We start from the raw sequence: 72,089 nt of genomic DNA, 5'->3' as shown, positions 1-72,089 counted from the left end.
CCACGGGAGCCACACAAGGCAACACACTGTAAAAAAAAAAGAATCAAAAATTGTCATGTGGGAGACAGGGGGAGGGCACCCAGGAGGTTCGAGGACAGCGTGCAAACCAACACCCACCTGGGTGGAAGTTGCAAAAAAAAAATACCTCCATGGGCTCATGGCCTGCACGGCTATGCCATTGTGGGAGAACTGCTGTCGCTCTCTTCACCCTCTGCTGCTGCCTCAGGAGGTGGTGGCACTATGGGAGGCAGCCCAAGCCCTGGTATGGTCCTCCATGGCAGCAAGCATGCGGGTCTGGAAGGTCTGATTCTGGAGGATTAAAGTGCGGAGATCCCCATGCAGCACCTCACGGGTTTCCTGCACTTCTGCACGCATGGCCTCGCGCGATGCCCGGATCTCCTCACGTGTTGCCTGCAGCTCAGCTGAGAGCGAATGTGTTAGCTGATCCAGCTGCTGTTCTGCCCTAACATTTCGGGAAGCCTCAAGTTCAAGCAGACTCTGCCTGAGGTTATGGAGTTCTACCCTCAGGGCTTCCCTGTGGCCCTGTGACTCTATTGATATGGATTTGCGCAGAGTCTCCAGTGCCACCCGTCGGTCCCTGTTGGATGCCAACTTGTCTTCCCTGTGTGATTGGCAAATGGAGTCTGTTGCCTGCTGTTGTTGCTCCATCTGCCTTTTAGGGGGGATAATGGAAGTGGCCACCCTCTCCATTGCCTGAGCCATCATTTCTACTGATGCTGCCTGTTGGCTTGCCATACCGTACCTGGAGTTTTCCCATACAGTATTGACTGGTGGCGCACGGCCACCGCGTCGGCGGGCACCACACCTGTTCGTGGCAAGGCGATCTGCACCTTGCTGTGCTGGCACTGCCTGAGGCTGCAGGACTGCATTCCCCCTCTGATCTGCTGGCCCAGGAACAGGATCATATGCTGTGGAGAGTGACCCTGCATCCGTAACCGCCAAAGGTGGCCCTACCAACACTGACATCCCCATAGAGGGTTCTACCCCTGGTGCAGGTGAGTTGGACAGAACAGAATCCCTGCCAGAAGAACTGACCTGCGACAGCACATAAGTCTCAGCATCTGACTCAGCACCTGAATAGAGGTCTGGGCAGCTGCACCAAGAGACACCCCTTGACAGTATGGTCTGCAGTACAAAAGTTTTTTCACCCACCACCACACCACGTCCCCCACTGGTGCCTGGTCGTGGCTGAGAACCCTCCTGGGTCTGCACCATCTCCTGAACCTCACCAGCATCAAGTGCGTCGTCACCTGCAAAAACATGGAATACAAGAAATGGAAACAGGCATGAGCACCATAGCACACACATAGGCCTGACAAGACAGAGATCCTGTACATGGTTTACACATGTCCCACATGACTATAACCCTGGTATGCATGCACTGTCAATGATTTTGAATGGGAGTCAAAAAGGCAGACAATGAGGACACCAAGATGGAAAAGCAACACATTTGCAGCATGTTGTGTAGCACTGGCATCACACATCAGCCTGTGAGTGGCATGTCCAATACACATACATGACACATGCCAGCACACAGATGTCATGTAGCATAGGCATGGTAAATTAGACAATTACAGCGATATGTCAGTGAATGAGTAGTGTCACACATCTATGTCACATGGACATGATGAGAAGATTAATGCAGAATAGTGTTGCAAAATATGCATGTGACACACACTGCAACACATCCAGTGTACAATAAGACAGTGATTGTAGGCAGATGTACACATCAATGGTTGGTCACTTCAACATGACAGGAAACAACTATCATGTTCCACATGCAAACAGGCCCTAAAAATAAATTTCAGCAGGCCAATACTCCCTCGCCCTGAATGGTCTAATCATTCACATAACCAGGTAACTAAAGTGGCACAATGTGGGGTGTAAACAATGACAGAAGCATGTCACATATGTGGCATTAGGGATGAAAAAAGCATATGAAAAATGGGATGATCTAAACAATCAGCCTGAATGAACACAGAAAAAATCAGAACAATGTTGTTGCAAGATGATAGTTCAAGGGCAACAGCAGTAATGTGGGGCTATTTGGCTACTGTGGGCAGAAGGGATACTGTCATACCCAAATCAAAGGCACGTGAATGTATTGGAGGAAGCACATGGGTGACCCATAACACTCAAGAGTACACACCCTCACCTGGCACTCAATCAGAACCCGTCACCCAAACAACATACACATGGATTACACACACATGCATGGGCACTCACCGGACAATGCTTTGTAATCAGGTAGCTCTCCCACGCCTTGGATCTGTTCCTCTGTGACGAAGGTCCCAGCAGCAGACTCATGTTCAGTGAGTTTGTTGTCCTCTGGTGGAGACCCACAGCCAGTCACCAGAGTAGCGGCATGATTTCAGGCCAGCTTGTTCTTTGCTCTGCGTTTCAGGTCATTCCACCGCTTGTAGCAATCATCAGCTGTGCGCCTCACAAATCCAAGGGCACTTATGCGGTCCACGATGGTCTGCCAGTGTGCCCTACGTTGACCAGGTGTGGTCTTGCACCCTGCAGTCACCACCATTTCGCGGCTACGTGCCGACACATAGGTCACAAGTGCATCAAGTTCGGCGTCATTAAAGCTAGGCTTCCTTGACGTGCCGGACTGTGTAGCCGTGTCTGGGGTCTCAGCCTGTAGTGCCAGAGCACCCTTCTTCCTCTTTTTCAAAGGTGGAGTGGAGCACTGAGTGGCTTACGCAGCTCTGGTCAGTAGGGGCAGAATCGCCGGTGGACTGGGTACTGGGAGTGTGCAAAGGCGCAATGACCATAGGTCTTGGTGCAGGCAGTGTTATGTTGGAAGGGGCAACGTCGGTTTGATGGACCTGGACCGACACTGTCCCGGCTGGGAGACTCAGAGCTGGGGTGGATAGAGCTGCAGCTGCCCCTGCAGCCTCCCCACCCTGCCTACTTGGGGCAGCAGATGACATTGCTGCCCCAGATCCACGTGGCCTGGTGACACCAACTTGCACCACCACACGTGGCTTAGACTTCCTGACCTGGAAGTCACCCTGGGAGTCATCCTGTGCCGGGCCAGGTGCCACAATGGGCTGGTCCAACAAGGGCTGAGCTGGGATGGTGTCAGCTACGTTTCAAACAACCATTGGGGGGGCATGGGTATCCCTGATTGGTCCTCCACAGATGGGGGTCTAGGGGCACCCTGCAAATCCTGGCCATGTCCCCTACCACGCCCACCACGCCCACCTTTTGGAGGTCGTCCACCTTTGCCTCCCTTACCGCTTGGTCGCCTCCCAACCATGGCACTGATGTTGTTGTGCGTATGGGAGTATTAGTAAACGATTGTCCTGGGCAATTGTGGGTGAAAGGGGTAGGGTACTAGATTGAATTCGTACCCTAGTGCTCTAGCAAGGCTGTCTGTGACCCCTGGGGGAAGATGACGGGTCACGCAATGCACAGGCAACCCGAAAACAAAAAATAACGTGCATGCAACCCCTCATAGACCACGTGCATGGAAAAATGAACCCGCACTACGCTGTGGCACCCAGGAACACAAATATAAGCGTACGAGTGTTACACACAGCCTACAATGATCTCTGAAGGGGTAAGCGACACATGGGGCAAGCACAGTTGGTAAATACGTGCGCGACTCACCGTCTGCCTGGAAAAAGAACGTGAAAAAAAATGTGCGTGTGCGCGTTGGCAACACCCCCGCCAAAAGAAGAATTGTAGACTGTCTGAGGAGACAGGACAAAAGAGAAGTGAACGCTGTTTGAGGAAACAGGCCCAACCAAAAAAATGTACGCTGTCAGAGGTAACAGGGAGCACGAACTTGAAACGCTGTAAAGTAATTGCATGTGAACTGACAAGAAGTACAGAATTCACCCACTCGCTTTCTATGAAAAGCACGTACAAGGAAATGGGGTTCTACACGTAGCTTTTAAAGCGGCCCACACGTACAACGTCACTTACGCGTGTACACGCTAAGGCCCTTTCCTCCAATTACACGACTTGACACTCGGACATGCAGTTTTTGGACGTGTACGATGAACATGCACCCGTGTAGATGGAAATGCCCACTCGTGTCACGTCACAGATGCGTAGGCCCTTTCCTCGGATTACACGCATTCACACGCGGACGTGCAGTTTTTTCACGCTCCATGAGCCACTATGCCTACGTCACGAGGGAAACTCCCGCGCTTGTCACATCACAGATGCGCTTACGCGCTAAGGGCCTTTCCTCGAATTACACGCTGACGGGCAAGATTTTCGTGTGCCAAATCACTCCGTATCAAGCTGGCCACGCAATAACACACGGAAGACCAAGCTCCTGCCCAGAAGGCCGAATTACTGCCCCCCAGAACCGCAAGCACGCTCCCACCTGCCATCTGCTGCTGCCTGCCTGCCTGCTGCCCACGTGCCCTGGTATTTGGTGCCTGCACATCAGCCAGGGTTCCAGTTGCTGTGTCCACCCCTGCTGGAACAGAAGACTCCCGACTGGGATACCATTGCTCCACAGCCCAGCCCCAGGACCCAGTTGCCCACCCACGCCTGCCTCGGGGGTCGCCATGTCGGGGCAAACACCATCTGAGACCACTGGCGACCCCCAGCCAGAGAGGCAGAGGGCCACCAGCTTCAGTGTGAAGGAAGTTGGTGTCCTGGTGGAGCATGTCCTGGGGCAGTATGATGCCCTCTTTGGAACATCACACGCCAACAAGGAAGGACGGGAGAGGATCTGGGATGACGTAGTGGTTGCCATCAACGCGGAGGACTTCAGGTCTAGGACCCTCCACAAGGCCCGGCGCCTCGCAGAGGGGGGCCGGGTCAGCATGAGTGACATCCAGATGAGGGTCCTGGAACACGTATGCCCAGCGCTCCACGCCCAGATCCTTCGGAGGAAGACCCGTCTGGAGTTGAGCGGTAAGTGGCCAAGCATTGTTGTGTGAGACAGGGCATGTTGCAGTGTGCTGGTAGTCTGATACTTGCCTGTATGTGTGACATGGGCCATGCATGGATGTGTGTGTGCAGGGACATCATGTTCATGCATGTGAGACCAGTAATGTGCGAACCACATGATTGGTGCATTAGTTCCAATGCAACATGGGGAGCTGTATGGCAAATGCACACATGAAAGCATGCCAGTGTCTGTTCTTGCACATGGTGTGGGTGTGAGGGATGGGTGCTGCTGTCATGTACATGTATGGTGCACGTGTGTGTGTCTGAGAAGTGTGTCTGTGACTTTGATATGCCATGGATTCATGACACATGTCCGTGATGATGTGTACATCCACTCATGCAGTGTGGTCACCGTTGTATGCACTGTGTCTATCCAATGTGTCTGTGGTGTACAAGGCATGATGCATCACCCTCCGGTGATGTGTTTGCATGGGATTAGTGTGAGCCATGATGCATGTGAGTTTGAAGGCAACATTTTGATTAATAGAGGCACTTGTACATGGATGCTGATGTTAATTGCAGACGCCATGCCTGTTTATGCATGTGTGTTGCGTGCATTCAGCCCTTTGTTGTGGAGGGACAGGATGGAAGTGACGTTAGACACTGCCACTCATGTGTTATTGCTTCCTGTCTAGGCGAATATTGTACTGTACCCTGATGCTTGTGTTCTATGTCTCCCTCTACGCAGCGTCAAGTGAAGAAGAGGACGGAGACGGCGCTGTGGAGCCAAGCGGCAGGGATGCCTCCACTGGGCGGCGACGCAAGGCCCAGTCACCCTCCTAGGACTTGCCATCATCCGGGAGCGAGGGGGCTGGTGCCGCGTCTGCCACTACGGCTGTGGCGGAAGGGCCGGGTGAGCCCCCACAGGGGCTTGCAATGGCGGAATATGGTATGGAGACATCCAGGTTGGTGGTCTCCACAGAGGAGGAGGAGCCCGCTACTGAGCCGCACATGGGGCCTGGTGGGGGTAGTAACACTGGTGCAAGTGGTGCAGTCCAGGGCCAGGGTCAGGAGGCAGAACAGGTCACCGCGGAGGGGCCTGTGAATGTCCCTGTCCTTGACTCTGTGACTGCACCACCATGCACCAGCAGGGATGCCCTGTCCCAGGCCCGTCCGCAGGTAGGGGAGAGTGCCATGTCATCTGCCTCTCTACTACCTGCGGACGAGGGGTCCAATGAATTTATGGGCTCCGTCCTGATTGGTGTCGTGTTGCATTGCGCACGCGTGTCATTCGTGATGACGTGCATTCTTCCTGGGCGGAGAACGCACACCATCACGAACAGCAGCGTTGCGACGTGGCACTGTTGGGAGGGGCCCTGGTTGGTGGGTTCCTACATGTGATGTGCACTCTGGCGGACCTCTCCTCCTCTGTGGAGACTATGCGCCAGTCATTCTCCCTGCCGTCTTCCAGCCCAGATTCCACCAGGGCCCCCTGTGGACCTGGCCTGACCAAGACAGCCAGCTTGGTGGAGATCCCATCCCTGCCACAGTTGGGAGTCAGCAGTCGAGCAGGGGTGGACACCACAACTGGAGACCAGCTGATGGAGGATGTGCAGGCCTCATCGGATAGGGCACATGGACAGCAGCAGCACCAGCAGCAGCAGGAGCAGGCTCTAGGTGGGAGCAATGATGGCTCAGGGCCATCGACATCAGGGGGGCAAGCATCGGCCAGAGGGCAGGGGAACCCTGGTATGGATGTGTTTTCCGTGTGGCTGCGGTTGGGCCAGCATATAGGTGCGGAGGTTGGCGGGCGTTGAGGCGCAGCTCACCATGGTCAGGGCAGAGTTCTCCATGTGTCGGGCATTGAGGCGGGCAGAGTGCGAGTCCTCGGGGCCAGGACAGAGGCCTTCCTCCAGCAAATAGACATGGAGTTCGATGATGCCCTGGCCGAAAACATCACTGAGTGAGCCGCAGGACTTGCCCGTCGCCATTGTAAATAGTTTATAGTGTTAGGTTTCCTTTTTTTTCTATATTTTGGGGCTTTTGGACTATGCCCCACACTTTTGTAAATAGTTTTTTTGTTCGGTAGGTTATTAGATAGCTTTCATTTGTTTCATTGGGCTCACGTACCCTTGGAAATTTCATTGTACATAGTTGGACGTTGGATTGATTTTAACTTTTGATTTGATTTTGAACATGGATTAATGGATTTTTCTTTTGGACAATGGATTGTACATAGTTGAAGAATGGATTATTTTGAACTTTTTCTTTTGATTTCACCATGTATCAATGGATTTTTTTTTACGTTTCCTTTGGATTTGCGTTGGTGGAGGGAGAGTTTGGACGATTTTTCTTTTGGATTTCTTTGTATTGGTTATACTTTTCATTTACTCTTCTTTTGCACATGCTTTTCATTTCATGTTTGCTATTTTGTTATGCTTTCATTTTATTGATTTATTTTTGTACATAATACAGTTTCATATTTTAGTTCCATGTGTGGAATTTGCTCATTGGGTTAATGCATGTGAAAATGTGGGTTTACACAATCAATGCCAACGAGTGTGTGTGTGTGACGGGCATGTGTTGATGAACATAGTTGACTTTTGGTTTGTGTCTTGAGATGGGCATGTCAGTGTGGGTTGGATTGGAAAATCATTGCATCTCAGAAATGGGGTAGCGTGCTGTGGTATTTTGGTGTAGAAGTGGGCCAAGATTGTGCATCTTTATATCATGTAGGGGGGGGACATGAGTGGGGGCCTGCTGGCAGGTGCCCCTCACTGATGGTGGATCGGGGTGCAGGGGGACATGTGTGGGACATGCGGGGGCCTGCTGGCAGGTGCCCCTCACAGATGGCAGGTGAGGGTGCATGGGGACATGAGTGGGGGCCTGCTGGCAGGTGCCCCTCACTGATGGGGGTGGCGGTGCAGGGGGACATGAGTTGGTGATCACTAGTGCAATGTGACACATGGCCTGGCTGGGGGGCATGGCCATGGTGGACAGGCTGCCTGCGGGACATGTCCAGGGGTGCAGGGTAGTCCCCTGTGGTATGGGCTGCCTGCAGGGGCCGTGGAAGGGGGTAGAGGGGAGACCTGGGAGGATCCACACTGCCAATTCACGTGTAGGATTCCCCGCACACCACACTGGATACACGTAACCCGCTCTGACAGCAAATTCGCGTGTGAGACCTCCCGCGAACCCCAGTAATACACGTACCCTGCTCGCACAGGGACAATGGCGTGGGAAAGTTCCCACACACCCCAGTAACACATGTACCCCGCTCGCACAGGGCCGATCGTGTGTGAAAATTCCCGTGCACCCCAGTAATACACGTACCCAGCTCGCACAGGGCCAATCGTGTGGGAAAGTTGCCGCGCACCCCAGTAACACACGTACCCCGCTCGCACAGGGCCGATCGCGTGTGAAAGTTCCCGCGTACCCCAGTAATAGAAGTACCCCGCTCGCACAGGGCCAATCGCGTGTGAAAGTTCCCGCGCACCCTAGTAATACACGTACCCTGCTCGCACAGGGTCAATCGCGTGTGAAAGTTCCCGCGCACCCCAGTAACACACGTACCCCGCTCGCACAGGGCCAATCGCGGGTGAAAGTTCCCGCGCACCACAGTAATACACGTACCCCGCTCGCACAGTGCCAATCGTGTGTGAAAGTTCCCGCGCACCCCAGTAATACACGTACCCTGCTCGCACAGGGCCAATCGCATGTGAAAGTTCCTGCGCACCCCAGTAATAGACGTACCCCGCTCGCACAGGGCCAATAGCGTGTGAAAGTTCCTGCGCACCCCAGTAATACACGTATCCCGCTCGCACAGGGCCATTCGCGTGTGAAGGCTCCCGTGCACCCCAGTAATACACGTACCCCGCTCGCACAGGGCCAATCGCGTGTGAAAGTTCCCGAGCACAACAGTAACACATGTACCCTGCTCGCACAGGGACAATCACGTGTGAAAGTTCCCGCGCACCCCAGTAACACACGTACCCCGCTCGCACAGGGCCAATCGCGTGTGAAAGTTCCCACGCACCCCAGTAATACACGTACCCCAGTCGCACAGGGCCAATCACGTGTGAAAGTTCCCGCGCACCCCAGTAATACACGTACCCCGCTCGCACAGGGCCAATCACATATGAAAATTCCTGTGCCCCCCAGTAACACATGTAACCCGGTCGCACAGGGCCAATCGCATGTGAAAGTTCCTGCGCACCCCAGTAATACACGTACCCCGCTCGCACAGGGCCAATCGCGTGTGAAAGTTCCCGGGCACCCCAGTAATACATGTACCCCGCTCACACAGGGCCAATCGCGTGTGAAAGTTCCTGCGCACCCCAGTAACACACGTACCCCGCTCGCACAGGGCCAATCGTGTGTGAAAGTTCCCGTGCACCCCAGTAACACACGTACACCGCTCGCACAAGGCCAATCACGTGTGAAAGTTCCTGCGCACCCCAGTAACACACGTACCCCGCTCGCACAGGGCCAATCGCGTGTGAAAGTTCCCGCGCACCCCAGTAATACACGTACCCTGCTCGCACAGGGCCAATTGCGTGTGAAAGTTCCCGCGCACCCCAGTAACACACGTTCCCCGCTCGCACAGGGCCAATCGCGTGTGAAAGTTCCCGCACACCCCAGTAACATACGTACCCCGCTCGCACATGGCCAATCGCGTGTGAAAGTTCCCGCGCACCCCAGTAACACACGTACCCCACTCGCACATGGCCAATCGCGTGTGAAAGTTCCCACGCACCCCAGTAATACACGTACCCCGCCCGCACAGGGCCAATCGCGTGTGAAATTTCCCACGCACCCCAGTAACACATGAACCCCGATCGCACAGGGCCAATCGCGTGTGAATGTTCCTGCGCACCCCAGTAATACACATACCCCGCTCGCACAGGACCAATCACGTGTGAAAGTTCCCGCGCACCCCAGTAACACACGTACCCCGCTCGCACAGGGCCAATCGCGTGTGAAAGTTCCCACGCACCCCAGTAACACACGTACCCCGCTCGCACAGGGCCAATCGCGTGGGTTTTACTGGCGTTTTCATGGTTCGGGGCCTGTGCGCCATGTATGGGATTTGTGCGCTGTGCATGGCGCACGGGGAGGGGTTGGGGGTGTAACTGGCGCTGCTGCAGGGTCGCTGCGCCACTCTGCGCCACGGCTGGTTTTGGATGCTAAAATCCATGAATACGCTGTGCACGGAAATGGATTTTAGCACATGCGGCTGGCGCAGAAGTCGCACGCGCACCATGTGCGCCAGCCGCGTGCACCACTTGTGCGCTGAATTCTATGAATTACCCTCTTTCATGTTAGGGTGAATATTGTGAGATTTAAATGCAACAAGCACATTGTGCTTTATGTACTTATTGATTTAAACATGTTTCTTTTGTTATCAGATATACATTTGTCAAAAATAGAGATTTGTGATCATTCACCTGTTCCCATAATGCTCTTTGCTTTAATGCAAATCAGTCAGGACCACTCATTGGTGGTAAACGTCCACCTCATCAAACCTTTTGTAAACCAGCAATTAGGGGCAACATGGGTTGCCACAAAGGAGGCCTGGTCATAGCAGCATAATTAAGTTGGGACTGCATACATCAGAAAATCGAAATCAATTTGAATGATCTAATGGCAATCAACCTTACATATTCCAACAAATCAAATTAACTTGATTGTATTTAATGTTTATGGTCAACAAGACATTCCTTCAATCAGAGCTTTTGAACTCTTGAATTGTCCACTGATTGACTGGTTAGGGTGTCATGGTAACCAACATATAACAGTGGCCGGAGATTTCAATGCTGCATGTGTAAGCACGACAAAGGGCCTAAACGCCACTATCAAATCTAGAACGGAACATCTGGGCAAGCTATGGAAGGATTTTTTGGGGAATTGAGACTTAAATCCCTTAACCCCAGGGATGACAAAATCAGGGGGTGTTACACCTGGAAGACTTGCAAAAAATCATGGATAGATCTCATGGGTTTCTTTCCCCAAGTTTGACTCAAATAGCTGACCCATTCATTAAGTGTGGCTGCCTTGGCAGTGACCACTTTCCTATTCACATTGCACTATGTCTCCCTTTGATCTCCTATGAGTTGCTACCTTCTTTAGCATTCACTACAGTGGCGAGGGGAGGCTTTTCAATAAGGTGGAATATAAAAGCATGTATAACCTTTATGACAATGTGGGAAAGGGAGCTGAAAGTTATGAAAGAAGAAGGTGAAACTGTATCTGTGCAAAATTGTAACACTAAGTTGAAAACCTGTCTCAACACACTCCTATTCAAAGGGCCAAATAGTGGGGAGCTCTATACACTCAAACAACTATGACAGCAGGATTCAGAAGGCAAAGACCTTCAAGAGACTATTCCTTTAATAGTAGTGTGGCAAATATTTTACTAGAGGAGTCCAGCAAAGGAATTGGTCTGAATTTCAATGGTTTCGTTTTGTCCCCTTTCTTGTAAATTGGAATTATGTACAATTGCTTCCACGTGGCTGGGACCTTATACGTATGACAGATATGATTGAATAGTTCCCCAAGTGGTTTGGCCCAAAGCTCAATATTTTGTTTAATGAGTATAGGTGGAATATTATCTGGAGCTGGGGCCCTTGAGGCTTTTGCTTTTTTAATTGCCCAGCAGACATAACCATAGTCCCAGTGGCATGTCTTTTCTGTCTGAGTCCCTAAATCCTCAGATATAAATTTCTCTTCCTTTTCTAGGGAGAATATGTTTCCACCTAGTATTATTCCCACACCTGGGCCTCAGTATAACACTCCACGCCTCCCTTTAGTTTCCCCCTTGCTTCTTTTTTCTTTTACTAACATGAAGCACAAGTCTGTGACTGGAGTTGATCAATATGTTTCTATTATGCTATTCCATGTGCAGTATGTGTTCTATTTGGTTTTTAGACTTCCTTAAAATTGGCCTTCTATCTGTTTCTGATATTCTGTGAAGAAATATATTTTATATTCTCTTAAATGGTTAATTTTTTTTCGCTTTTTTTATTATTTCTTTTGTGTTTCTTTGCTTTTCGTTTTGCTAATGAAGAAATGTATTATGAACTTTGTATTACTGTTTTACAAATGTTGTTTTGTGAAAGGTGTCCATTTGCTTTTCTGTGGACAACAAAATGCAATAAAGAAAAATGTAAAAAGTAAACAAAAGTCTATGTCAACGTTCTCATAGGGGCAATTTCAAATGAGTACAGTAGGAGTGTACCAGATTTCAAATTTGGAATGAAAACTCTTTATCAGAAAATAATGTATTTGTTTGTTCTAGGTGTTCATAGGCTTTGCTCAGTAAGACAAGGGTAACGTCCGTATCACGAGTACATTATATACAGGAAGTGATCATTAGAAAATAACATTATGCATTTTTCAAAATAGCCAGTTTACAATGTTATACAATTGCATAATGTTATTTTTCTAAATTAGTTTTTTTGCAGAGAATCTTCACCATTTTATCGTTCAGAATGTGCTTCTCTCTTAGAAAGTGTCATACTCAGATTAAAACCATTGATCTGTTTCTTCTGTGAGCATCAAGCAATGTTTTTCTTTGCCTGATGGTCAATTGTCCCTGTAGCCTGGTCACTTACATTTTATGTCCGAACTCCTGCATTCTCACCAGAGCCTACCTGTGTTTCCCTTAGTCCCCCATGGTCGGACAATGTTCCCTTAGTTTGATGGCTACATTCCTGTAGGACACAGGTAATGAAAATGTATGTCTGCAAATGTCAGGCTGGTCAACAACTCAGAGGATGTCTCTGTCGCTGCTGCACACATTCAATCATTAAAAATAGCGTCTCTCCCTCCTTCAAGATAAAGGTGCTTTCCCTGGTTGAATTGCTTTTATCAATGGCTGCAGTGGCTGTAGCAAAAGTACAACTGAAACGCGACTGTGTCCCACAACAAGACAGTGGGCCTCATTACGAGATTCACGGTAAAAACACAGCCATTACCGGCATGGAAGTACTAGCGCTTCCGTGTTCCCTCGACGCCACAAATAGCGACTGATTATGAGAGCGTGTGCACGCGCGTACCTCCATGCCAACAATGGCTGCACCGCCAATGCGTTAAAGTCCCCCCAAACCCTGATAGCGGCATCACGAAACCCACTGATACCGCCTCCGCCCATGAGCAACCCCTAAATAACAGACCTGGAAATACCATCATGTTATTACCGGGTCCGTAATACCAGACCTGAAAGTAAAGTCATCCTTATGGGAGTCATCAACTCCCATTAGGATTTATCAAGCCCCAAGGGAGTGTCCCAGAGCCTCTTGGACTCAGCCCTGGCGCCTTTAGCGTTAAAAAGGGAAGTTATCGATGGTGGATGACTGCAGTCTGTGGTACAAATGAGAAAGGTCTATAATTAATGGATTGCTGAATCAAACCAAGACTACAAGATGGTGACCTTACCATGCAATTCCTTACATTTTATATCTTTAAGTTTTGATAGTACAGTTGTAAAACCCAGGGGAGATTTGTTTTAGGCTCACATTAATGTGTATGCTGGTACTCATTGTTCACTCATGATGGGGGAAACACAGAATCTGTGTTCTGTGATGTTGGGCTTGCACCTCTCAAATACAACCCAACAGTCAAGGAGTATTACTTTTGCTGAGTAGCACATGGTCATTTCTTGAGAATTCACAACCCACTAAAGGACTCTGCCTTTACTGATACTTTTCTTTAAGATATAGAAAAATACAGACGCCAAACATGGGTAATTAGCAAGTTAGTCAACAATCATATGGGATTCTTTGAGAGCCTTCAGTAGAGGATCATCACCTAAACAGCTAGGATGAAAAACCAGCAGGAAAAGGAGTTCTGGGATAAGGAAATGAGGATGCTGAAGCTAACAGGTACTTCGGCTGCAATCCAATTAATAGGATCCAAGAGAGCTTCTGAAGATTAAATATGAAATATCCTCACTGATGAAGCCCTACAAGGTTGAAACACGTCTCGGGGGTTGCTGATGGTACTCTTGCAAATAGATGTTTCTCCTCTGTGAAGGGTACAGTGAATTAAAACATGGTTGTAGACCCTCCCATTGAACCATACTTTCTGGATTGACATTGAGGGCAGTATTGCACTTGTAAACGGAATAAGTCTACAACTTGGCAAACCATTCAGGTCCGGGGATCAACACATATATATGAGAACAAGGGAAACCTTTTGAGGTTTTTGAGTGCTATCACATGTGCCAAAAGATTGATACTATGTGTATGGAAGAAGAGGATGGATCAAAAATGGAAGCTTGGTTGGCATTTATCAACAGGCTGGCTGTTCTGGAGAGAAGAACTGCAATCCAAGAAAAAGTCATGAACAGTCACAATTGCACTTGTTTGGGATGTACAGACTTGTATGCTATCTGAATTGCTGCACCCATTGTTAATATAACATGGCATGTTACAACTAACAGCCAATGTTCTTTACTTTTCCCAAATCCCCCTCCTTCTTCCTCCTAACCGTATCCCTACTGCCCTCTCTGGTTTACCCCACCTCCCTATTTTACTCTTTGCCTTTATGCAATCATGGTACATCTTTTATATGATTCTAAGGACTTCATTACAGGGCCTTCAGTAGCAGCGCTGTAGTTATGGTTAAGTTGCTGAACTCATAGAAAGAGCACTTTGTGGGTGGCTTATAACTTTAGCACTGGTTGACAAATTCTCACAAAACTTTGTAAAGTTATAGGGGGGTAAAATGTGTGGAAATCCCCGTAGATGCAATGGAAAACAATTATTGCTTGTGTCTACAGCCCAAACCGCTGGATGTATTTTTACAAAATTTGCAGCCAAAGTGGTGACTTAGTCCCGTAAGTGTGCTTTTGTAAATTTGGTGTAAATCCATCCAGTATTTCCTTTGAAAAATGGGCAAAAAGTAGGTAAATAATTAATTTGTGATATCTGGGTCTGGTTTCCAGACTCATATCCCAATTCAGGTTCTGCAGATGGCTCTGGACCAATCAGAGAGCTGTGTGATGTTTGCGTACATCAAAGGTGCCTGTTGATTGGATGTTCAAAAACGTGAGGTGCACATCTTTTTGAAACGGTTGCCATGTTGAATCCGTGGACAGCCACCGGTGTCCGCGGATAGAGCGGTGGGCAAAAAGTCTGTAAAACATGTTTGAGTTTATTTGGTGACCAAAAGAGGGGCTGGAAAGGGTGTGGGAGTGGAATAAAGTTGACAAGGAGCTGTTTTCATAGGTGAAAAAAGGGCTTGCAAGTGCTGCCGAGTCTGCCGAACCATCAACTGCGGATACCGCAGTGAGGAAAAAGTCTGGAAAACACATTTGGATTTATTTGGTGGCCAAAAGAGGGTTTGGCAAATGTGGGGGAGTACAATAAAGATGACATGGAGCTGTTTTCATAAGGGAAAATAGGTGTGCAGGTGCCGCCGAGTCCGCGGTCATGTTTGGTGTCCTGGGGCCTCATCTGGATTGCAAGGGGTTCAGGGAATGTCTTGTTATTTGAAGGTGTATTGTACATACTTGTTACATGGTTTAATTATATTGTGGTGGTCGTGGCCAGGGGCCAGATTCTTGAGGGGATGGCTGTAAACCATGCCCACAAGAATCTGGCCACACACACGATAGTAATACATGTATTGCAATTATAGGTAATGTAGGGGGAGTATACAGTATTTGAAATATATGGAATTATATAATTGAAGTGTATATGATATTTATGATTGTAGTACACTTGGGGATTGTGATTATGAAAGACATATTAGTTTATACTTGGTATGATTACTTAGTTGCATACAGTAATAAAGCTAGAATCTATGGTTCTTTTTCTGTGAAAGAAAAACAGTATAATTTGTCGAGCATCATAGTTTAAAAGCTTTCATTGCATACAATTATACTCATACATTTACTTTTTTAACCCTCATAAACAGAACATTCTATATACTATGTTTGGTACAACATTAGTGTGTGCTACGTTGTTGTTGTATTGACATGAAATAATCATTGGGTCATTGGGAAAAAAAATCCCTAGAGGATTAAAAAACCTATTATAATAATGTGCCTGTACATTTGATAGCGTGTTTGAAGTGTGTTCTAATTAAGGGAATGTTTGAAGTAGTTAGATATCTGTCGGTGTATTCTGACTATATTAGAACTTATAAGAAGTTTTGCAGCAACAAGAACTGTGATGGCATATTTTAAGTTTATTGCAATTAAGGGTATTTTGGAAGTAGTTAGATACCTGTTGGCGTATTGTAACTATCTTGGCTTTTAAAAGTAGTGTTGTGGTATTATGGATGTAGTTAGATTCACATTGGTGTAGTTTAACTGTTTATTGTGCTACACAGTTTAGTGAATACATTTGTGTTGAATGAATATTAAAAAGGCATTTGTTATGTTTGCTGGTAACCTATGTTTTGTATTAAAGGTGGTGTCATTACATTAAAACCAGCCACTTGTTTTTTATTGGCCTTTGCAGTATAGTGGCCTGAAGTGGTTGTAGCACCAGTGTTGTAGATTATGCCCACTGTTGTGAAGGTTTTCCTGCCAAGAGATACTTGGCTGTGTGTTAAGCCTGTAAGCTTACAGATGTTTTTGGTACCATCTGCATTGTACCTTAGAAGCATTAGTGTCACATATTGGCCATGTGAGTTTATTTGTATGTTGGAACGATAATCTGAATTACAAAAAGGGCATAATATGCTATGATTTGCATTAAGCAAAAGCATGTGAAATGGCATAGATTTAGAATTTGGTATGGCTACATACACACATCGTTAATTAGGGATGTGCTCTTGTGAAATATGGTTGCATAGAGTGCATGTATGTTTCCACGTATATGAAATACGGAAAATGTCATGTATAGGAATGTTTTTGGTTTTCAGTACTAGTAATAAGTACATTAGGAATTCTTGTGGATCTTCAGGTATGTTTATGGTACATTTTACCATTTCTGCACAGTAGTTCTTGCCTTATACCTTAGACACTGTAAGTGCTGTCGGGATTATTTGTGGCATTTCTATGAAGGATGAGCATTTGCAAACAGAACTGGTCTGAGCAGTTTAACTAAATGTTGTGAACAATTGGTGGCAATTTGAAGAACAGATTGATTGGTACATTTGCATAGCAATTTACTACTATTGTGTTGCTGAATTTAAATGGATCAGAGAGTTGTGCCTCTGTATCCTTTGATGGGCCTGCTGATGAATGTGTGGATGATTTTGTATTGGACACTTTTGTGGTTGTATTATTTGATGGAACAGCAGTTGCTCTTGTTTTTCTTAGCAGCATTTTTGGGAGATCTGTTATAGGTTATGTTTGTATTTGTTTTCCTTTTAAAGGTTTTTAGTTTTTTTTTAGGTACAGGGTACATATCTAGATGGAGGTGTACAGTGGACATAGCCTGTTATATTCTAAGATGCAAGGAATGTCACTGTTGACTTTGCTTGCATCAAAGTTAACTAGAAATAGGCCATTGAATGTTTGCAGACATAAAAGTGCAGCGTAACTCAAACCTTCTTTAAAGACTGTGCTGCCAATGTCAATCAATGTGTGATCTAGGGTTATACACTGTGATTTGTGAATAGTGACAGCATATGCAAGAGATAGAGAGAATTGTTCTCTGTGTACATTAATGTTTTTGAAAAGAGGGAAATGTGCTTTTGTGTGGCCTATTTAAAAAAAAAAATAAAGTTACTAGGGTAATCCAGACGTGGAACTGTGGCTCACTGTTCTTAGAGAGGCACAGCTCCACCTCACTGACGAGGGCCAACCAGGCCAAAACACGTGTCTGGGGTTGCTGTTGGTACTCTTGTTCAGAAGCAAATTGCCAGGCATTTCGGTGCTGGATTGCCCCTGGGCAGGACAAAGACTGATACATAGTGGACATTTCTCTTCTCTGAAAGGATGTTGAACTAAATACTATGGTTGAAACTCTAACCCGGTACATAGGCCTGTAGTAGAGAAACTCCCAGAACCCCCCTTTGTTTTTGCATATTAAGTAGCTTTTGGTTTTCACCCTAAGTTCTAGGGTAATCCAGACGTGGAACCCTTGCTCACTGTTCTTAGCAAAGCAAAGCTCCACCTCACTGACTAGGCCCAACCAGGCTGAAACACGTGTCTGGGGTTGCTGTTGGTACTCTTGTTCAGAAGAGAATTGCCAGGCATTCTGGTGCTTGACTGCCCCTGGGCAGGACAAAGACTGATATGTAGTGGAAATGTCTCTTCTGTGAAAGGATGGTGAGCTAAAGACTCTGGTTGAGACTCTAACCCAGAATAAAGGCTGGTAGTAGATAAACTCCCAGAACCCCCCTTGTTGTTGCATATTAAGTAGCTTTGGGTTTTCACCCTAAGTTACTAGGGTAATCCAGACGTGGAACCCTTGCTCACTGTTCTTAGAGAGGCACAGCTCCACCTCACTGATGAGGCCCAACCAGGCGATAATATGTGTCTGGGGTTGCTGTTGTTACTGTTGTTCAGAAGAGAATTGACAAACATTTTGGTGCTGGACTACCCCTGGGCAAGGGGGTCATTTGATTTCTGAAGTTTCCGAAGAGAATTGGAAACTGCACTTTAAGCATCTATACCAACAATGTCCTAATGGAAATGGAGAAGATCTAGTTTCCTATGATGCCAAATGGTAACTTGATTGGAACTTTGTCGATAGTACCGAAGCAATCAACAAGTTAAGTGTATCAAGGGCCCCAGGGCCGGACGACCTCACCAATTGTATCATCAAAAAAGATCCAGAGATATGGGCCACACTATTTTCACAAATCTTGGACCTAATAAACAAAACAAAAAGCATACCATGCTCCTGGCAAAGAGCTGCACCGATACCAATTTACAAACAAGGTCCGTCTGAAGAGCCCTCAAATTATTGACCTATTGCTCTTTTGGATCTGCTGGGCAAACTTTGTGCAAATCTATTACTACAGTGACTCAACAAATGGGCAGCTGGAGCACAAAGACATGCGACAAGACAGACAGGTTTCAAGAAGCACCTTGGCACGATGACTAACCTGTTTATCCTGAATCTGATAAAACACAAATCATTCAGATCTAAAAGCCAGACGTATGCTGCATTCATTGATCTTCATTTGGCTTTTGACAAAATCAACAGAAACAGGCTATGGGCCAAATTAACCAAATGGGGATGCCCACATAACATTATAGAACCAATAAAACTTCTGTACTCGAACACTGAAATCCGGATCAGGTTGTCTAAAGCCAGCTTTGTATCTCAACCCATTAAAACATGGCATGGGCTAAAACAAGGCTGCCCTTTAGGAGCTGCACTTTACAATCTTTTTACCTCCGATTTCTAAGACTCAGTAGCTTCTCCCCTAACAAATCCTCCAAAATTGAATTCCATAGCAATTCCTACAATGTTATATGCAGATGACATTGTGCTATTTTCAAAGACTCCTAGAGGATTACAACTTGTGCTGAACAACATTGACAGCTATATGATCACTAACAAATTAGAAATAAACATCAAAAAAACTAAAGTGATGGCCCTCACCACCGAAACAGGTTCTTCAGCCAAACTGCCCGCCTTGCATCTGAACAGAGAAAAAATCACCCAAGTTAAATCTTTCAAGTACTTGGGGATGTGGATCAATCAGTCTAAAATGGAAGAACTGTGGGCAATTCATCTAATATCCAAAGCAAGAACATTAGCACGTCAAGGCTTAATTATAAGTAACAATTTGGAAAGTACTCAATAAAACCCATTATTCTTTTCTACAAGCAGAAAGCAACTCCAATCCTCACATACGGTGGAGAGACTATGATCAATATCCGGGATGACAAATGGAACAAACTCGAACGTATCTTCTGGTCAAAAGTCCTTTCTCTACCAAATGCTGTCCTTGCCACACGCATTAGATTCGAATTGGGTCTGCAATCCTTGAATGCATTAATTAAATGGAAGCAACTTGACCTGCTCAGCAAACTCCTGAATAACGACTATACCCCGGCTTGGGACATAGTCCGCTCTAATCCAACAAACATCAATGCCGTAGCCTTGATTAAATGGAAAGACTTTGTTCAAGCACAAAGGACGATTACGACAACTCGATGGACACCCTGCTGCTCTACAGGCCACAGAAAGCGAAATTGCAAGTAGCAAGACTTGATTGGATAAGAACTCAAGCTATCAAAAACCAGTACAAACTCACATTGAACTGCATAGATGACATCAGAGCTATAAACGAATTGCCGCCGTATCTCAAATTATTCCCAGATCCTGTAATCAGGGATTTATTTCTCCGATTAAGATTGAACATTTTACCCACACAAGAAATCAATGGGATTCAAATTCAATCCTCGCCTCGCAACCAGTCTTGCAGATTTTGTATGGAAGAGGCCTCCATTGAAACAATATACCATCTCCTGATGGAATGTACTGCTCTCACAAAAAAATGCACCGCAATTCCACAACTATACTTAACTTCCACAAGACTCTTGGACCCAGATGAGCGATGGTCGCTCATACTATCTGGAAACAATAGAAGAATGACCACAGCTGTGATTCGTTTTAGGATTGACATTGTATCCCAAATTTAGTTTTATTTTGCCCCCCTGATTGACAGATGTAAATGCTATTAATTTGTGTTGATCATTTTCTTATCTTATTTGCATTCCTCAGGTGTAATATAAATGTAAGGTTTAATCATATAAACCAATTGTCATGAATAGCCGGATTCAACCCTTCTGGACTTTGTGGTCCATGATGCACCGCGGCATAAACACTGCAACTCATCCAAGATGGCCGACAAGTCAGAACCGTTGCGGTCTAGCCTTTGCGTGCAGTCGCCAGCTTCCTAGAAAACCGGCACGGCCCCGCGGCTCCGCGCGTCTCACCTCTACCCCTACGAGTTACTAGACATTGTTCGCGTTCGCTCTCTGCGTTATCATGAATTCTATTTTCCTTCTTTGTTCCTGGAACCACAACCCTTCCAATCCTTACCTTCCGATACCTTCCTTCTTTCCTCGATTCATTTGACTTTGTTCCTGGAAATCGAACACTACCGGTTTGGCAGCCGGCTTCCACGCTGGAACCTGAGGACTCGCGTTCCAGCCTGTACAAGTCACGGTCGGTGAAAAAGAAAGAAACCTCATCCCGGAAGAACACAAGCAAGGAGAAAAAGGTGAGAAAGAAAGAAGCTTGTGACAGATTGAGACGCCACGAACCTGATACGGAAACAGATATGGAAGCGGCAGTCCAAGACCTCATGCGAGGTGTGCAAGAATTAACTACAGAGGTTCAAAATCTCAAAGCCGAAAATGCAGCTTTAAAACAGCTGGTCTTATCCCGGGATTCTGCAGTCAAAGAAAGCATTCTGGTAGTAGGTGTTGTGGACAAGTATGATGGATCTTCTAGGTCCCTGCGGTCATTCCTAGATTCATGCTTAGTGCACTTCACTTGCAAACCCTACTATTTTTCTACACCACGAGCAATGGTCGGATTCATGATATCACACTTAACGGTCAATGCTTCAACCTGGGCAACTCCCTTAGTTAATTCGGGCGATTAGCTCTTGGAAGACTACAAAGTATTTGTGGATGCCCTAAAAGCCATGTTCGATCGACCAGAGCTTGTCTACAGTGCACAAGAAAGACTTCTTGAATTCAAACAAGGGAGACAGGATATGCTCACTTTTGTAACTCACTTCAAGCAGCTAGCTAAAGAAGCAGATTGGTCAAAAGAAGCCAGTTTCACTCTCTTCAGAAGTGGCTTAAATGATGAAGTCAAAGACGAGCTAGCCAGAGTAGCACGTCCAGGAACCTTCCACACGCTCATGGACCTTTCCTTGCAAATAGATTTTAGGATCCAGGAGAGAAAGGCTGAGAAAAGAAAGGTAAAAACATTCCCAAAGACAACTACTGAATACCCAAGTACCAAAGAGAGCGTTGCTCCACGTACCCCGGATCCAGAACCCATGCAACTAGGTGCCTTCAGGGGTCCAATTTCTCCACAAGAAAGGCTTTGTAGAATCAATACAGGCCCCTTCATGTATTGTGCCTCTGACAAACATCTAGTTAGAGAATGTCCTATAGCACCACCCCGGCGTTCGGGAAACGCAAGCTCCCGATCCTAAGCAGAGCACAGCTTCGGGAGAAAGATGCCTGCTCCGCATCCATTCCTTCCTTGAATACTCCAGGACAGAATACCTTAGTGATTTTACAAACTGTCCTGACATCCACCAAGAATGAATCTTTTCCCATCCTGGTTCTCATGGACTGCGGTGCCATGGGGATTTTCATTGATCACGAATGGGCCACCACTCATAACATCCCTAGAGAGCTCAAAGAAGTGATATAACCCGTGGAAGGAATCAACGGTAGATCGCTGTCTTCAGGCCCCATTACTCACCAAACAAAAGAATTGCAATTGTCTATAAACAACCACCAGGAAAACTTACGATTTGACATCATAAAGGCTGCCCACTATCCCATGGTTTTAGGCATGCCCTGGATACAGAAGCACAACCCATACATCAATTGGACAGCAGGTTCCTTGTTCCTTGGCTCAGAGTTGTGTATGTCCCACTGTCTATGTCAGGACACGTCCCAGATTCTTCCAGTAAACTCCCAGAACCACAAACCATCCTCCTTAAGCATGTCCAACATTACCAATGTACCAGAATCATACCAAACATACTCCAACGTGTTTTCAACAGATAATGTTCAAGCTCTTCCACCCCACAGACCTGAGGACTGCGCCATAGAAACTGAGCCCTCTGCCGTGATTCCATTTGGGAGAATGTTCATATTATCTGAACCTGAAAAGAGGGCCCTACGTGATTACCTGGATACCAACTTGGCAAACGGCACTATCCGGCCTTCAAAGTCTCCCGCCGGTGCCTCCTTGTTTTGTGTTCCCAAGAAAAACACAAAAGAGTTAAGACCTTGTTTGGATTACCGTGGTCTTAACCAATGTGCCCGCAAGGACCGCTATCCGTCACCACTCATTTCTGATATTTTGGAAGCCGTGCGAGGAGCTGTTATTTTCACCAAGCTTGACCTTAGGGGTGCTTACCATCTCATTCGAATTAAGGAAGGTGATGAGTGGAAGACTGCCCTTAGAAACCCTTTTGGCCACTTAAAATATTTGGTCATGCCCTTCGGTCTTGCCAACGCTCTTGCAGTGTTTCAACGATTCATGGACAGGGTCTTCTCAGATATGTTGTTCCTTTTTGTTATCATATACCTGGATGATATACTGATTTATTCTAAAGATCCCCAGATTCATCAAGAGCATGTTAAGGCAGTTCTGCAACGATTACGTGAAAACAAACTCCTGGCCAAGCCTGAAAAGTGTGTATTTCAAGCTCAGACCGTTCATTACCTTGGTTTTGTGCTCAGCCCTAAGGGAATAGGAACGTATCCGGGAAAGATCGATTCCATACTTTCGTGGCCTGCGCCTACCACTGTGAAACAGATACAATCCTTCCTAGGACTTGCACATTTTTACAGAAAATGTATTCTGACATTTTCGCAAATCATACATCCCATCGTGGCACTTCTTAAGAAGGATACACCGTTTATTTGGTCTACAGAACAAGGGAAGGCTTGTCAACAACCGGAACGAAAATTCACTGAAGGTCCAATCCTGGCCCAACCCGATACAGACCGAACCTTCCTGGTGGAAACAGGTGCTTCTGACTATGCCATTGGGTCAGTCTTAAAACAAGAATTTGAGGACAAGATGGAACATCCTATTGCCTACCTATCCCGCACCTTGACACCAAGTGAATGCCATTATTCCGTCCTGGAAAAGGAGCTACTGGCCATCTGACAAGCATTCACTGACTGGCGTCATTTACTCCTGGGAGCTAAATATCCAGTGCAAGTACGTCCAGATCATCAAAACTTGCAAGCACTACAATCCCTGGAATGCAGAAACAGTCACCAGGCCCGCTGGGCCTTCTTTTTCGCCCAGTACCAGTTTCAAATTAACCACCTTCCTGGAATCAATAACATTGTTGCAGATGCCTTATCCAGACGTCATGACTATGAATCTGTCGAGGTCATGGCCTTTCCAAGATGTTTCCTAAAACCGTGTTTGGGGCACAAACTAATTTCACCTGGAAGACATCCATGCTCATACCGATTCCTCTGATTTCTGGGAAGAATACACCCAGAACAATCAATGGAACTTGAACACAAAGGATGGTTATCTCTTCAAGGACAAACGACTAGTCATTCCTACACAAGAACTGAGAAATAATATCATGAATCTCTGTCATGACACCTTTCATTCAGGACATCGAGGCATTACCACTACCTTTCATCTCATACAGAGGCAATTCTGGTGGCCAAGAATGATTACTGACATAAAAATCTACATCCAATCCTGTGCAGTGTGCAATCAAAACAAACATGACAATAGAAAACCTGCCGGTCTTCTGCATCAACCTACATTACAGACACATCCTTGGGAGATTTTTTTTTTGTGGAATTACCCCCATCCCGGGGATATACGACTATAATGGTTACCATTGACTTGTTTACCCAAACAGCACATTTTACACCGCTGTTTAAATTACCCTCCTCACTTGAACTTGCTGGGATATTTATCAAACGCATATTTAGGCTCCATGGATTACCTTCCAAGATCATCTCCGATAGAGGTCCTCATTGTATTTCCCAGTTCTGGAAACAGCTATGCCAAATACTAGGCTTTCAGCGGGCATTGTATTCAGGTTACCATCCCCAAACCAACGGGATCACAGAAAGAGTCAACCAGATTCTTGAACAGTATCTCCGCTGTTTTGCGAGCAAGGTCCAGGATGATTGGTCGCTATTGATTCCTGTAGCCAAATTCACTTACAACAATTCAGACCATTCGGCCATCAAGACAAGTCCATTCTTCTGCATTCAAGGATTCCACCCTTCAGTTTTACCATCAGTTTTACCACATCCAACCCCAGTCCCTGCAGTTGATTCCTGGATTGAAACGTTGGTAAACGTGCACAGGGATGGTAAGGAACATCTGGAAAAGTCCAGGATTGCTGTTAAACGATATGCAGATGCCAAGCGGAGACCTAGCCTTTCTTATTCAATAGGGGATGAAGTCTGGCTATCCTCCAAACTCCTTCCTCGACATATACGGCCCAATAAACTGGCTCCCAAGTATTACAGACCTTTCACCATCAAAGAAATCATTAACCCAGTGGCATATCGACTTCAGCTCCCAGAATCCTGGAAAATAATTCATCCAGTCTTTCACACCTCCTTATTGAAGCCATATGTACAATCAATCAGACTATTCCTAGACCTAATCCTGTGCTCATCAATGATCAGGTTGAATTCAAAGTCTCCAGGATATATGATTCCAGATATAGACGAGGCCAACTACAATATTTGGTAGAGTGGAAAGGCTACCCCCCCAGCGTGCGTACATGGGAACTAGTCTCTAACATGAATGCTCCTCGTCTACTGCAGAGGTTTCACCGAATACACCCGAGCAAGCCAGGTGTGTCTGGGCTCAGGAGGAGGCATACTGTCATGAATAGCTGGATTCGACCCTTCTAGACTTCGTGGTCCATGATGCACCGCGGCATAAACACTGCAACTCATTCAAGATGGCCGACGAGTCTGAACCATTGGAGTCTAGCCTTTGCGTGCAGTCGCCAGCTTCCTAGAAAACCGGCACGCCCCTGCGGCTCCACGCGTCTCAACTCCACCCCTACGAGTTACTAGATGTTGTTCGAGTTCGCTCTCTGCGTTATCGTGAATTCTATTTTCCTTCTTTGTTCCTGGAACCCCAACCCCTCCAATCCTTACCTTCCGATACCTTCCTTCTTTCCTGGATTCATTTGACTTTGTTCCTGGAAATCGAACGCTACCGGCTCGAGGACTCGCGTTCCAGCCTGTACAAGTCACGGTCGGTGAAAAAGAACGACACCTCATCCCGGAAGAACACAAGCAAGGAGAAAAAGGTGAGAAAGAAAGAAGCTTGTGACACCAATGACATTTTAAATAAAAAAGTTTTTTTAAAAACTCTTGTTCAGAAGAGAATTGCCATGCATTTCAGTGCTGGACTGCCTCTGGGCAGGACAAAGACTAATATGTAGTGGAAATTTCTCTTCTGGGAAAGGATGGTGAGCTAAAGACTCTGGGCCTCATTACGACCCAGGCGGTAAGGGGTTTACGGCGCCGTAAACAGCGCCGACCCTTACCGCCTGAGTACGAGGTCCCTTAGCGCCATGGCGATTTTAACACCTGCTTTTAGCAGGTGTTAAAATCCATGGCGCTAAGGGACCATGGAGTTAATTACGCCACCGTAATTTACGGTGGCGTAATTAACGCCTTCCCCACTCCCATTATGCCCTATGGGGCAAAAATGGGAATGGGGAAGGGTAAATGGGGATTGGGGACTTACCGCCCCGCCAAGGTCCGAATGGGGCGGTAAGTCCGCCAACCCCCATGGCGTAAACGTAGTTTACGCCATGGTGGTAAAGTCACGGCCCAGGCGGTAACTTACCGCCTGGGTCGTGATGAGGCCCTCTGGTTGAGACACTAACCCGGGATATAGGCCGGTGGTAGAGAAACTCCCAGAACCCTGCTTGTTTTTGCATAATAAGTAGCTTTGGGTTTTCACCCTAAGTTACTAGGGTAATCCAGACGTGGAACCCTTGCTCACTGTTCTTAGAAAGGAACAGCTTCACCTCTCTGATGAGGCACAATCAGGCTGAAATACGTGTCTGGGGTTGCTGTTAGTACTCTTGTTCAGAAGAGAATTGGCAGGCATTTCGGTGCTGGACTGCCCTTGGGCAGGAAAAATACTAATATGTAGTGGACATTTCTCTTCTGTTAAAGGATGGTGGCTAGAGATTTTGGTTGAAACTCTAACCAAGGGTATAGACTGGTAGTTGAGAAACTCCCAGAACCCCCCTTGATTTTGCATATTAAGTAGCTTTGGCTTTTCACCCTAAATTACTGGGGTAATGCAGGCATAGAACACTTGCTCACTGTTCTTAGAGAGGCACAGCTCCATCTCACTCACAAGGCCCAACCAGGCCGAAACACGTATCTGAGGTTGCTGTTGGTACTCTTGTTCAGAATAGAATTGCCGGGCATTTTGGTGCTGGACTGCCACTGTGCAGTACAAAGACTGATATATAGTGGAAGTTTCTCTTCTGTGAAAGGATGCTGAGCTAAAGACTCTGGTTGAGATACTTACCCGGGATATAGGCCGGTAGTAGAGAAACTCCCAGAAGCCCCCTTGTTTTTGCATATTAAGTAGCTTTGGGTTTTCACCCTAAGTTACTAGGGTAATACAGACGTGGAACTCTTGCTCACTGTTCTTAGAGAGGCACAGATCCACCTGACTGACGAGTCCCAACCAGGCTGAAACACATGTCTGTGGTTGCTGTTGGTACTCTTATTCAGAAGAGAATAAACAGGCATTTCGGTGTTGGACTGCCCCTGGGCAAAACAAATACTGATATGTAGTGGAAATTTCTCTTTGTGAAAGGATGGTGGTGTAAAGACACTTGTTGCGACACTAACCCGGGATATAGGCTGGTAGTAGAGAAACTCCCAGAAACCCCCTGGTTTTTGCCTATTTTTTTTAACATCTGCAAGTTTGTCAAAGTGGATGTTTACAAATTACATTTTGTTGACATGTGGATATGTTTGGAAGCCAACAATTGAACTAATTTCTCTATTGACTAAACATTGTTCTAAGTCAAGGTTACATTTTAGAATTACTCTGCAGTTTAGACACAAAGTTAATACTTTTTCTAATCCAGCTGTGGTGGAGATACAGCTTTCTAAGATATTTAGTTGTGCTCTTGCTTGTTGACACATAGGGAGTGTCATGCTGTGTACTTCCAGTTTGTCTGTGGAGCTGATATGCAGTATGGATTGCATTTCTTTTTTCAACAATATATTGTTGATTTGATTTGGTGGTAAGTGCACCTTGAGTTATTTACATTCTTGAGGTGCACTCAATCTTTAAGTAACAACACTATTTGAAGTTGTGATTGTCCTATTTATTAGGTGAATCTACACTACAGGACTAGGAATGTGTTTCTTCTGTCTAATGCTGAGAGCGACTAATGAAATAATTATTACTTTTGAGAACAGATGTTAAGGTTAAGACAAATTAGTTCCCAGAAGAAGTTCTATTACCTGTATAAGTACATATTGAAGGACGAAACATGTTGGGCTATGTGTACTGCATTTATTAGCAGTTGTTTCAACTTTACATTCATGTTAAATGGAAATGCATATTAGCTTGCTCTAGAATTATTAGATCTTCTTAACAAAGTATGATTTATGACTATTGCATACTATTTTCTCTCTTTAATTGCTCTGTATTGATGTGTGAGGCAGGAAATTACTGCATATCTAGGTTCTCTGATGTATGTTTTAAGTGTTTCTGTATGTTAACAGTAATGCAGTTATGCACAGGTCACTTTAATCACTTGCAAATGACACTTTTAGTACACTTACAGATTTTATGCCATGAATTTCAGTACAAATGTGTTGATATAATAAGTAGTGTTCTCTGGTCGAAGAACCATGGAATTTCAAGTTATGAAGTTTAGGCATTTGTGTTATTAATTTCATATCTGTCAAATAACAATGTGCATAGCATTTATTGAAACAGTGCAGTGGTATTGTGATCATTTTTGTGTATTATATGGTTGAAATGACTACAGCTTGCAAGGGTTGACATTAAGGACATGCATTTTATATGTTGTTGAGTTATAATTGTTCCATGACATCAGGAGCAGATATGTTTTGCCCATATAGCAAATGGATTAGTCTAGTATTTGACATTTATTTTGGATCTTTAGTAGCTAGACCAGTACTAATGATTTAAAAAAAATGTTAGCATAGGTGAGATCTGTAGACTGACACATGTTTTGAGTTAGTTTTCTGTAGTGAAAATGTTGCCAGAGATTTGCATTTCCAATGAAGCCAAGTGTGTTATGGCATTGCTTGTGTCGTAACGTTTTGAAAATAGGTTGACCTTGTACTGGTGTTAACTGTAGGAGGTCTATGAAAAGAATAACGTGTTTTCCTCCAAACAGTTCTTTTTGGGACTTTGTGCATTCTGAGATAAATTAAAGCCAACATGAGGTTGGAAACCATGCATACTTTTCTTTCAGGAACACTTTCATTATTTCAGAATTCTGCATACTTCAGTAGCAGCTTCTGCTGATAATTTGTAGGATTCTAATTTGTTTTAGTGTTCTACTGGGAGGAGGAGTAGTAGGTGTAAAGTTACACCTCCTATATTGTAGGCAGCTAAACCCGTGGGGGGTGTTACAACAGATGAAAGGTTGTTGTTTGTTAAGTCTCTTAGACATATTTTAATTAAGAATATTTGACCAGAACTAGCTTCAACAATTACATACAGGAGGAGAGATTTATAATTTTTACAGCTGCAAGTTGTTAATCATTTAGATCTGATTTCAGTACTGACAAGTCTTCTTCAAATTGTTTAGATTGATACATGGTAGTTTCTACCTCTGTCATGGCTATTTCAGCTTCATTTAAAATGAGTGCTTCTCCAAGTGGTTCTTGGCTTCCTATAAAGGAAGGTTGACTGCCCTAAAGGGTGTCTTTATATAGAAGAGCTGCAAGTTCTTACTCTTCCTGGTGTTCATTGACCAACATGTCTTTGTTTTGTTTGAAATTGACATTTGTTATACTGCTTTCATTTGCTTTGAATGCAGCTACAAATGCATCATGATCACCTAATAATTCTTCTTTTTTTCTCCAAGGTTTAAAAGTTGCAGTAGGGCCATGTAATACAGTTCTCTAGGTTGCAGAGGTTTAAATTTCAACTTCATATGATTAATTAGGCTGGGTTTGGTAAGTTTCACTAGGTTTCCTTCACACGTTGAGACTGAATATGTGCCAGTTGTTTCATCAGGTGTGACATTATTTTTGAAGGAGTAGTTTTTCAGCTCTGTCGTACAAGCACATATTTTCCGAAGCAGTATTTCTGTTTGGGCAGTATGTGTCAATTGAATTGTCTTTTTCTTAAATGTCCTGGCTGTTGGGATCATGTGTGGCTATTGTTTCTGTCTCCTGGTAGGATTTTAGTACTCTCATCAGGGATGAAGCTGGACCAAGGTTTAGCCAGACAATGGTCCTCATTACAACTGTGCCGTTCTGGTAACAACCATGTCGGTAAGCCTACCGGTAAGTTGATACCGGACCGGCACAGTACAACACTGCGGGCCGGTGCCGTCCTGCCCACCATGGTGAGACCTGGCCAGTGGAACGGCACCTGCCTGCAGAGTTTCACAGAAGCACCAGCACCGCTCTTAACGTGCGTGTACTTCCATGGTCCCCATTCCCATTGAGTCCTATGGGACTCAATGAGAATGGGGATTTACAATTTACCGGCACCTGACTTCCCAGAACGCTGGGGTTGTAATCCCCCGGTGTTACAGGCAAGCCAGGTTCCCGTAAATCTTGCAAGTTCAGCAGCAACCCGCTGGTAACACCTTGACTTGTAATGAGGCCCAATGTGTTCAGATTTGACATATAAGGGTGTACCTGTTAAACAGTCTGCAGCTTCATAGCTCCCGCATTCTCTATGCTGTACCGAAGCTGTAACATTTTAATGACAGTGTTTTGTCAGAGGTTTGTTAGCTCTGTTTTCTCAGCTTTGATGAGATAGGTTGCGACATATCATGCAACTGCAGTGGCAGTGTCTGCAATGTATTGTATTTCTATGTTTGTCTTCCACAAGAGGGCAAACATTGCAGAGTAATCATTGATGTACTTGGATGCTTTGTCCATTTTAATGTTGTATGTGTATTCTGGGGATTTGCCCGTTAAACTATGTCTAACAGAAGACATCAAGCAATTTATTTGTCCTTTTTTGCAAACTGGTCTAGGGAAGCCAAAGTGACATTTGGCATACTATTTATATCTGCGTCAGCAGTGTTTGCCACACTTACGTTTTTAGAAGCATAAGATGGTTGTACGTAGGTCACTATGTGTGGTTTCTGAAGGTATGTCACACGTAATGGATTTTTCAATAAACTGTAAAACAGTGTCATCGCTGTCATCGCCATATTTGGGAGCATTTTTATCCACAAGAGCTTGTTGATGTGTGGTGCTCTTCTGTATTGATATTTTTTTCTCCAAAAGCAGTGTTTTACTTCTCTGAACGGAGGAGTAGTTTTGTAGAGAAGGAGCCAAGTAGCCCCACCTCAATCAACTCACCCATAGTGCCTATATGTTGGGAGCCAGAGTGTGAGATGTGTGCAGTACCAGTGAAAATACCGATACCTAGGAGAATCTGGGAAGCTAAATTCCCATTGAGAAAGCCATGTCTACATACAAGACAGTACGATGGTCATTTGAATGAAATTCCATAAGAAACAGGACAAATGAATGGCAAAGATGAATGGTGACATCACACAAAACAAGACTGACATGGATAGAAGAGATGCTGAGACGAGAGAATATAGGCAATTCTAAAAGGCATTAAGAAAGTATCGAAGATAAGTGACATTTTGGGATAAAGATGAAGAAGCTTATGCTAACGAGATAGATGAAAATGTCAAGCTGTTTTACACGTGTACATATGCAAAGAAACGCAAGCAGACAAAGTATTCCTGAGGCTAGCTTTATGGTGGATAGATTGTGGCAGGCGCCAAAATATACATATATATGAGTCAGTAAAGAATTAATGTTTCCACTACGTACAATATCAGAACTGAGCAAAAGAAGTAAGGCTGTTTTTCCAGTATGTCACAGTTAAAAAAAAAAGGTAAATTACAGGCGAATCTCAGAAAGGTGAGGCTGGATGAGCCAAGGAGCAAAGGCTGTATCGGGCTGGAGTGAGCAGATATTGGATACAAATCATGTGAAAGAATGGAGCTGCTGTTCAGAAGGCATGGACAAAAACAAGAAGACGTCAGAGGTCCATTAGAAAATAGTGTTGTAATACACTAGAAGCTCGATTTGGTGGTCTTCAGTCACGTGAGGAGAAGAAGTTGGACGACCATGATGATCACACCTACGCACGAGGGCAGAACGTGTCTTCACTCACCTCAATTTCCCAGAGCAAAGAACACTCCCAAGGGCAAGTTCACAAAGTCCTAATTGACATCAGACCACTGAGGTGATGATGGATGGATATATTAATTGGTGGGAAGCTATGGTTAAAACAAGCTCAGCAGCCCCTGGACGCCCAGCCTGCATGCTGCTATACATAGGTGGGAAGGTAATGACGGAGGTTAGAAGCCAACCAATGAGAGGGGACCACACAATCGAGGGTCTTATAGTTATCTAGCCAATGCAACATCATGTATTTAGTGATATTCATAGTGACCTGTTTCAGGGGAGGGCTTAGTTTCCCCACCTGATATTAAGAAGCGAATCACATTATTCCACTGACCTAGATAAGTATAGATCATATACTTAGATGATCCTGTTAGACCCTATCACACTTGCCACTAGGTTTTTGTAGTTTGCATTGTAGGATGACGTTAGTAATATGCAGGATAATGTCACCTATGATGATTTTCTTTTATATAAACAAGCTTTTTTCTAAGATGCATTGAGAGATTTTGTGCTCAGATGTCATTGATATCCTTTGTACTCCCTGTTTTAGATAATTGAAATTAAAACAGTTATCCTTTTGTCAACTACCTCAGTCATTCCGATTATTGATGTTTGAATAATTTCTGCATCCACCATCCATCTGAAGGGTATTGCTAATGTTTGTGCCCTCCCTGACTTACATGTGTAAAATGAATAAAACAGACTCTACCTGGACAGGGAATAAGGCACAAAGTGCAGGCTGCGAGAGTTCAAGGAAAAGTTTATCTAGATCTCTGAGAACACTCTGACCACATCAAGGTTACACCACATTATATAAGCACATTCACATGTCTAACATATGATGCTACGTTGGTCCCGGATTGGTCAGTCAGGGTGGTGTCTTAGGTGTGGGCATCATCTCTTCCTCCGGGTTGGTTGCTTGGTTGGCGGTAGGATTGACGTCAAACATCTGTGCTCCGGATAGGTGTAGGTCAGGTCGCTGTGAAACACGGTGGTCACTGTCTAAGCTAAGAAAATACATTCTAAATAATGCATGCACTAAATAATGGTTGATCAAAAAGACACTCAGTAGTTTATCATGTCACTATACAAATCACACAGGTATCTATATCATCTGTAACATTTGGGTTATACAGATCACAGGTTTACGGGTCTTGACCACTATAATACTCTCATTGAACTGTGGGGTTAGTCTCACAAGAATCTCAGGTATGTGGCATTTGTTAGTATTAGGCACAATATACTGCAGCAGGGGTCTAATGTTAGTTGGGGGTCTGTTGGGTGGGCTTCATAGCATGGTCAGCGGTCTGGCACATGAAAGGAATATTTTGCAGGGACATAGGGTTAGAATGGCAATAAGTTTCAACTGGCGAGGGTAAGAGGGCAAGGACACTTTTGTGGAGATGGACGAGCTATGTGCTTGGCTCATGTTGGTTCACCTGTAGGACAGTGATCTCAGAGAAAAAGAGATGTGTTACATTTATTATTTGTTGCAAGCATCTCCGGCTTCAGCATGAAAATGGAGCTGCAGAGTTTTCCAGTCAGAGTGGGAACGAGGGTGGGGGCCATGTGCTCCGAGCTGTTGCGGTGGGGAAAGGAAGAGAGGCATTTTGTACTATCGCAGTGAGGCCTGTTCACCAAGATGAAGTCAAAAGGGGGTACAAAAAATGGATGCCCCGTGTCCTGCTCAGTGGTCCCATCTACGCGAATGTAACCCAAAGTTAACATTGCATAAGGGCGAGGGGCCTACCCATCACTGGAGGCACTTGGTCCGAGTTTTGTACTGAGAAGTGGTGGCAGAGAGGGGCCCATTGGCCCCTCGCTCCCACAAACTATCTCATTTTAAAGGGCTGGAAACTCCAGTTCAGTTTTATTGCAGATGAACTGCAGCATGGCAACGAAGTGATGGTGAAAGTATCTTGCTACATTGACAGGTCCAAGAGAACGCAGTTCTCCTGGTGTTTGTATATCTAGTCCCTCTTTATGTTGGGTTGCAGTGTGTAAGAAGTCCTGCAAGTCATCCCATGCATACTCTGCACAACTTAAAGTAACAAACCATGTCGGTGGTCCTAGGTTCTTTAGCATACAATGTACAACAGTGAGCCACCAGAATTAGTAATCTTTTGTAAGACCCATGTTTGCCAAGAGATTTGTGATACTTTACTGCAAAACTTCATCTGTGTCTTTTATTTTTTGAAGCAGTTGGATAGCGGACATGTTAATAAAAGTATAGCCTTTTTTTAATGTGTGTGCAACTCCATAACTTAGAATTGCTAATTAAACTTTGAACAGGAGGTGGAAAATATATTCTGCATTTTGTCTGAACCTGGGATCTTCAGAATACATTTGTAAAGAGTGATATTCTGATGCACTAATTTGGGAAGATCTTTCATCATATCTTCCTCCTTTTCTTGTAAGAAAGTGTAGAGGAAAACAACATGTATCTACACTTTTTTCCCATATGCTCATTGGGGATCCTTTGGGCCTCATTACACGTTATGCTGTAAACCATGGTGCTATAAGCACCATGGTTGCCGCCGATACCATACCGATACCACCATGGAGAAAAGGGGAATTACCACCCCATTCCAAGGTTGGCGGGGCGGTAATTCCCCCTTTCTCCATGGCCCTTCCCTATTCCCATTATTGCCCCATAGGGCTCAATGGGAATGGGGAAGGAGCTAATTACGGTACCCCAAATAGCGGTACCGTAATTAGCACCAAGGTCCCTTTGTGAGTTCCAACTTTAACAGCTGGTCTACACCAGCCGTTAACGTAGGGTCCCGCAAAGGGACCTCGTAGTAAGGCGGTATCGGTTTACCGGTACCAGTGCCCTTACCGGTACCAGTAATCCCTTACCGCCTTCCGTGTAATGAGGCCCTTTGTCTTGACGCATTTGATATGTTTCTAATGCATCTTTTAAGTGTAGTGTGTGAATTGTATCCTGGTCTAAAATGTTGGCTGCAGTCACAGGATATACACATTCAAATTGACCAGTTGCTGGTGAATCTTGAATTATTTGGGTGTTTTCTATTACATTTTCCTCTATGTTTATATCTATGTAGAATTCATTTTCTTCTTTCAGATATTGTAGGGCTTGTTTAACTTTGTTTAAGTCAACTAGTTGTTGCTAATTCATTTTGTCTTTTGTTGGTACACCATTAACTAGTGCAATCATAGCTTGAGCTATTGGTTGTTGTACTCCTAGAGTTTTTACATGTTCTTTAATATCTAATGCCAAATATACTACTTTGCCACGGATACCTTTTAGTAACTCAGATGGAGGCAATTTTACTGTTTTCGGTTGACGGCGTATTATATCTTGAAATGGGTGTATTGTTTGGATTATAATGCTCTCATATAACTTAACTTGTTTTCCGTGATAGCATGTTTTGACATTTGGTTATTGTCAAGCTTTGTATTGGAGGACGTGAACACTATTGAGGGGACAGTTATTTTGTATTTATTTTCTGTTGTTAGATATAAAGCAAATTGGAACCATTGGGATACCTTATTGTCCTCTATTTAGTAGGCCATATCTACTATTTTTGTGCTATTCTTATAAAAAAAACTTCTGCGACAAGAGACACATACTTGGTCTGGTATTTCAGCAGATGTGTTTTGAAACTGAGCAATATTTTTTTATATGTGTGTGTTAGGAGGTTGATGTTTGTGATGATTTTCGCTAATATTTTCTGAAGTTGATGAATTGTCAAAGTCAACTTCAGTTCCAAAGTATTTACTTTGGATGTACTCTATTTCTCTAATGAGTTCTTTGACTGTTCTATGTAGGAAAATGTTATTTAAATGTTGCCGTTTTAGAGCAGGACGTTTTGCATAGTATAGTCTATGCACAAGATTTGGAAGGTGCTTTTGCAAGCAGTTCCAGAAACGCAGGCTAATATGTTCTCAAACCAGTGTGGCTGTGCACTGCATAAGAGTCCATGGATTGTAAAGTTTTCATTTTACTTTTGTCTTTTAGTTTTACATAGTGATTGAGGAATTGTCATAAAGATTTATAGGATTGTTGGCATACATCACACATTGAGCTCTATGTCCATTTGCACACTGGAAAGTTTGTTTGGGCAAATGGAACATTGGTTCGAAAGTTTGTTGGGGAAGTTTTTTCTATAAGGGTTTCTTTTGCCATAATGGTGTCTCCTACCATACCCTCGGCCATTACTGTCTATGCCAATTAATGTTTTGTTCTTGTTTATAAGCCTTTTCATTGAAATATGGTCCTGTTCTGCTTGTGTAAATGCATTCACCTACACAGAAGTTTGAAAAGTTATCTACATTGACATTGCACATGTTTAGAAATACTTTTTGTAATTTGTTGATTTATTTTGTTAGTGTTTTAATTCTGTTATAAATCCATATAAACAATGTTCTCTTTAGTAGAAATGTGCAGTCAATTAGAGTTTCGAGTATTAGTCTTGTAATCTGTTTTCATAAGCTTTTGAAGAACTCTATGGGGGACATTATCTTGTAAAATTATATTTTTCAAATGCTTTACTGTGAATACCTTAACATTGGTAGATATAGTGTTAGGTTCATTAGTAAGCATGTTTTTGTTTGTACATCTATTTTTTACTTTTATGTTTTGCAACAGGGGCCTTATTTTTTTAGTGTTGGCTGGTTCAGTTTTGTTGAGTGAGGTTACTAGCTGTTTTGATTTAATGTTTTCTATAACTTGTTTTAGAGGTGGATGACTATATGGCTTGCTTTTAGTCATATCTGCTCTATTTTTCTTTGTTTTCTATGAAGTTGCTTTTTAGTAGGCATTTTGGTTTGTCTGTTCGGAAAAAAGATAGCTTGGGTTTGAAAGTTGTGGAATGTATTTGCATTTATTGTGCATGGGCGTTTGGGTGTGATTGTAGAGATGAATAGAGTGCTGTGTGATTGTGTAGTGGGATGGTAGGTGTTGTTGGGAATATTTTAAGAGTAAGAGTCTGTACAGGTGTAATGGGCTTGGGTTAGTGAGTAAGGGAGCGATGCTGTGATTGAATAAGTAGGAAGATTATGATGTTTTGAGGAAATCAGTGGGTGCTATAATGGTGGTATTTAGATGGGAATAGAAAGAGTGTGAATGTTGCAATATAATGAGTACAAGTGAAATTAATTTTGCTGATTCAAATACTCTAGGCCAACATATAGTGAAAGTACATTGTTACAATGTGAGAGATATATCTGCTATATTAATGTATTTACTTTTTAGGATGTGAAGAGTGTTCTTAGTTCGGTAGCTGTCTTTGGGAAACTTCATCTTTGCTCTAATTGTAAAAAATAAAAAAGTTAGTGGATATATGTGGTAATGGTGAAGTACTTGTATTAAGAGAGGTTGTCATTTATGAAGTTACGATGAAGTGTTGTAAGAAAGAGTTCATAAAGGTGTGTTATGGGTGGTCTACTAAAGAATGTTAACTATGTCTTTAGAACAATTGGAGTATGTTTAGTGCTGATTCAGGCATTAGAATAAACAGGGCAAAAATTAGTGTGAGAAAAAGGTGTATGTCTTGTTTATTGTTGTGCTACTGGTTTTAATTAAATAATGTTTGTGTTTATGGTGCAATGTATGTTATGTGTAATGTGTTGCAGTGTTTTTCAAGAACAGGGAAAATGTGGCCTAGTGTTAATGCAATGATGGATTGTTGGTGTAGCAATGTGTGGTATCTTATACTACAGGTTGGGAAAGAAGAGTACTTTATATGTAAGGTGAAGTGTTGTATATAGATAATTTGCTGGTATACAAATACGTGTGAGCAGGTAGAAAATGGTGGCAGTGTAAAGCATGTAATGAGTGAGGTTTTAGAGTGTGACATATATATGGAATGAAAAATTGAAAATGATCAGCGTTTAAAAATGTTTGTTTTTAGAAGCATTTTCATGGAAGGTAAAACATGCATATGTGCATTTACAGCAGAATTGTGTGCAAATGTTTTGTAAGAGAAAAGAAAAGCAGATGGAAAAGATGAGTAGAACATTTTTAAGTGGCACTTGGTGTGTGGAAGTTTTGTATGTTGGCAGTAAATGCATACTTGCCTACATGAGCCATTGCAATATGTAGGTGCTTATCAAGTGTTTTTCTCTTTGCATTCTGGGAGTTGTAGTTGCACTTTTTCTATCAGGAATCTTGGAATACAAGTCCTAGAATGTATAATATAAACGAAGAGTGGATAAGCACCTATAGATTGTATTGGGTCATGTTAGCAGGTATGCATGTACTGCCAAGATAGTAAACTTCCACACACTAAGTGGCACTTAAAAATGTTGTACAAATCTTTTGCATATGTTTTTTGTTTCTTTTGCAGAGAAGTTACACACAGCACTAATATAAATGCATATGTGCATTTCTTAACTTTAATGAAACTGCCCCTAAAAAGAAATATTTTTAAACGCACAGCATTTTCAATTTTTCATTCCATATAAATGTCACAGTTTCAAATCTTCCAGTCCAGTCCTGTATTTGTTGTGTGCATTCTGGGACTTGTAGTCAGAGTTGTGTAAGGGGAGAAGTGGAATTATAAGTCACTGGGCCTCATTACACGGACGGCGGTGGACCAAGGTGCTATTAGCACCTTGGTCCATGCCGGTAAAATACCAGCACCGCCTTGGAGGAAAGGGAAATTACCACCCTATTCCAAGGGTGGCGGGGCGGTAATTCCCCCTTCCCCCATTGCCCTTCCCCATTCCCATTTTTGCCCCATAGGGCATAATGGGATTGGGGAAGGTGCTAATTACGGCACCGCAAATTGCGGTACCGTAATTAGCTCCATGGTCCCTTTGCGGGTTGGTTTTTAACGCCTGCAAAAAGCAGGCGTTAAAGTCTCCAACCCGCAAAGGGACCTCGTAATCAGGCGGTAAGGGTTAACGGTCACCGGTACCATTAACGGTGACCATCAACCCTTACCGCCGTCCGTGTTATGAGGCCCACAGAATGCAACAAAAAAAACAAGATTTGTTAAGTGTCTATTGATTGGAATGGGTCATGTTGGCAAGTATGCATATTAAATTTCCACACACCAAGTGCCATTTAAAAATGTTGTATACATCTTTTCAATCTGCATTTACTTTCTTTCAGAAAACAAGTTACACTCTGTGCTACTATACATGCGCATATCCATTTTCTAATGTTCATGAAAATGCTTCTAAAAAGACATTTCTTTAAACGCACAGCATTATAAGTAACTGCCACAGGTGCTGAATGCTGAAGTACATGGCATTTGATATAGAAATTAAAAAAGAGATTATGCTTATGGAGAAGCTTATTTCAGGGTAAGTGACAGGAACCCTGCATGTATAAATGTGCAAAAGAGTTGACTTAAAACATATAAGCATAGCTGTACTATGTCTTGTTAGATGCAGATGTATTTGAATCTGCAAATAGAAATCTTAGAGAGTTTTACCTTAGTTTTTTATGCATGTGAGTAACAGGAGACATGTACTGGGAGAGGTCCAGAGTACATGTGAAATGTTGAACTGAGATGACATGGTTACATGTAGAGATTTTGGATGTGTGACTGTTTGGAGGCAGCCAATGAGGTAGTCTTACAAACATAAAAGTAAAAAGGGAAAAAGGGCTGGCATGTGCTATGGTTTGTGGACACTGTGGTAGGTCGGGGACACCACACATGGCATCCAGGTCTTTTAAGGATGCCTGGCATGGAAAGCGGACAGCAGAGACTAAAGGCAGATGTGGATATCCACAGACATTGGGGAATCAGTCAATCAGTTTTCCTGGGTGTGGTGTACAGGAAGAGATGGTAGCAGGAGTTTTGTTTGTTGAGTGCACTGGAGATGGCGATGGCTATGGGCCTCATTCCGAGTACGGCGCTAACTAATGGCGCTATTAACGCCTTGGTTGACGCCGTACCCGGACCGGCAGCGCCTTGGTGGATGGCGGAATTACCGCCCCATTCCAAGGTTGGCGGGGCGGTAATTCCCCATTCACCAAGGCTCTTCCCCATTCCCAAATGAGCCCCCATAGGGCTCAATGGGAATGGTGAAGATGCAAATAACGGTGACCGTTCATTACGGTCACCGTTATTGGCTTGGAGGCCCCTTTGCACCCTTGACTTTAACACCTGCTCAAAGCAGGCGTTAAGGTCGAGGGCGCAAAGGGAACTCGGAGTATGGCGGTAAGGGATCACCGCCACCGGTCTCGTTACCGGTGGCCGCCATCCCTTACCGACATACTCGGAATGAGGCCCTATGTCTTTGAATAAGCAGAGTGTATGGATTCTGGGAGACTCTTGGATCCATTGGCTGAAGGTGTATTATGAGCACTGTGGATTGTCTGAGAATCTTGTATTAGATGAATTTCAAATTTCATGATACAGAGTTTTAGGAATTAAGTGGGCGGAATGTCTCCCATTTTGTGAGAATATGGCTCACTTGAAGCATCCAGACATCATTGTAGTTCACTGTGGAGGCAACAGTTTGAGCTATGTGACCAGAATGTCATTACCGTTTGCAATGAAGCATTCATATGGAAAGTTGATGGAGCTGTTTCCACATTCTAAAATTATTTTTTCTCAGATAGCCCAGAGACAAATGTGGACGCATTCAAAATAATGTTGTCCCAAATTGAGAAAGCAGGCGTAATGTAAACAAAGTTGTATGCGTTTTTTAGCAGGATGTTGACATGGCATGTTTTCATAATGAAAAAAAATTATTTGTCAACATTTTTGTAAATTTAAAAAAAGAGAAAAAAAAATAGAAGCAGTTTTTGTGAAATCCGCCGGCGGTAAGAGCGTGAAAATTCCCCATTGAGCCCAATGGGAAATGGGTAATTCTCGAATGGGCTCAGTGGGGAATGGGCGATACCCGTTCCACCAAACCTGTGATCCCGCGCTATTAGCGCCGGGGGGTTTGGCGGTAGGGCTATTCACGCCGGCGCTAATAGCGCAGGCCTTACCGCCCAACTCGTGATGAGGCCCAGGCCATTCATTTAATGTCTGCCATATCTACCAAATTGTGAGTCACTGAAAGTAATTCACTTCACACTGTATAATTACAGTAAAGCATTGACAAAGATAACAATGAAGGCTTCTGTATATTGAACATGTTTTCCTTCTTATAACGTAATCACAATATAAGGATACACGTGCTGTTCACAAATGTGTGGGTCGTATTGAAAATCCTGTTTCATTTCTATTTGGTCTTGCTTATGGTGGGGTCGTATTTCGGTAAATTAAAACTTAAATGAACACATGGTGCACAAACTACTGATCACGAGATTGCCAGACAATCTTCGCTTGGCACCATTCCGGATTTGTTTTTGCAAACAACTTAAGACATTGCTTTTTCTACATTAATCTGTTGCCCTATTTATGTGACATCTCATGAGGGCTGCTATTCTTCTCTTTATGCCTCATAGTTTAGCTTCAGCTTACTTGCTTCAATGCCCCGGGCAAAGCCCAAGCAACATAGAAAGTTTAAATAAATAAACAAACACACATATAAATTAGCAAATAAATAAATAGATAAATAGATACATAAATAAAACGTTTGCTGTCTCTTTGTCTCCTGTTAACTGATGGGAACATAATTCCAATCCAAATACATGTAACATGTCCACAACCAAGTTTGTTGACCGTGACCTAAACAACTCATAGAAGGAGGGCATGAAATACACACAAGCCACACAAAAGGCATGGTGCACAAACTGCTGATCACGAGATTGCCCACTGCATGCTGTAACCGGCAATTCACATGACCTTCATGTCTGGCAGGATCGGCCTCAGAGCACACGTACTGTGCAGCCTAACCCTTCATGCATAACTAAGAATTGGGGGGTATTGGAAGTCAGCGCCGCTCTCGAAGAGGCCTGGTGTCAGTATGACTGCAGTGCAACTCCCTTGTGGGCACAGGGTGCACGTATCAAGGCAAGAGATTCAAAGGATTTTATTTATTTATTTTATTTATTTGAATGTATAAAGCACGATCAGCCCTGGTGCATTGTGGCGCTGTTACAGGATACTTCTACAGGATACTTGCTTGGTTCTACAGTATTTTACATAATGAGTTACATTAAAGAACAGAACAGATTACATAGTTAGATTACAGTATACTTGCATAGGTCGACAATAGATTGTGTTAATTTGTTAAGGCGACAAGCAGATTACAAGGAGAGGTACAGCATATTTGTTTAGACGAACAACAGTGTAAGGCAGTCGTGTGGTCAAGTGGAAGTACGTAAGTGGTTGGCCGAGTTAGTGGAAGAGCTGTGTTTTGAGTACCTTGTGGAACACTGAAAATGATGTCTCTTTCCTGAGAGTAGGTGGCAGTGCATTCCAGTTCATTGGAGCTAGGACTGCAAAACTGGGCCCTCCCACTTTGGATCTTTTGAAGGTTGGGACTGCAAGCTGGTTGCAGTGTTGGGCCCGTTTGGGTCTGATTGCAGTGGTTTTGTGAATAGTTTCTGATTGGTAGGGAGGAACTTTTTTGAGATATCCAGGAGTGTGTGATGCAGAGGGTTTTGAAGAGTATGCACCTTTTCACTGGGAGCCATTGGGAGTCCCTTCTGGCCTAGGATATGTGCTCCCTCTTTGGGATGCTGAGGGCTGCTCTGTGTTTAGTATTTTAAGCAGAAAAGGAACAGTGGTTTTGGGTCTGTAGTTATTCGGTAGGTCCGGGTCAAGAAAGATTTATTTTAGCAGCGGGAGAACCCATGATTCTTTGAGAGCCGGGTGGTACGATGCCTGAGGAGAGTGAGGCATTTATAAACGCTGTGAGGAACGGTGTAAGTGCTTCCCCACAGTCTTTTATGAGAGCAATGGTGCAGGTATGCCCCTTACAAGAGGAAGGTTTGATGCATTTCATGAGGGCTAAGACTTCTGTTTCAGTTACTTCTCTGAAGCAGAATCATTTAGTGTTTTTGTTGTCTAGGTTACAGGCTGAGGCTGAGGGTGTATTGGCTTTGGGTAGGGCGTTGAGGTGGGTTATTATTTTTTCTTGGACGGTGTTTATTTTGTGTAGCATGGCTGTTTGTATGGTGTTGCCCCATGTTTCGTCTTTCATGGCTTCCTACGTGTTGGTAGGTGGGGATGCCAGCTCCCTGTAGAAGGCGAATACTTCCTTACACTCAGATTTCGCATTGGAGATTCTGGAATTGTAGGATGAGGATTTGGCTAAGGTGATTTCTTTCTTGTACCGTGAGGCAAGTATTTTGTAGGTCTCTAGAGTGGAGTGTGAAGGGCTGGGTTTCCAAGTGGTAAGCGCTGTTCGCTTCAGGGATCTTAGGCCTGGTAACTCTTGTGTGAACCAGGAGTTGGAATGTTTCTTGTTTTTGGCTTTTTTGCTAGTTAGCGGTGCAATGGCGCCTATGGCTGTTTTGATGGTCGGGTTGTATAAGTCTACCAAGGCTACTGGGTCCGTAGAGAAGGGTGGCGTTAGTGCTGTAAATGCCTCTAAGGGGGAGGAGGGGTAGGATCCTTTCCTTGGTGAGGAGTCTGGATGATCTGGCCATGGCTGGGGGTATAGGTTTGATGGGAATGGGCGTGGTTTTGATAGGGATGTGGAAGTGTATGAGGTGGTGGTCGTTGCAAGGGCAGGGGGTGTTAGAACTGATGTCCACAGCACAGTTGTTGTCAGCTATCCATTCTTTGGATGAAGCCCATGGCAAGGAGTGCTTTGTCGAGGCTTTGCTTTGTTTGTCCTTGGGGTCTTTAAAGCCTAGGTTAATGCTGCCTAGGAGGATGGCTTTGTATTTGGGTCAGTAAACCCAAATACCCATTTTACATGATCTCATATTTAAAAGTCTAGGCATTTCTGAAAAACAATGCTACTTTGCATTTAGTATTTCAGATAACTGGAGGCCCGTTAGCTCAATGATCTGCATACCACAATCACAGTGTTATTGGCTTTCACCCAGGTATTTTTGGATTTTTTTTTTGTAAAATTCCCCCAACAAAGGCTCAGCATCCTTCACGAAATTGAAATAGGCAATTAGCAAGATTATGTTACTACAACTTCAACGTTTTTCTTTATTAAACAGAAGTTTTGTCAGAGGGCAAAGTCTAAAATTGAAGAATCCTGATAAGTATAGAAAATGCATTAGCAATTGTTAACCTTTAGCATGCGCTTTGTATTGCAAAAGAGGTGCTGGTGGTATGCTGGACAAAAAGGTTTGACATTAGTTTCTTATCAGTTCTGGAATTCATGAATTAACCTTCGTCTGAGGGGAAATATTACATCATTCTGTGTGCAGCATGAAATATGTACTATAAATTATGGCGACATGAGTCATTTATAAAAAGTGCAAGTCCACAGGTCAGTTATTGAAAGATATAAGATTAACGATGAGGCCTCTGGGTGAACTGTGATACAGGTTGGCACCTAAACCAGAAAAGAGAAAGAGGACCCAGTTTACTCCCAAAGTCAAATATGCATGGTAAACTGGTGGAACTGCAAGCCATCATTATTTCAGGTTAAACAAGAAGAGAATCTGCCTTACATCTTATCCAGTGGTGGAAATGGAAAATAATTGGTGGAGGATCCCACAAGGGCCGGGGTGGGGGAGGAGTTTGAGCGCAGCGGCCCGAGGAGGCGGGGCTTAAGGGGCAGAGCTGGCAGTTGACCTCCGATCAAAGGAAATGTCCAAAATAATAGTTTCAAACGGCATTTCTTTCATGCTGCTTCTTTTCCAAACTATATATCAATTCCACTTTAAACCACTTCCATGGCACTGGTGATGAGTTACTTTACTATGTGGATAATAGCAAATGTTGCTGAGTAAATATTCATTAAAATGCACAATTTGCATCCCATTTTATAAAAAAAAACTCCCCCTTGGGTACTATTCAAACAGGGCAATTTCTGTTTGCCATGAGCAATGCTTTCTTTTACTTGAACCACACCTGACATAGTTCCTGCAACTCCCCTCTGAAAGCAGTTGGGGGGATCTGCATTGTGTGAACATGGACCAGGATAATTTATTTATTCATGCAATGTTTATCAGATATCTGTATATTTATTCATGCCATGTCTGTCGGATACCGGTATCCAACAAACATGGCACAAATAATTAAATAATCCAGGTCCATGTAGCGGACAAACATGACACAAATAAATAAACCCAGTCGTGGCTGAGGACCAGGTCGTGGCTGAGGACTGTAACATCCTCTGATGACCCCTTCCACGGGGTCACCAGAGGAAGTTGCAGTTTGCTCACAGGCACTTTTTTTCTTTCCGCCCAGCACTGACTTTGGCTGGATCCCGAGATCAGGCTACACATCTGGTGCCGGATCCGATTGCCAGCGCTGATCTTAGCTTATTTCACAGTAGCCCAGTCCAAAAGTAGGATAAGTTGGGCATTTAATTATTTTCACACCGCAATAAGCTTGAGGTGGGTTAATGCAAACGGTTCTACATATAGTAGGGTGATTTAAATGAATAAAATAGTCTCCACATTGCTAAAAACTGTAGAACGTTGCTATATCAGGGCAGAGAAAGAGGACTGTGTCCCATCAATGCCCAATGAAACAAACTCTTACTTCACGGACATTACTGAGGAAAGATCAGAAGGCCCAGTTTACTTATCATTAGAAGAATGAAGGAGTGTTGATGTATTGATATGGCTAATCCATATTATAGAACGGTTCTCAAAAAGTATATGCGGACAATGCAGCAAAACCCCGATGTGAACAATTGGGCAAAGTGAGTACACTGAAAATCAAAGTAGCTGTTATGGGATTTGTATGGAATAGATATGCTGCGTCTAATAAACTTACAGTCCCCTGTAGCATCCGATCTCTGCTCATGGAAAGCATCCGTGGAGACATGAGGAAGCATGAGCAGATGCTTAACACCTACTCCCAATGCCTCCGGGCATATTTAAGTGTGAACATTTGGAAAACAGCTACTCTCTCATCCCATATCATTGGGACCAGGAATGTACCCCCACTACCACATGTGTTCAGTGAACGCCTTTGGAGTCATGGGCCATAGAACGCCCGTTATTGCAAATGCACTTTTTAACATTTCCAACACATTCGGGAGATGAAAATGTAAACCTAAATAGAAATGTAGGTGTAAAGCATGAATATTTACATTCTAGGCCGCTCAGTGCTGCCATTCTTCTCCATAGACCGCTGGCACCTTTGCAATTCCTGGGCCTGGACTGTAACAATGGGCCCTAAGCACATGGGTATGAGGTTCGCCACAGTTCTAAGTGCATCCCCTTTTTGAATTGTGACTCGGTTTGATCTGCAACAGGCATTTCCACAGCCCTCCGCTGCATGTAATCTGCCTGTGGACTGATTCACGTTGGTGAGTAAGTGTTTAAGTAAGTGAGTTTTGATTTTTATAAAAAAAATGCAAGTGCAGGCCTGGTTGCTTGAAGGACTTGACAACAGTACCCTTTGGAGATGTCTTCATGGGTCCCTAGCCACTGAAACAGTTCTTAATTCTGCAGTGGATTCACTCCCATGTCAGGATTTGTGACTAATTTCGCCCCCTACAAATGTACTTGACATTCACTGACACTGGGCAAATAGTAAACAAATATGTACCCCCTATGTGATGTGTATTCCAGGCATGCAACAAGAATAGATTTAATTTTGTTGAGATACCTCTAGGACTACAAAGACAGAAGACAACTCTGCAGCAGCTCTGCGGTGCACTCCGCGCTGTGGAGAAGATTTTGAAGGGAAGCTCTGCCTCTGTGATTCACAAACAGCAAGGACAGACTCCTCTGTAACAAATACTGCAGAAACCTCTGCAGCAGCTCTGCACTGCAGAGAAGATGTTGAAGGAAAACTCCACCTCTGTGATTCACAAACAGCAAGGACAGACTCAACTGTAAAAAAGACTGCAGGCAGCTCTGTAGCAGCTCTGTGGCGCGCTCCATGCTGTGGAGAAGATTTGGAAGGAAAACTGTGCCTCTGTGATTCACAGCAAGGACAGACAACACTGTAACAAAGACTGCAGACACCTCTGCTGCAGCTCTGCTGCTCAACCAAACAAGGTGAGGCGTTCAAATGTGATACTTGCATTTTGGATACAGAACTAGGATGACTAATTGAAAGACAGTCATACCCAAATGCAGATAATCCTTACAAGCATAGCATGAAGACAGTCCTGAAGAAGGTGGCAAGAGTCAGATAGTCCATTGAAACAGGTCGACAGATACAGAGAGAAAGCAGGAAAGTTCCTGCTGCATTCCTCAGCACAAGCCAGGGGCACATCTAGAAACCATAATGTATAGACCCTGTTATAAGTCTTCATAGAACAATATTTTTAGCTCTTCACTTAGAGTGTTTATTTTTTTTTAAGGGATTCGTTCAGCCTACAGTACTAGCCAGTTTAGACTTATTTTGTGACCATAGGTATCTGCCCGGGATTAAAAGCTCAATGAATGATTGGAGGCATGAGGGGATAGAAGAGTGAATGGTCTTGTGGGTAATGTTTAAGATTTTGATTTATATTTAAGTTTTGATTGGTAACCAAATGTATGATTTTAGAGCTGGATTGATATGGTGTTAAGGCTTGAACTTTACTAGGCATCTTGAAGCTTTATTTTGGATCAATTGGATTCATTTTAGGTTTTCTGCTGACTAAACAATGCAGAGAGAATTGCAGTATTCTTGTTTGGAGAGTATAAGGGCATTGGTGATGACAATTGTTTGGTGAACTTTTAAGGAGGGGAGTATCTTTCTGCAGATGTGTAGGCGGAAGTTAATTTTATTGGTCAGGAATTTTATGTAGGGTTTAAAGGATAGGTCACGGTGTATTATGATTTCAAGGTTATGTGCTTCTGAAGTAGGTGAAGGGGCTGGTACCTAGGGTAGCAGCCACATAAAAGCAAAGTCTTTTATGACCCTGGAAACGGAGCATTGTTAAAACTTTCACGGAGCTTTTTTCACGGACTTGAGCTCACTTGACTGTCAGTGCTGGCAGCCTAATATAACCACCTGGAGGACGTCTCAAAGTGCAACACCAGCTTGCCTGGACCTGGGAAACCAACGAAGGTTTTCCTTGTACTTTGGCTCCACCTCTCAACAAGCACGTCTTGTTGTAATCTATAAACCCCCACGTCACTGCGCACCCGCGCGCGCACCCGGCAAGTACTACAAGTACTGTTTGCTGTGCCGGTAGTCTGCGCTTTTATGACCCTGGAAACGGAGCATTGTTAAAACTTTCACAGAGCTTTTTTCACGGACTTGAGCTCACTTGACTGTCAGTGCTGGCAGCCTAATATAACCACCTGGAGGACGTCTCAAAGTGCAACACCAGCTTGCCTGGACCTGGGAAACCAACGAAGGTGACTGCTTTTGTGCACGTAGTGCACGTTGTGTCCAGTGACTTATATGCACGTTGTGTCCAGTGATTAGTAAACGCAGTGCTTACATGAACGACAGTCCTCCCCTGTAATATTACATTAATTATTATTTTTCTTTTTTTCCTTTTCCCTCTTTTCTATTCAAGGTTTTCCTTGTACTTTGGCTCCACCTCTCAACAAGCACGTCTTGTTGTAATCTATAAACCCCCACGTCACTGCGCACCCGCGCGCGCACCCGGCAAGTACTACAAGTACTGTTTGCTGTTCGCGGGTCGCGGTCTTAGGTACTAATATTTTATTTATTTTATTTTATTTTTTTTGCTTTTTCTCAAATCTATGTTGTTGTTTTTGAACCTAAACTGATTTAATTATTTATATTTAATTGTGAAACTTGACGTTTTTTTTATTTTTATTTATTTATTTTTTTTGAATGTTTGCATACACTTTGACCACTAGCATGCCGCCCACTATAGCGATTAGAGAATAATTGGGTGGATCAACTCAGGACATTGCCATGAGAAAAGCTCTGCTTCAACCCCGACTTACGAGTCTGTTACCAAAGGTGGGGCGTATTACTACTCAGCGCTCACACTCAGTTTCAGCTGATGCTCGATTGTGTCCAAGGGAGGTGATAACAACTGAGGATGAGGCAAAAATTGGTAATCCATCCGCCACGGCCCGATCGGTTCCCACAGGCTCGTGCGCGGCAGCTCAGCCATCTGAACCCACAATTACGGAGCCCATACACACTGCACCTATTGATATCTCATCTCGAGAAACTAGTTTGCATGGTGCCCCCACTGATAATACACTAATAGCGGCTTGCTCGGCCGGAGACCTACGATCTGTTGTAGCCCTCTTCCCTGGGGACACTATGCCACAACCCGTCTCATGTTCCATTCTGGCCCAACAAAATCTAAGGCAAGCGTACACCCACTTGACTATGATTGGCGAAATAGAGGAAGATGATATTGAATTCATGAACCTTTCCAATCGCACTGATAAGTGCTCCGAAGAAGTCTTATACGTTTGTTCAAATACTGGTGATCTAATCCAATTAGGACAAGATATTAATAACCATTCTAGCATAAATGACGAAATTTTGTCACCTGCCCCATCCTACAATGATGACCCGGCAATAGAACCAATGGTCTCCCCAATTATGGCTATGACTCCCTCACCTGAATCAGTTGAAGAAGTAGTCTCCTTTATAGCTCCCACTCCGAGACAGCCACGATTCGAACAGGGGGCTCGTGTTTCTGACTTTTTTCTGAACCCTGCACACAGGGAGAGATATTCATTTCCGGAGGCCCCTGCCCTGAACAACACATTAACAGCCATGAACACTGCTTTATTAACTATAGCAAAATTATATGAAGGGCTGGACACAAAAATCTCAAGTCAGACAGTTTGCTTAGAACACTTGTTGCGATTACATTCTAAATGCATAACTCAAAATAACACATCTTCTCAAACTCAGGAATCGTTGATCGCTAAACATTCATATTCAGTCCACACGCAAACGCGTGACAATGTTCAATCTGGACCTGCCGGCCTAGCGCTAATACCGGCATCAGAACAATCGGATATCTCAGCGGCAAAACATAATTACATCAACATTACCCCTAAGACTTCTGAGGACCCAGTGACCGCCGCCGTACGAGACCCAGCCACTCTTGTGGCCGCGTCTGTACTGGCGGCTGTCTCCAACACAAAGGAAACACAGATCTCTGATATTCCAGCCTCAAAAAATATGTTTGAGGTGTTCAGCACATCCTCTGCTAAAACTAGCATGTCACGGCCAAGCAAAAAGAGGAAAGTGCACCTTGCCAAAACCAAAACATTGGTCCTAAAACCAATAGTGGGGCAAAAAAGGAAAAATTGTGTAGACTCGTCATCGGATTCGGTGCTCATATCTACACCTGAACCTGATTCTCAGATTCTAGAAGCAGTCCCAATGGCTGTAACGACAGTGGCACATAAACCATTAGATGATTTAGTGCAGATGGTCGAATCCAGCAATAAACAGCGAATTCCTCAGTTAAAAAGCCCTGATCCACCTTCCTCAACGTCCCCAATGGCCACGGTAGCCGCCCTGGCCGAGTCATTGAACCGAACCTCTATTGCCCAAACTGCCCCTATTTTAGTAGCAATCCAGACCCAGCTACAGAAATCTATTGATTCATATATGAAACTATTACCAAATAATTTCCCACAGATAGGTAGGCAGGCACAACCTGAACCCTTACAAGTAATGACAATAGCTAACCAGGCTAAAGTTCAAGATTTGCAATCAGCTATCTCACAAGCGCCACAATCACATGATCGCACAATACAGAACACGGTGGCCACTGGAGCTCCCATAAAAGATGATTGTTTGATAAAGAACTTACAGGGCGAAATTAAAGCTTCAGTTGAGGCTTATCTGATGCGAAACTCCAATACTAACGTACAGCTGAAGTCTGCGCACCCATCTCAAGTCCCTGCCTCTACCCTTCCCCCTAATCAAGCCCTATTATCACGACACGAGATACGGGAAGAGATTAAAGCTTCCATTGAAGCCTTCATGCACCACCCAAAAGAACCTAACTCATACAAAGCACCGGAACAAGGGTTCCCCTTATTCATGCCTTCTATCACTCATCAAGATAGAAGGGCACGATCTCCGGTAAGGTTACCAATGCAGGCAAAAGAAAGATCTGCACAGACCAAGTCAAAACAAATTATACTGCCCCATCGCTTTATGATCAAATGTCGTGAGGCTCCATATAAGTCCTATGATCTAAATCGGTCCAGTATTCTGAACATATGTACAGAGATACCAGCTTTATCAGCCATTTCATCACTGGATATCGAGCAAATAGAATTTATAAACCATATGGATTTGTCTGTTGCACGCCTGCATATTCGATCATAATTGGTAGCCGACACTTTGTGGCAAGCTAGAATGGTGTTATTCGACTTAGGGTTTAATCTCACCCAAGAATTAGTACATAGTCCGGCCACACCGCAAGGACATAGCTCACGTATTTTCACCTCAGCCTGTCACATTACTTCTCATCAAAACCCACCAGACCAGACAAAGTCTACATAACTAGGTTCAAGTGCCAAAGTCCTCAATTTGATTTCCTGGAATACACGAGGGCATAATCACCTCAATTTTACAACAGTTGGTGGATTGATTGATATGGATGTAGTTGCCCTCCAGGAAACCTGGCTCGTTTTACCACCGATTTGGGACTCACACAACATTCTGTTTACATCAGCAGAAAAAGGTGTCCTTGGTAGACCGAAAGGTGGTCTTATCATAGCAGTTAAAAAGAGCTGTGGCCTGAATTTGATCATTCGTAAATCTCCTTCTCTATCATTTCAAGTGGCGATATTATCTAATTTCTATAAAAAAATAGCAATTGTTAATATCTATTGGTGCAGTAACACACTGAATGCAGATGAATTTTTCAAGCAATTTGTGGATATATTGGATGCCTTGGCCCTAGAGAGTGATTTATCGTGTATTTTGATATTGGGCGACCTCAACTTGCACCTCATTCCAGAGGGGATTATTGCCCCAACAAGAGACGAATTGAAATGGTCTTCGATCATGACTGAGCGCAATTTTCAGATGTTAAATGGCAATGTGACAGGTGACTGTCCCGCCCAGACCACTTGGCAAAGAGGAGACCAGCATGCAATAATTGACTACATCTATATTAATGCGAAAGCCTTTAATTCTGTACAAAAGTTGGAGGTTATTCATACAAGTGTAAGTGATCACCACAAATTAAAACTGTCACTGCAAATTGATTATATTCAACCGACACAATGGTGGAACTCAAATGTAACTGATGTAGTCGTAAATAATGGGAGAAATAGACTGTCTTGGAACACAGAAAAGTTGAGAATCTTAGATTCGAATCTAGAGACTATGTACCAGAGAGAAGATCTACTGGTCTATGACTATACAAATGCCATGCAGATGTTTACTCGAGTAGTCACTGGTAGTGGGACAACTGAGCAACAGCATACCCATGCCTACGACTCGGAAATAGCCCATCGTAAATCTGAGCTAAAACAAGAAATTCGGCAACTGCGGAAATCAGAGAAAACTGATATTGCCGAAAAAATAAGATCAGTTAAGCAAAACTATAAAAAATGGCTCAGACTAAGAAGAGCCAAGGTCTACGAACTGAATGGAAAATCTATGCTTAAACAGCTTATCCTGAAATCTACAGCTGGCATATGGGTCCTTCTCAATAAAACATCTGAGACTCCCAAATTTACAGCCCAGGTAAACTCGATTTCCACTGAAGCATGGCAATTGTACTTTCATAAACTCTATCTTTCTCCCTTTCCTGACATACGTTTAAACTTTCATTCGCTTACAGTCTCCGGAACATTTACATTTGACATTGATGACATAAAATTTTGTATCAAGAAATTGAGCTCTTCTCGGGCAACAGGTCCAGATGGGTTGCACAATATGATGTTAAAAAGCCATGTAGACGAATGGGCGAGGATTCTCTACCGGATCTTTAATCAGGTGCTGAAGAGTGGCGCTATCCCTGAGACGTGGAGAAAATCTATTATTCTCCCGATATATAAAAAAGGCAATCGGGAGAACCCCAGGTCCTACAGGCCCATAGCGCTTTTGGACTGTCCGGGTAAATTATTTGCCCGGCTGATCTTAAAAAAATGTAATACCTGGTTACAGGATAATAAATTGAGAGATCCGTTCCAAACAGGCTTCTTACAAGGGGTAGGCACTGGTATAAATATTATTACTTTATCAAGCCTTATTCAGAAAGCCTACCAACAGAAACAGCCCTTGTACCTTGCCTTTATTGATTTCCAAATGGCATTTGATGCCGTTCCAAGAGAACAGCTCTATAAAAAATTGGCTGATGCTAACTGTCCATGGCAAATCTTGAAATGGATAATCCAACTACATACAAATACCTCGATCCAGATTAGACTTACTAATGACGGTCTATTAACCCCCCCAATACCAACTGCCAGAGGCCTAAAACAAGGCTGTTTATTAGCTTCAGCCTTGTTCAACTTCTTTCTTTCAGATATCTATCGAAGCTTTACAACACTGATCTCCGATTCTCCAAAGATCATGGGTGTACAGATACAATGGTTATTATATGCCGATGACATGGTACTATTGTCACATACCCCAAAAGGGTTGCGACTTCTTTTGGGTGCTCTGGACGAGTATACAAAAATAAATGGCATAACAATCAATGTTGAAAAGACAAAGGTCATTCAATTTGGCACCAAGAAACAAAGTAGTGCCCATTTATACTGGCCTCTTCAAAATTGTAAGATTACCAGCACTAATGTCTATGTGTATTTGGGTACAACTGTGTCTAACTTGTGTGCCTTTGATCACTATAATCAACAAGGACTCCAGAAACTTCAAATGTGTATTTCACAAGCCCGAATCATCAAGGCAAGATATTGTAAATTTTCTTTACTCCCAATTCTAACGTATTTCAAACTGAAAGTTGTGCCTGTTATCCTCTATGGTGCAGAAACCCGGTTTATCCTGTCATACTCTTACTGGGCTATGAGGGAAGGTCGGTTTTGGAGGCAAGTTTTGAACTTACCAACCTCACAACCACTTCCAACTTTAAGATATGAGTTGGGCCTAATTTCTCTGTACGCAGCCTACAAATGGCGCCTGTGTGCTTTGTACCGCAAGTGTCTCATGAACAAAGCCACAACAGGGATAATCAATACTATTTCTATATATCTATTGAGCTCAATGGACGTTTTTCCAAAAACATGGCGCCAAAAAATCCACTCAATTCTAGCAAAAGCTCAGATTGACCCAATTTTGCTCATGGAAAATCCAAATAAAGCTAGAACAAAAATCTGGGAAGGTGACTGGATTTACACACGTTTTGCGTGTTCCAACTATAAACATTTTGAGGCTTCTCCATTTGAATTAAAGCGTTATAACACAGTGGCCGATTATATGATGAGGTCCCCCAGTTCCAACCACAGAAATGGCTTTATGAGATTTAGACTAAATCTGTGGCTGACTAATGAAGTGATGAATAAACGGAATAATGTTGCTATCCCTCTGCCCTGCCGGTTTTGTAAAAATCATCCAGAAACTCTTATGCACCTGTTTTCAGAATGTGATAAATTAGCATCAGTACGGAGTGTTCATTTCAAGCCTTTATTTAAGGAGCAACACATTTTGACTCCAAAAGAGCTATGGGTCTTAATTTTCCATACTAATAGAAAGGCTGTAAGATATGCAGTTGTCAATTACTTGCACCAGTTGAAAATCTCAATGTATGCAGTGCCAAGAAAATAATGATCTTGTTATATGCTTTATAACCATGTGTTGTAAACCACTGTTGTTACTGTTCACTAACGCATACAATGTTTTATCTGATTTTAAGTGATTTGTAAATGTGATTTTATGTAATTCTTTTTTTTCCTTTTTGTCACAAGTTGAAAGGTTGTGAATTTATTTTCACGACCAAAACAACTATAAATAAAAAAATAAAAATAAAATAAAAGCAAAGTGGTGATTATGTTGGGTGCCAGAGACCATGACCTCTGTCTTGCTGGGATTCAGGCATAAGTTGTTTTTGGGCATCCGTGTTTTATGGCTGGAAGGCATTAGCCAAAGGAAGTTGTAGGGTTCAATGGTTGGTTTGATGGAGAAGGCAAGTTTTGTGCCATCTGTGTATCCTTGAAATGTGTGTGTGAATTGTTCTATAGTGTGTGTCAGGGGTTTAATATATATTTTCCAGAGCCAAGGGGATAAGGTGGATCCCCAAGGAACTCCTTAAGTACCTTACTCATGGAATTATAGACAATCTCTGACCTTTACTCTGGTGGTGTAGTTTTGAAGAAAAGACTCAATCCATTTTAGTCAAGAGTCTTGCATGCTTCGGTGTAAATGCAGGTGTTTAAGAAGTTTGTGTCGATTAGCTGTGTCAAACGCTGAAAAGAGGTCTAGAAGGATCAGTTAGGTAGGAGTTGTGTTATCTAATGCGAGCAGGATGTGCTCTCTCATGTACAGAAATATGGTTTCAGTGCTTCTGTGGGGTCTGAATCTGAATTGATTGTTCTGGAGAAGGTTGTGTGATTCGGGGAAATGTGCATGCTAGTTTCTCTATGAGTTTTGCAACAAATGGTAGATTAGAGATTGGTCTATAGTTGTCTGGGTTCTTTTAATCAAGATTACACTTTTTCAGGAGTGGTCTAACTATTTCTCTTTTGAGGTCTGAGGAGTATGAGTCAGTTGAGAAGGAGGCATTGCAGAGTTGTCTTATGTTGGTGGTGTGGTGACATGGCAAAAAGAAGGGTCTCAGACTTTTCAAAAGAAAACAGTTTATAGACGAACATTGTTTGAGGAATAAAGCAAAGTGCTGAAACATAAATAATTTAAAAGTACATCCCTGTGTAAATAAAGGAAACTTAAAGTAAAAAGGTGCACAAAATACTAAAAAACATAACGTACATTGGCCTGTCACAACTAATCCTTGAATTTTAAAGAAAGGTTTCCTGGAGCAAAAGTTCCTAAAACTTAAATTGTCAGAATAGCCAAAACAAATGATGCAATGAGGTAAATAAACTTAGAGTCAGTCTTTCCCTTAGGTGAAAATGGTTGATGGCAAAACATTTTACTTAAAGGCCTTCCCTAATATAAGACAATCGATCAGTTCAAAAAAGGTCTTTCCTCAGCACTCTTAGGGTGGAGAACCATCAGGGCTGCTTATGCAAGCTACACAACTGGGCCCTCTAGTTTCCTTGCAGGTGCAAGATCTCTTAGGAGAGGGATCAGCTATGCCCTGCACTTTGTTTCTTAGCTCAGCCCTCAAGTGAATTCTTCTCTCTTTAACTCCATTTTGGTACACTGCTCCAACCTCCAGGGTTTCCCTCTTTCTCTCCCTCTCTCTTTCTCTCTCTCTCTCTCTCTCTCTCTCTCTCTCCCTCCCTATCTCTCTCTCTGTCTCTCTTTCTCTCTCTGTCTCTCTCTCTCTCTCTCTCTCTATAGTTTCTCTCTCTTTCTTTCTTTTACAGTCCTTATTCATCTGTCCCTCTCACTTCCAGAAGTCATTTATGCCAAAATTTCGGTTGGGATCCACCATCCTAATTCCTTTATTTGACCTTACCCATGCCTTCCTTTCAGTGGCTTTGACATTGTCCTGTGTTCTTCCAGAGGTCCTTGTTAGTCTTGTTGACGTATGTCTATTACCCCTTTCGTGAAGTATTCTCACTTCTTACTTGGTGACCCTTTTCTATGGCATTTTGTCTTTCCTTTTGCTTTGCCCCTTCTTCTCTTCAGGGGATTTAGTGTTGCCCCTCTGGTCTTCATGACCTGGATGTGTGCCCCTCTCCTCTTCAAGTGATCTTTGCTTTGGGCCCACTTCTCTCTTTATGGGTTGTGGATTGCCCCTCTTCAGAGCCCCTGCTTCTTTCCTGGTTTCTCTACCAAGGTCTTTGTAAAGTGTTGCCTTAGCCTCTTCCCAGGATTCTCAGGTAGTTCAGCTTTTCCAAATGTGTAGATTTGTTGGTACTGCAGGGATTCTCTTCTCAAGAAGGCCTGCTATTCCTACATTTTAGACCTAGGTGGAAATGCTGGGTTACCCCATGGTCAGTCAGTTTCCTCAGTCTCCCCTCAAGCTTCTCAGATGGGACAGCACTTCCACTATTTAGACATATGTAGGGCTGCAGGGGTATTCTCTTTCTTCACCCTTAGTCAATCAGTTTCATCCAGGCTCTCCAGGCAGCTTCCAGACAAACCCTGCTCCATGGTAGTCCAGATTCCTTCACGCAGACAGCTTCTTCCCTTCACGACTGGTTGGATAGAAGTACAGGGAACCTGCCCCTGACTGAAACAAGTTCAATGTGATCTGGCTCTGCTTTTATAGCCAGAAACCTCATCATGATGTTGGATGCAGATTGATGGAAAACTCTACTTACTGAATTGGGTGGCAGGATGTTTCCACTTATGACCCTCTGGTGTTCGGTTCTCTATTGATTGGCAGGTTTGACATTCTGTTTTTTTAATCATGGTTTAACTTGCTTTTGTTTTATTTGTGTATTCTTTTATCCTGGGGCGCACTAAAATAGTATTTGTCTTGTCCTTGGACTCACTTTCTGATTTTATTAAATTAGGTACACCCTTACATTCCCCTACTTTCCTCTCTCGGGATTTGAACACAGGTCCTCACACAAGTTCTAAGGTGTTGCAAACCTCCTGAACTTGTTCTGGCGCTGCTGAATGAAAAGGCTAGGGCCTTTTCTCTGAGGTCTTGCACGCCTCTTTACCAGTGTCTCTCCAATTCCTTCCTGCAGTGTTGAGGATGCCACCATCCCTGCTCCTGGAGCACCATTTCCAGACATGCTTTTGGATGGATACCCCACTGTCCTTCTATGTGCCATTGCTGCTGTCATCTTCCCTGGCATCCGGTAGCCACAAGTAAGTCTATTTTGGGAGTTTTGGCACTGCGACTCATCATAGCAAATAGTTGGGATATATTTTCTTCAATTATGGAGGCTGTTTGAGTGGAGGCTTCCTTTAGGTTAATTCTTTCCTATTTTGCATGCTGAAGTAGCCATGAAGGCATTCGATTGTACCTGGACTGTTGCTGGTGTTGAGTAGTGGGGTTGTTAAAGGGTTGTTAAGGTTGTGGATTTTATTAATCTTTGTTTGGAAAGCAAGAGTTACATTGTCAGCCCAGTCTTGGGTAGCAGTGGGAGCTTGTTCAAGGTTTCAGTGTTGGTGATTTGGCTGTATATGTTGAAGAGATCAGGTGCTTGTGAATGAGCTCTGATGATAGCGGATTGATAGACACATGTATTCTTTCTCTTGAGCATCAAGTTATATCCTCTGTAGACGATTGTGAAATTTAGTTTGTCCTTTTCGTATTTGGTTTTTCTCCAGTTGCATTCTGTTTTTTTTTTATGTGCACATTTATGGAAGTTGAGATCACAGTCAAATCGAGAGTTCATCTTTTTGCTGGTGGTTTGGGTCAGCATGTTATTGTGGGACTGATGGTGTCAAGTGTGGTGGCAATTCTGTGGTAAATGTTTTGCAAATGTGTTTGCGGGTGGTGAGATACTGTTTGTTGCAACGTGATTTGTTTTTTGAAGGTTTTCCAGATGTTTTGGGGGTTAATGTGTTTCATTGATCTGAAGGAAAAGGTCTAAGTTGTGTGTTGTTTTGTGTACAAGATGTAGGAAGTGTTTCGTTACTAGGTAGTGAAGAAGTAATGGTCAGTCTATGCTAGTGCAGTTGACGGTGCTTTGGGGAGACAGTGATTTGAAGACGAGATTATGTCAATGGCATGCCCTTTCTGGTGTTTGGGGCCTTGTGAGAGGAGGTTCATGTTATGGGTAGATAGGCTGGTGGAAGGTGTTTGACAAACGGGCATAGGGCCATTGTGATCATCTAGTCTGATGTTGGTAATGGATAGGATGAGGAATTTATTTGCGCTGGTAAAGAGGTTAGAAAGAAAGGAGTCCCACTCATTCTGGAAGTATGGGTTGTGGCTGGGAGGTCGGTTGATGATGAGAAATGTTAGAGCAGTGCTGGTGTTGATGATGAGTTTAATTACAAGGCATTGAAAAAATGTCTTGGGCAATAGTGGTGACAGTAAGTGTGATGCATGTTTTGTGGTGTAGGAGTGTTAAACTCCCACCTTTTCTGTTTCCTGGTGAGTGTTTTGATAGTGAAATCGTTGGGAAGAAGAATGTCAAGAGTTTCAATATAATTGTTTCGGTAATGACCAATATGTCTACTTTAAAGTCATCTACAAGAGATGAAAGGTGGTGTGCTTTTTTCATTGATGATCTAGCATTGATTGAATCAATGTGAATATTGCCTGGTCGTTTGCATGTCAATGTAGTAGATCTAGAGGAGTTATGGTGTAGCAAGGAGTGGAACGCTGTGTTTTTGTTGTGTGCTGATCGATGTAGTTATTTTTGGATTGGAATGGTTAAGCCTCTTTAAACAAGTTTGTGGAGTGTGTAAGTATTGTGAGCTATGTGGTGGATCTGTTGCGTAGTTGAAATGGGTGATACAGGGGTGGTAACATGTAGTAGAATGTTGGAATGGAGTGCGGTTTGTGATACAGTGCATTTGGGGACATTGTGGTGGGTTTTGTTTATTCTACACCTGGGTGCGGAGTGACTTATGGGGGTGAAATGAGATGGTATTGGTTATATAGGGTGTACATTGTGTTGTTTTGTTTGTGTCTTGCCTGTTTGAGTACATTTTGCTTAGTGGAGGTGTGGGAGTGGGAGTTGCAGTGTTGTTGGAATGGGGGTTCACCACGCTGCAGCACGTCTTAATGCTGTTGCTCAGAAATTTGACTGAATGACCCCAATCCTATGTGAATGACATTGGCTTCCCCCTTTAGAGGATACTGTTCAAGACTGCATTTATCACGTACAAAGCACTCACATATAGCACACCAGTGTATGTGGCAGCTCAGCTCCACTTATCAGGTGGCACACGCTCCTTGTACAGCAAATTAATCAACCGGATTGAATCACAGCTAGTCTGCAAAGAGAGGACCTGAATCAAATGTTTGGTCACACACCAACCCATAGAACTCGATCCCGGTATCCACTCAGAATGGCCCCACAATTCTCTGATTTTGCAAAACTCTCAAAACATTGTTTTTTCACCTGGCCATGGTCTAATCAGAGTGTACGCACAGACAGCCACTCACTATACTGTGAAACTGTTAAAACATCAAAGACCAAATGCTCATTACCCACAATGAACAATAATAGAAACATTTACATTTAACTTTGAGTTGTTTGAATTACAGTGTGAGGTCTTGGGTAGATTCTGCTAACATCCTGGTTTAGTTGGAATTTTGGTGTCAAACTTTCTTAGTGAGGGTTGGTTAGCCTCCCATATGATCAATTCTGATGTATAGAAGTGGATGTTGATAGAGATGATAGAATCTCATTTAATGTGTCTTTTGATGGTGGTGATTGATTAATGTTTCGTAAGAGAACGAGGAACAGCAACTTTTCCTAATTATTTTTGCTATAGTAGAAGAGTATGTTGATTATGACTTTAGGTGGTGTCTCGGTTTGTTTGAAGGAAATATTTTCTTTGTTTCCTTCAAGTGTTTTTTGGAAGGTTGTTGTAGACATTGAGCATGGGTAGGTAGTAGTGGAGGGACATGGTGATAACTGTGTGGGGAGAGCAGAGCATAGGATTAGGAACTATGGTAGGGGAAAACAAACACATTAGCAGCAAGCAGTAAGCAAGCGAAACAGGTGAGCAGACTAGCAGGCAACAAACAATAACATGAATCATGCCCTTTACCTTCCACCCTTAACTGGATGCCCCAGAGCAGGATGTCTTAGGGACATTCACATGGTTCGATGTACTGGTTGTGCATTTTCAGGAAATTATACAGGCGTGTACCATCTCGATGCAAAAGAAGGCTGGGAGCTCAGTACGAGCATCGGGTTGCTATGCAACGGCATGGGTCATGATTGTACAACATGCCTGTACAACAACCGAGCCATTTGCAAACACCTGACGTGCAAACACATCGGTGCGCAGCATGCGCTGCTTTATGACATCACCACCAGGAAACACAAAATGCTTCGGAAAGGATGCCTTGGCATTCTCGCAAAGATTGTTTCCTGTTGAACCTGGATACTGGATTTCAGGTCGTAAAGGCAGTAAATCTTCTTGTATTTAGGAAATGAGTGTTCAAGCTACGAAATCCTTGGGATTGTGATTGGTTTGGCTCCACTCACCCAATTTCTTCATTGAGTTCCAGTTGTCCAGTTGTTTATGTAATAGGTACAATGCTGGGATACAGGATAGTTTGGTAAGCTTAATGTTATCTTACACGGATATCCTTATTGTATGTATAGCTTCCGTACTTTGTATTTACTGCATCTTGCTTGTCCCTTTTGCTGCTCCTCTATTTCCCATTTGAAGCTTCTGTTAGGAAGTGTATCAAGAAGCACTTCCACTAACAGGAAAGGGACACACTGCACTGTATACTTCAGTCAGTGGGCACATTTTCCTTTGGTTTGGAGCGCATATCTCAAGGCTCCTGAAAGATATCGACGCCTTCTGTGTCGCACTCAAGTGAGCGGAACATGATGCCCTTAATTCAGATCCTTAGTAAAGCTTGTCAGTGGTCACGTAATGAGCCCATGGATCATCCCTGGTTCCTTCTTGTTGCTCACCTGACCTCTCAAGGCAGTATCAGGCAGCTGGAATGAGTGCCTCTGGTGATGGTGGGTTAGGATCGGTCTTCCTTTTTGCTCACTTGAAGCCCCTTATGAAGTTGGAAAAACTGTTTATAAATTATGGTTCCTGGGTCAGGGATCCTGTATCAGCCCGTAGATCATCTGTGGTTCATCCCAATCACAAAAGTAAACACAGTAGAAAATGATAGCACACTCCATTAGGTGGATATATCCAATAGAGCTGATGTTGGGGTCATCATGCTGCAGTGCCACTCATAAGGAGGAGGAGGAACAGGCAGAGTGCTTCCACCTGTCCACCAGGTAACAATGGACAACATAGCACAGTGGCAGGTGGCCCTTACTACACATAGCATGCAAGGGGATGCCATACCCTTACTGGGGAAATAGGCAGAAGCCTTGCATACATTTCTGACTTACCCCCTCCCAAATACCACGAGCATCAATTCAGGGATATTGCACCCCTATGAGTCATGTCCCCCTCCAATATCCTCCAATACCTGATCCTCCAAGCGATTCCTGCATCGTCAGGCAATTCAGTTATATGACCATGATGCATGTAGAAGAGCAGGAATGTTGAGCGGGGTACATGATCTTGCAAGGTTGGCTTGGGATCGCTCTGACAATGAGTGCATGTATTTGACCCTTACACCCTCTCTAGCAGTGGACAACAATGGGCCTCATTACGACCCGGCCGGTCTGGAAAGAACGGTGGTGGTAAAACCGCCACCACCGTTCTTTCCGGAATGGCTAATTAAGAGTCCTGCAGGCGGGAGGTGTCACTCCCGCCAGGTCTGACCTGGCGGGTCTAACACCACCCGCCTGCAGGCGGACATGGAAACACCGACTCTGCCATAGACGGAACCGGTGTTTCCATGGTCCCCATCCCCATGGAGTCCTATGTGGCTCCATGGGAATGGGGACTTACACAATTCTGCCTCTGGAATTCCCAGGTCACTGGAGTTGTAATGCCCGGGTAATTCCGGGAATCACGGAGGCGGAATGGTAATACGAGTCCGGCGGTACCCTGACGGTTTTTCCAGCTCGGTTACCACCGGACTCGTAATGAGGCACAATGTGTCAATGATGACAGTGAGTGATGCCAACATCATTTGCACAAATGCAATTCCAAACCTCCCTGGATCCACACATGGCAGCCATCAAACCGATATAAGGCCATACACCATGGCAAGACATGTTTTCCGGGGAAGTCATGACCGCGTGCACATATAGAAGGGCGCATTACATGATGCCTCTCTTCCAAGGGTGACAGTGATCATCCCCTGAGGACACACCATCTTAACTCTTTGGGAAACACATTAGGCAGAGGTCACTAAGAACACCTCACTGCAGACATATGCACCAGTAATCCCTTGCAGTGTTCCTTTAAGATATTGAAGTCCAGCCACAGATGCAGCACCATGTCGGTGTACTGGTACGGTATGATCCACTGAAAAAATAAATCAACAATTCAGTTAATGGCTATTTATGTCAGAAATATTCCTTAAAACATACACCAATACAATATGAAAAATACACAATTCATAAAAGTGTTAAGAGTATAAAAATGGTCAAGCAAGGATAAAACATGGGATATACATGAAGGAACAACAGCAGCCTGTAATATAAAATACACCCATATTCAACTCTTGCCCGTTAAAAAATGGACAGCAGTAGGACTACATGGTGTATACAGCTATCCCCATTCTGGTGTTTTCAACATCATTACATGCACTGCATCTTTATTGGTTGATGAACATCAAAGCCTCAAGGCTTCTTTGATTGAACACACATCATAGTTAGAGAATAATGGTCTAAACAAGGATGCTCATGCTCTGAAATAGAGTGGGCATAAAAAGAGGACATACATCTGATCTTCTCGTATATCTATACAGTATACACAATAGAGAGTGGATTCTTGCTTCCCTCATCTGGCTCTCACAGCTAAGGGGAGTGAACCCAAGTGCAAGTTAGTGTATAGGGATTTGGTGTATGGTCGTACACCATTGGCCAAATACATTTCAAACTCAAGTGTGGCTTCAATTTTAAAATATGAATTTAAAAGAGAAACGGTGTTACTAGTGGACATCTGTTCGTTCGGCATCAATCGTTGAGCTGTGCTTTAAGCATTGTTTTTGTAGTTGGCCTAATTTGGTTCAGGTTGTCGCAAACCTCAATCATTCCCCGTTTGGTGATCATTTATTTTACATATTTACCCCCGGGAGGAAGAGACAGCGCAAGAGTAATCTAATCGAAGTGCATCTCACTGTATACAATGAACACAGGATTGCGCCTGGACCTGATCCAACCAGACAACTAACCCATTGTATACCGGTCCGATTGACATCTGTGCATAGCCTGCTTACGCAGGTTCGAATCCCGGCAGGGCCAAACTCAGCCTTTCATCCTTCCGAGGTCGATAAATGAGCACCACACACCGTGGGGAATAATAAGCAGCGCTCAGATACCTGAGGGTTTGTAGCGCTATATAAATGCTAAATTATTATTATTAAGAGTTTACGTTCTAGATTTCCCCATTCGAGTTGAACGGGTGCATTTGGGGCAGTCACGTGAAGTCTTAGGAGTCTTTTGACTATTGCATTGTCTCTGGTTTCCTAGGGGACAGCTTTGCTGAAGCTTTTAGTTATATAGGTAGGACATTGTGCCATAGGGCTTCATCATTTGTCCCCATAGTTAGGGCCCCCTCAACCTCTGTGCTTGTAAATCCCAATGCTTCCCTGGCAGACACTCTGTAACATCATAGTTAGGGAAGTGAGTTCAGTGGTGCCACAAAAGGGCGGGCATTTGTTGCATTCTCTAGACCTCTGTTCGCCCCAACCCACTTAAAGCCCCGGATATCATGTTGCTTCCAGCAGCTGTTCACCCTTTTTGTGCCACTAGCATGTGTTTACTGGTTAGCTAGCTTCTCCTTGACATGCCTTTTGATGTTCACACCCTTGTAGGGATGCAGATTTACATGTCATATATAGTACCTGCCCCCTCACCTCCGCCATATTAGAAGAACAGCAAGAAAGCACTGTACATGAAACACGGTATCATCCCAAGACGGCAATTGAAGATATGAGAGACTTTATGCGCTCAAACAACCGTATCGAAAGCATCCTCGAACTGACTTGGTAGAAGGATGCCTGCTGATACTGCTGAACATAGAAGAGCTATAAGTGAAGGTTGACAAGTGGAAAGTGACATCATAAAGAGATGACCATGCTGAAACGATATGCAAAAACTTCAAGAATGAAAATGTGACTGAAGTAACAAAGTGAAAACATACATGCGAACATGAAGAAATCATATGCACTGTGAAGATGACTGAGAAGAGATACAGTAAAAATGTACATACACAGAAACGGAAGGCAGACAAGATACATAAAAGCTTGCTGCAATAGAAAATATAACATGGGTAGAGCAGCCATGATGAGAAGATGGATGTCAGGTTTGTATATTAGTTAGCTAAAAGCCCCAAGGATAGTGACCAAGGCTGCAGAGTTGAAAGGCACTGTTTGGCTCCGGATCAAGGATGACGCTTCGAGAACCAATTGCAAGGCACAAATGGAGTCGAAGAGGATAAGCCACATACACACAACATATTTCTCTTAGATTAAGTAAATTAGTGAACGTTTGCAAGTGCCAAGTATTGAACTATTAAAGATGCACAAATCATATCGAAGATGGAGCAACCAAGTCTCCAGATGCCAAGAGGAGTAATAGCACCCAGAATACGGGGCAGCCAATAATGTTACTAACACCTAAATAGGCTACATTTTCCCCTAACCAATCCTTCCATCTGGCCACGTAGGATGACGTCATAGCTAATGTACATTAAGGTATAAAGGTTTTGCGTAACCAAAAGGTATTCAAGAGTGTGTGAGCTGCAATCTGTTTGTTCACCAGGTTTCCCTACTTTATTGTGCTTATAATAAAGTAGTATTTTGCCATATTCTTGTGGTCTTCCAGTTACTTGGGTATGAGATTGTTTATTGGTAATTCCATCCAGCACTTGGAACGCTCCATGTGCTACTGCACACCCTGTGTCCACTGACGTCTTTGCAGTGGGCAACAGAAATGCAGAGGAGGATGAGCTCCACCCATATTTTGCTGAACTTCTTTGTCATTCTAACTTCATACCATTCTTCCCAAACTCGTTGGTCATATAGGCCAGTTTCTAGCTCTTGAGTGCAGATTTGCTCTTCTTCAAAGGTGCCAACATACATTTGAACCCAAACTACGCCTTCTTGATGAGGGCCAACAAACATGTCTGAGGATGCTTGTGGACTCATGCAGAAGGAATCTGATCAAGCAGTTCAGGCTGGTTTGCCTCTTTTGGGGTGGCACCAGGCTTGATTTTCACATGGTGTTTCTCCTTTTGTAATGGCTTGGCAGGTGAATAACGAGGGTCTGGATGGTTGCCCAGAGCAATGCCAGAGGTTACGATTAATTCAAAACCTTCCAGCCATCACCCCTTTTGTTTTGTTTTAGTCACTTCAAGTGGGAAGGGTATGCCTTTACACATGGTCTTTCTCCTTTTGTAATGGCTTGGAAGGTGAACAATGATGGTCTGCGGGTTGCTCAGATCAATGCCAGAGGTTATGAATAATTCATAACCTTCTACAAGCAGTTCGGGCTGGACTGCTCCTTTTGGGGTGGGACTGAGCCTGATTTGCATATGTTCTTTTTTCTTTTGTAATGGCTTGGCAGGCGAAGAGCGATGGTGTGGAGGGTTGCCCAGAGCAATGAAAAAGGTTAAGATTAATTCAAAACCTTCCAGCCATCACTCCTTTTGTTTTGCTTTAGTCACCCCGAGTGGGATGGTATGCCCAGACGTGGGTCCCATGGTTGATGGGCCTAGAGACAAATGCTACTCCTCACTGATGAGGCTCAACAAGGTTGAAACATGTTTGAGATGCTTGTGATCTCGTGCAGAAGGGATGTGGGCAAGTGGTACGGGCTGGACTGCCCCTTTTAGGGTGGGACCGAGCCTGCTTTGCACATGGTCTTTTTCCTTTCGTAATCTTCACAGGCAAAGAACAATGGTCTGGAGGGTTGCCCAGAGCAATGCCAAATGCTGAGATTAATCCAAAACCTTCCATCCAGTACACCTTTTATTTTGCTTTAGTCATGCTGAGTGGACTGGGAATGCCCAGACGCGAGTCCCATGCTTGCTGGGCCTAGTTACCCAAGCTACTCCTCACTTATGAGGTCCAACAAGGCTGAAACATGTTTGGGGGTGTTTGTGGTCTCGTGCATAAGGGATGTGACCAAGCAGTTCAGGCTGGACTGCCCCTTTTGGGTGGAACCAAGCCTGCTTCACACATGGTCTTTCTCCTTTTGTAATGGCTTGGAATGTGAACAATGATGGTCTGGGGGGTTGCTCAGATCAATGCCAGAGGTTATGAATAATTCATAACCTTCTAGCCATCACCCCTTTTGTTGTGCCTTAACATGCATTTGGAGGTCACTTCCTAGTTCCGGAGTACTTGTGTGGATTATTGTGCAAGTGTTTGCTGCATATGACGCAACACACATTTTTGTGATACAACATGAGTCTGAAATACGCACATCTGATTCATGGCCCAAATATGTATCTGTTGAACAAACCATCAGATACCCATTTATTACAGCATATTTGCACTACATTTGCATTCCTTGCATTTACAGTGGTTTTGTTCCTGTATACGTGCACTGCAACGAGATGCTCAATCACTCATGCACATCTTTGTGCAATCACACATCTCAATGAGATGTGCATGTTTTTTGTGAATTTGCCCTTATGTGTCTAAGCTCTGCATCCAAATTTTTGCAGAATACCATGCGATACATAGGTTGCTTACATTTGTCAGGTGCTCATCAATAGTCTCATTTGTGGTTTACCGGATGTTGCAAAAGTTGGGTATCTGCTTCATCACATTCAATTTCACATCAAACGTGTTTGTCCTTCTTTTTAAGGAATCCTGATAACTGTCTGTTATCTCACTTCTACCTGTGTTCTTTTTGAGAAGTAGTGTCTTGAATGCAGTGTCGACCCCAGCTCTCCCAGAGTCTTGTGTGAGATGTTTGGGTGTGTCCTCCACCATTCCGGTGATTGCATATTAGTCACAGAACAAAATCCCATGCCACAATAAAAAATGGATGCACTGGCAGCATTAAAATAGATGCCCAGAAAAAAGTAATGCACAGCACGCAAAGGCTATTCTGACAGCCCCAAAATGCCAGCGTAGCCAAACAATAACACATACCATACTTGGTTTATCATAGATGCCTAGAAAAAACGTCATGTGACAGTCAGAATGCACTAGACTTGCTTCCTCGAAATACCAGCGCAACTAAGTAATAACACATACCGGGCCTCATTACGACCCTGGCGCTAAGGGGTCTGCGCCAGCGTTAGCTGCGCGGACCCCTTACCGCCAACTACGAGTTCCCGGAGCGCCATGGTCATTTTTCCGCCCGCTTTTTGCGGGCGGAAAAATCCATGGCGCTCTGGGACCTTGGTGTTAATTACGCCACCGTACTTTACGGTGGCGTAATTAACTCCTTCCCCACTCCCATTGAGCCCTATGGGGCCGAAATGGGAATGGGGAAGGGTAAATGGGTCAATGGGGACTTACCGCCCCGCCGACCTCGGAATGGGGCGGTAAATCCGCCATCCGCCATGGCGTAAAGGGACTTTGCGCCATGGCCGGAAAGTCCGTCGATGGCGGAAAAAATCCGCCAGGGTCGTAATGAGGGCCACCGTGATTTGTTTAACATGGATGGATGACCATTAAAGAAGATACCAGTGCCATTATGGCACACCACCCCTCAGCCCCTACCCACCACAATCAGTTCCTCTGCTGCTGGCCCAGCAACCAACACATGCACACACCCAGTCTCACAAAAATGAACTCGCACCACATATAATGTAGAGGAGCAGGTGGACACATCATCCCTAGCTCCCACCCCATCACCTTCATCATATTGGAACAGCAGGAGAAGAGCTCTATGTGGGACATGAGGGATTGTCCCAATACTGCATCAAGTGCATGAGAGGTGATATGCACTCAGACAACTGATTCAAATGTACCCCACACTGAAATGGTGCAAGGATGTCTGCACACACAATTGGACATCGAAGACCTATAAGTGAAATTTGATGAGAGCAGAGTGATGTCATGAGGGAAAGAGACAAAGGGCCTCATTACACGGAAGGCGGTAATGGTTAACGGCCACCGTTAATGGTAACGGTGACCGTTAACCATTACCGCCTTACTACGAGGTCCCTTAGCGGGTTGGTGCTTTAACGCCTGCTTTTTGCAGGCATTAAAAACCAACCCGCTAAGGGACCTCGGAGCTAATTACGGCACAGCAAAATTGCGGTGCCGTAATTAGCGCCTTCCCCATTCCCATAGAGCCCTATGGGGCAGAAATGGGAATGGGGAAGGGCAATGGCGGAAGGGGGATTTACCGCCCCTCCAACCTTGGAATGGGGCGGTAAATCCCCTTTCCGCCAAGGCGGTGCGGTGCCGGTATTTTACCGCTAATAGCGCCATGGCTCACCGCCTTCCGTGTAATGAGGCCCAAAGACACACGGAAACGATATGCAAAAATGTAAACAATAAAAATGAAACTGAAATTATAAGAGAAACATGTTACCGAATATGAAGAGATCATATGCACCAAAGAAATAAGTGAGGAGAGATTAAATCAATGTATATATGCAGAAACTCATGGTAGCTGAGGCACATAGAAGCTTGCTGCAGAAGAAAACAGAACGTGGCTAAGGTGGCCATGAGAAAATGATGGACCCCAGACGTGTGTTGAAACCAATCAACCTACCTCAGATACAGACCAGGGCTGCAGAGTCAGGTGATGCTGGAAAAACAGCTTTGTGTGAGGGACACAGAGGAGTCTATTGGCCTGGGATCAAGGATGCCACTTCAAAAATTATTGTAAGGCACAAAGGGAGAAAGACATATTTCTTTTAGAATAAGCAAAGAAGAAAACATCTGCGAGCAGCAAGTATTGGACAATCAAAGATGCGAAAAGCCCATGCCTAATGGAGTGAACAAGTCTCCAGAGGCCAAGAGGAGTAATGACACCAAGCTTAATCAAATCAAATCAAATAGCATTAAATAAAAGGAAGACATTGACAAAATCGTGGTCTCCTAACACGTGACTCAGAAGTCAAAAACAAGAATTGTGCATTAAGCTCCAGATGAAGATAATGGTGTACTAACACTCCCTTGAAAGTCCCAGAACAGAGAACAGGTTGCACTATAAAGAAGAATCCTTGGCTTGGGGCCTGACCAATGAGAGATGATGGACTAATTGTGCAAGTGGGTAGTAGTCGGATGTTGTTCTCTGCACCTGAGTTTCATTTTGCTTACGTGCTGCTAATGACCCGAAAGTCCAAGGTTGGTAGAGAATGTCAACCAATCAGAGGGTCTATGTAAACACTTGTTTATAGGCGCATTATACATGCCATATCATATCATATCATGTAGCAACATGCTATACAATGTTGGACAGGCCAACCATCTGCTGTTATTCTGCTACAATCTGAATTATACGTTTTCAGAGGCGGGTCAAAAGGTGTGCCTACTAGATAAGGGGCATCCAGTGATATTACTAATACTTATTACTAGGCCCACGGTAGTGGCCGTGTAGTTATGGTTAAGTTGATAATCCCATAGGAAGAGCACTTTTTGGGTGGCTTGTAACTTCGCTCTCCCTGGACGAATCCTCAGCAAGCTGTGCAAAAAAAGTGTATGACCCACTCTGAAATTTCTTGAAAATTTGGTGAGGTTTGGTCCAGGGAGGGCAAAGTTATAGAGGGGGTCCCAAAATTTATTTTTTTCCCACAGACTGAATGGGGAAAAAACTTTGCTCATGCCTACACCAAACCACTGGACGGAATTTCACCAAATTTGCAGCAGGAGCAGCAGCTTGGTCCCGAATGCATGGTTTTGTAAATTTGGTGAAAATCCGTCCATTATTTTTTTTTAAACGACCAAAAAGTAGGTCACCAAAAATTAGTGATATCTATGCCCGCTCCGCGGACACACTTCCCTGTTCTGTGGACAGGACACCTATTGGTTAATCGGCTTGCGTCATGTCCGCGGACATACAACGTGTTTGTTGATAGGCTGGAATGAAGCGTGAGGTGCGTGTCATTGTTTTGATGCACCTGCCACCTTGCATCTGCGGACACATGCAGACAGCGCAGCGATGAACGGGGGTGAAATACAACTTTGAGGAGTGTGTTGGTGTGTAAGAGTTCTTGGGGAGTGTGGGGGAGTAAGAGATGGCTCAAATGCTGTATTTGTTTAGGTGGCAGGCACCCCTGATGTGTTTGTCATTTCCGCGGTCACCGCGTCTGTCTGCAGACAAAAAAAATGCCCATATAGCATAGTTAAAATGTTTGATTCTATTGGTGTGATCAATGGGTGTGATATGCTGCGGTGGTTGTGGCCAGGGCCTAGAGTCTTGGTAGCCTGGCAGAAGGCCGTAGGCCGTAGGCCAGGCAACCAAGACTCTAGGCCCTGGCCACAACCACCACAGCATGTCACACCATAGATCACACCCATAGAATCAAACATCTATCAAATATCCGCAAATCTACAGTTTGTGTACTGTTTGATTTGTATAGTTTGGTAACAAGCACTGCAGTATAACATATCCTTAGAAGTAAACATTTTGTATTCTGCTGCATGGTTAGATGTTTGCTTCAATGATTGTGTTATGGAGCAGTATTTCTGAGTTGTATTACAATATACGGTAACGCGAAGCGCAGCGGAGTGGTGTGAGAGTGGGCAGTCTGAGGCAGTCTACAGTCTTTCCTCTGTGGACACTACAATTTTGGCGCCATTTTCTACAAAGGCTCCAAGCAGGAGCGGAGTGGTGTGAGAGTGGGCAGTCTGAGGCAGTCTACAGTCTTTCCTCTGTGGACACTACAATTTTGGCGCCATTTTCTACAAAGGCTCCAAGCAGGAGCGAAGCAGAGCGGAGTGGTGTGAGAGTGGGCAGTCTGAGGCAGTCTACAGTCTTTCCTCTGTGGACACTACAGTTTTGGCGCCCTTTTCTACAAAGGCCCCAAGCATGAGTGAAGCGGAGCGTAGTGGTGTGAGAGTGGGCAGTCTGAGGCAGTCTACAGTCTTTCCTCTGTGGACACTACAGTTTTGGCGCCATTTTCTACAAAGGCTCCAAGCAGGAGCGGAGTGGTGTGAGAGTGGGCAGTCTGAGGCAGTCTACAGTCTTTCCTCTGTGGACACTACAGTTTTGGCGCCATTTTCTACAAAGGCTCCAAGCAGGAGTGAAGCGGAGCGGAGTGGTGTGAGAGTGGGCAGTCTGAGGCAGTCTACAGTCTTTCCTCTGTGGACACTACAGTTTTGGCGCCATTTTCTACAAAGGCTCCAAGCAGGAGCGAAGCGGAGAGGAGTGGTGTGAGAGGGCAGTCTGAGGCAGTCTACAGTCTTTCCTCTGTGGACACTACAGTTTTGGTGCCCTTTTCTACAAAGGCTCCAAGCATGAGTGAAGCGGAGCGGAGTGGTGTGAGAGTGGGCAGTCTGAGGCAGTCTACAGTCTTTCCTCTGTGGACACTACAGTTTTGGCACCATTTTCTACAAAGGCTCCAAGCAGGAGCGGAGTGGTGTG

The sequence above is a fragment of the Ambystoma mexicanum genome, chromosome 10 (genome assembly GCF_040938575.1).
Source record: "Ambystoma mexicanum isolate Mex_15411 chromosome 10, UKY_AmexF1_1, whole genome shotgun sequence".
Lineage (NCBI taxonomy): Eukaryota > Metazoa > Chordata > Amphibia > Caudata > Ambystomatidae > Ambystoma > Ambystoma mexicanum.
This window is presented reverse-complemented; position numbering follows the sequence as displayed.